This window comes from Tachyglossus aculeatus, chromosome 24 (genome assembly GCF_015852505.1).
Source record: "Tachyglossus aculeatus isolate mTacAcu1 chromosome 24, mTacAcu1.pri, whole genome shotgun sequence".
In the NCBI taxonomy this organism is placed as follows: Eukaryota; Metazoa; Chordata; class Mammalia; order Monotremata; family Tachyglossidae; genus Tachyglossus; species Tachyglossus aculeatus.
The window spans coordinates 15,355,541-15,427,629 of record NC_052089.1 but is presented as its reverse complement, the minus strand read 5'-3'; the positions used below and the strand labels follow the sequence as shown (position 1 = coordinate 15,427,629).

The window sequence follows — 72,089 nt, the reverse complement described above, 5'->3', positions numbered from 1 at the left end:
ATTTACTTAATTTGTAAATCAGCCTGTAGCTCCTGTGGTGATAAAATACGGAAAAGACAACATCATTATTTGGCTACACAGTAGGTTTTGTAATGAGGAAGATAAAAGGCTGGGAAAGGACAATAACCCAGCTGCGAATGACACAGCTATCAATACAAATGGAGTGGGGAGGCTGTTGGAAAGTTACCTCTACTTACAAAGCAAGCTCGTTTCCCGCATCTCCCTCAGACCTGCCAGATATTTTTCCCTCTTCCCCATAAGCAATTTCTCCTTGGAGTTTTCAGCGAAATTCCCTTCTCTCTACCCTTCTACCAAAAGAGGCAGCATGGTCAAACGGATCGAGCCTGGGCCTGGGCACAAGAGGGACCTGGGTTCTAATCTCACCACCATCACTTGTCTGCTGTGTGACCTTGAGCAAGTCACTTAACTTCTCTGTGCCTCAGCTACCTTACCTATAAAATGGGGATTAAAATGTGGAACACAGACTGGATCCAACCTGAGTGCTTAGTACAGTGCCTGGCACATAGTAAGCACCTAACAAGTACCATTAAAAAAATTAAGGAACATTGTTCTGCTGTGCCCTGGCTTCTGCCATCTTCATTCTTCAGAGGTACCATGTTGGCATTTACAGGATCATATGATGTCTTTGACAATATGTACTTCCCAAGCGCTTAGTATAGTGCTCTGCACACAGTAAGCGCTCAGTACATACAATTGAATGAATATGTTGAAGCCAAGGTCTTTGTCCTATGTAGAAGAGATGCTGCTACTCAATTTTGAATTGATATCAATCAATCAGTCGTATTTACTGAGCGCTTACTGTGTGTAGAGCACTGTACTAAGAGCTTGAGAAGTATAAGTTGGCAACATATAGTTGGCAACATATTGATATTGATATATATATATATAACATATATATATAATTGATATATAACAAGACAAATATTAAAAATATCCAGGATATAAAGGCTTGCATGGTTTTAGGCTCTTATGGAAAGTTGCAATTTTCCTAAATTAAAAATATTTTGGAAGGCAACATGTCCCAAAGGAAATGTAGACTGTAGACTGCACTTCTAGACTGTGAGCCCACTGTTGGGTAGGGACCGTCTGTATATGTTGCCAACTTGTACTTCCCAAGCACTTAGTACAGTGCTGTGCACACAGTAAGTGCTCAATAAATATGATTGAATGAATGAATGAATGAAAGTGGTGTGGCCTCAAGGAAAGAGAGCAGGACTAGGAATTAGGAGACCTCGGTTTTCATCCCTGCTCAGCCACTTACCTGCTGCGTGATCTGGTGAAAATCACTTAACTTGTTCATGCCTCGTTTCTCTCATCTGTAAAATGGGATTAAAAGATCAGTTCTCCCTCCCTCCCTTTGAGACTGTGAGCCCCATGTGAGACAGGGACTTTGTCCAATCTGATTTCCTTGTTCAACTCTAGCACTTAATAATACCAGACTTGGCACAGACTAAGAATCTAAAGACCTCAATTATTGTTAGTAGTAGTAATAGTAGCAGAAATCATGGATCTGGGAATCCGGAGACCCGGGCTCTAATCTCAGCTCTGCCAACTAGCCTTGTGCTATCGACCTCTCAGGGCCTCAGTTTCCTTATCTGTAAAGTGGGGATAAAATTGGTTTGAGTCCCTGGGGGACAAGGTCTGTGACCAGTCTCCGTATCTTATAACTTCTGAGCTCTGAGAATTTTCAAGAATTGTTTTTAAATAATATTGCTTTGCATTACTGTTCAGAAGATAAAAGTAGTAAGCTTGTTGTGAGCAGGAAATGTGACTGTTTATTGCTTGTTTTGTATCTCCCAAGCTCTTCGGACAGTGCTCTGCACACAGTAAGCTCTCAGTAAATATGACTGACTGAATGAATAAATCAGCAGGAAAGAGTGCAAAGCCCTGTAAAACGTCCTTGCACTAATGTCAGTTTAAGACTGAGGAGCAGTGCAGCCTAATGGAAAGAGCACATGTATGGGAGTCAGATCCTGGGCTCTCACCCCAGCCTGCCACTTGCCTGCTGGGTGGCCTTGGGCATGTCACTCAACTTGTACTTCCCAAGCGCTTAGTACAGTGCTCTGCACACAGTAAGCACTCAATAAATACGATTGATGATGATGATGATGATGGCTATCTTGATTCTAACCACAGAGCTCAGTACAGTGCTTGACATATAGACTGTGAGCCCGTTGTTGGGGAGGGACTCTATATGTTGCCAACTTGTACTTCCCAAGAGCTTAGTACAGTGCTCTGCACACCGTAAGCGCTCAATAAATACGATTGAATGAATGAATGACTATATTAAGTGTTTTACAAATACCACTATTGTTAATCAAACTGAAGGGATCGCTTACAAAAACAATTCTGGGATTTCTCTGGATGGGATTTTGTTTCAAGTTGAGTTATGCAATGCTTTCTTGTAGTCTAATAGTAAATGAATATTATAATTATCATTATTATCAAGTGCCATCGAGTCATTTCCAATTCATAGCAACTCTATGGATATATTTTCTCCAGAACATCCTGTCTTCTTCCATAATCCATAACCTTGTTAAAGGTTCGTCCATCGTCGTTGTTATCCATCTAGCTGCTGGTCTGCCTCTTCAACGTTTTCCCTAGACTTTTCCTAGCATTAGGTATCTTCTCCAGAGAATTAGTCCTTCTGATTATGTCTCCAAAACATGTTCATCTAAGTTAAGTCATTCAGCCACTTTGGCTTAATTTGCTCCAAAATCCATTTATTTCATTTTCGGGCAGTCCATGGTATTTGCAAAAGCCTCCTCCAACCCCACATTTCCAAATTCACATTTGATGCTCTTTCTATCCTGTTTTTTTTTTTTTCACTGTTCAGCTTTCAGATCCATGTATTGTCACTGGAAACAAAAAAAGTAATATTTATAAATATTAAAACATTGTAAAGACGAAGGATAAAGATAAAGAACACAGTCCTGGAAAACAGGGGGCCTGGGTTCTAATCCCTGCTGTGTGATCTAGGGGAAGTCACTTAACTTTTCTGTACCTCAGCTAACTCATCTGTAAAATGGGGATTAAATCCTCCTCCCTCAGAGCCCCATGTGGGACAAGGACTATGTCCAACTTAATTACCTTGTATCTACCCTAGCACGGAGTACAGTGCCTGGCCCATAGTAAACAGTCCCATTTTTGAAGGAGGGATATGAATTAATCATACTTATTGAGCGCTTACTGTGTGCAGAGCACTGTACTAAGCGCTTGGGAAGTACAAATCGGCAACACATAGAGACGGTCCCTACCCAACAACGGGCTCAAAGTCTAGAAGGGGGAGACAGACAACCAAAGAAAACAAGTAGATGGGTTTACTTTTAGAATTATAGCTATATACACATCATTAATAAAATAGAGTATTAAATATGTACAAATATGCACAAGTTCTGTGGGGAGAGGAAGGTGGGGTGATGGGGAGGGGAGGAAGAATAGAGGAAAAGGGGGGCTCAGAAAAGGTCTTTGGGGTGCCAATAAGTAAATAATGATGATAATACTGATGATAATTGTTACTAAGTGCTTAAGATGTGCCAAGCACTGTACTAAGCGCTGAGGTAGATACAAGACAATGAGGTCCCACATGGTGCTGACAGTCTGAGTAGCAGACAGAATAGGCATTGAATCCCCATTTTGCAGATGAGAGAACTGAAGCCCGATTACGCAGCAGGCAACTGGTTGAGTCAGGATTAGAACCCAGGACTTCTGACTCTTAGACCCTTGCTCTTTCCATTAGGACAAGTGCTTTCTTTCATTCATTCAAGCATATTTATTGAGTGCTTACTGTGTGCAGAGCACTATACTAAGCATTTGGGAAATACTTTCAATGTTATAACTTTGTTTCTACTTCCGCGGTCTTCATGATAAAAATTTGCTTGGGGCCATTAAGAGGTTTGAAACTTAATAGAAAACTGTATGTTTCACTTGCCTACATCCCAAGCAAGAAACATCCTTATCATTAAGAAAACTATGCTGAGTAGATACAAACTTAAAACTGAATAACCATTTCCAGACAGTGAAAGTACCAGTGTGGACAGGATATCGGCAAATAATTCCAAGAGAAATATGTTTGTCTGGGGATTGAGTAGGGAAAAGGTGGGGGATATTTGTTTTTTAATAGCTTTGTCGATTCAGCGTGCATTGGTCTGGTTGAAGCAAGGGCCTCTACTAAGCATAAACGCTGCTGAACTAAAAAAAAAAATAGAATTTAGGTAACCTAAGTCAATTCTTCGTCCTTTCACAGAGATGAAGCTACTTGCTTTTGGCAGACTATCTCCCTAGGCTTTCACAAAGCATAAATTCACACCTGTATCTTCTTATCCATGAGTGGGAATTGGCCCATGGTTACAGAGTACCATTAAACTGGAACATGCTCAGTTAAGAGTCCAGCTGTGTCAATCTCCTTTTATCTATGAGCTAGCTATGAGTTCACTGACCGACAGTCCTCGCGAACGGTGGAATTGTTCATGCAGAACTAACCTGCCTATATAAAGAATTGATTTATTTGCCACTGCCCAGCTTCTAGGTGGTCATTTTTGTGCACAGCGGAGCTATTCGTTCAGTTCTCAGGCATCTATACAAGTCTGCTTTTGTATTTTATCAACTTAACTCATCCTGACCCAATTTGGTGCCATTAGCTGCCAATTTGTCTGCCACGGATTCTAATTTAGGTCACGTTAGGGGATCATGTATTGACACTCCTGAAAACGTTTTTGTTTCCTGCTATATCAAGCCATTTATTTATTTCCAATTTCTTGATTTTTGGAAAGAGTGTTAAGAAGGGTCTAATATTTAGAGAAGCAGCGTGGCTCGGTGGAAAGAGCAGGGGCTTTGGAGTCAGAGGTCATGGGTTCAAATCAATTGTCAGCTGTGTGACTTTGGGCAAGTCACTTAACTTCCCTGTGCCTGTTACCTCATCTGTAAAATGGGGATTAAGACTGTGAGCCCCCCGTGGGACAACCTGATCACCTTGTAACCTCCCCAGCGCTTAGAACAGTGTCTTGCACATAGTAAGTGCTTAAATTAATGCCATTATTATTATTATTATTATTATTATTTAAATACAACTCTGTGCCTCAGGTTCCTAATCTGTAGGATGGGGATTAAATACCTGTCCTCTCACCCACTTAGATGGTGAGTCCCTTGAGGGGCAGGGACTGTATCTGACCCAATTATCTTGTCTCCGTCCCAACACTTAGGGCAGTGCTTGGCACATGGTAAACACCTAACAAATATCACAAGTAATATTATTATTATCGTCAATATTTCTCTCCCCAGTGAGGCAAAAGCACTTCAGTTCAGCAACAGAAAATGACAAAGGAAAAGTGTCTTACAGATATGATAGGGTGTGGATTTCAAATGCTTCTTTGGGTAAAATCCTTATTATCTAGAGCAAGGATCCTTTATCATATTTTTAGAAGTTTAGGGAGCAAGAGATTCAGTACCATGCCGGAGTTCCTACAGCCATTCATGAATGCATACTACAGAGTCCGGTGTTACTGCGGGGTGGGGGGAGAGAATTGGCTTATGGCTGCAATAATTCATTATGTCTGGTTAAATGAGTCCCTTCCAGTGATCATTTGTCACAATTTGCAGTGATTTATAGTAGCAGTTCTGAACTGTTTTCAGGTTCATAATCCATTTAGAGGGGGAGACTTCCCTGGAGTTGAATTTTTTTTTTCATTTTAAATTCATCTCTCGAGGAATCAATTAATTTTTACTAATGTGCAATAGCTGTCGTTCTTAGCTGGGTCAACAAGTCAAACCTCCCCACAGAAACCCGGCTCTGTTGTTTGAATTTAGGCAAGTCACTTACCTGCTATGTCTGTTATTTCATCTGTATGTTTCATTTCATCATATGTTATGTCATATGTTATTTTATTTTGTTAGTATGTTTGGTTTTGTTCTCTGTCTCCCCCTTTAAGACTGTGAGCCCACTGTTGGGTAGGGACTGTCTCTATATGTTGCCAATTTGTACTTCCCAAGCGCTTAGTACAGTGCTCTGCACATAGTAAGCGCTCAATAAATACGATTGATGATGATATGTTGCCAACTTGTACTTCCCAAGCGCTTAGTACAGTGCTCTGCACACAGTAAGTGCTCAATAAATACGATTGATTGATTGATCTGTAAGAAGGGATGCTGCTTCTACCTTTCCAACTCCCTGCCCCATAGGGATGGAATGAAGAGAAATGAGATAACGGATGAGAAAGACTTTCAAAAATGAAGTTACTATATGAAGGTATTCTTTATTCCTTAATGCCAAAGGATCTCATTTCTTCAACTTCTTCACGCTCATGAAAAATTACTTCAAATTTTGTATTGACATTCCCTGAGGATAGATAGATTAGATTGGGAAACTGAGGCCCAGAGCAGTCAATCATTTGTACTTACTGAGTGCTTACTGGCAAGTGATTTGCCCAAGGCCATCCAGCAGGTAAACTGCAGAACTGGAATTAGAACCCAGGTTTCTGGATTTCCAGATTGATGCTTTCTCCACTGGGCCCTACTCTTGAGAGCAGAATGATCTGTATTTCTTCTATTGTGGTTTCTACCTGACTCTGAGCCTGCTGCAGATGCCCTTGATGATGCCCGCTCATTATGGCCCCAAGTCCAGTGGCACATGAGTCCGTGGCACGTGGTTCAGTGAGGGCATCTGAATTGGCTTTCTCATTTAACATATTGGCAACCTGGATCCAGTGCAGGGTCATATTTTGCTCACTCCTGCGTTTGGGACTTTAACACTGCAACTCTAAGCATCTGGTTCTAGCATCTGCCAAAGGGATCCAAATGAGAACCGTGCTTTCAGGCAAGAAATGGAAGTTGTGCAGTTGGCCACAGAGACAATCTTGGAGAGGGGAGGAAGTACTGGGAAGCAAAGAAAGAGCTCTTTAGAGAAGTTAAGGGGAAAAAAAAATCTACAGTTGTGCTGCCGTGTTTTATGTTCACAGCCTTGGGTGTTTGGGGTTTTGCCACCTAGCTTTAGTTACTTCTAAAGAAAGGCTCTCCTTTCTTGACAGCATTTAGACTGTGAGCCCACTGTTGGGTAGGGACTGTCTCTATATGTTGCCAATTTGTACTTTGTACAGTGCTCTGCACACAGTAAGCGCTCAATAAATACGATTGATGATGATGGTCTTATGTGGCTCGTGACACGATTTTCAGCTGGGATGCAGCATGGTCTGAGGATTTGTTTTACTGTATCCTTTAAATACAGGATAAATTTTGGTGGGAGTTCAACTGCATTATCTTGTATCTACCTCGGTGCTTAGAATGGTTCCTGGCGAATAGTAAGCGCTTAACAAATACGACAGTTATTATTAAGGCCTACTGGCAAGAGCATGGGACTGGAAAAGTCTGGAGATCCTGGTATGCATCCCAGCTCTGGTGGACCTATTATCGTCTCTGGGAAGTTTCTTGATCTCTGAGGACAAGGTCGATTTTGGGCCCTGTGTGGGACAAGGGCTGTGTCTGACCTTATATTTACAACCAGTGTGTAACTCATAGAAAGTGTTAATAAATAGCGTAATTATTCTTAAAACATTTCCTTTGTTCTCCTTTCTTTCCATTTCCTAATTTTAGCTTACATACAGCAATACTTGGAGTATCAAGCTGTCATGTATTCACCTGTCTCATCCTGCATAACTGTGTTAAAATGAGCATTGTGTCAATGCTAGCAGACCGCGTGGCTCAGTGGAAAGAGCCCAGGCTTTGGAGTCAGAGGTCATGGGTTCAAATCCTGGCTCCGCCAGTTGTCAGCTGGGTGACTCTGGGCAAGTCACTTCACTGCTCTGTGCCTCAGTTACCGCATCTGTAAAGTGGGGATTAAGACTGTGAGCCCCCCGTGGGACAACCTGATCACTTCACTTCTCTGTGCCTCAGTTACCTCATCTGTAAAATGGGGATTAAGACTGTGAGCCCCCCGTGGGACAACCTGATCACCTTGTTACCTCCCCAGTGCTTAGAACAGTGCTTTGCACACAGTAAGCGCTTAATAAATGTCATTATTATTATTATAGGACTTTGCTCTTTGTGATTCGGTCTTGCCATATGACGGGCTAACCAAACTTCCTAACTTATTCCCTTATCCAGACTTCACCAGCCTAAAGTCCTGTCTTTTCTAATTCTCAGACTTTATTGGAAACAGTCAAATGAGAGCTGAAATGTGAATGACCTAGAATAGTTCTGCCACCTATTTGAATATGAGCCCATTCCAAACTCTGTCACTGTTGATAAAAGGACATCATTTTACAATACATATAAGTATCCTTAACTTTTTTGTCATTAAACTATCCAAGATAGTTGTCAACTAATGAGGATTCCCCAAGCCCATTTTAGGGAAGAGAATGAGACTTGATATCTGCTGCCCTCCACTGGCACGCTCAAAATTTAAAACTATAATTGTATTTCTGTTCCAATTAACTATTTTGGATAAATTCTGATTAAGAAAAACAAATTCTCAAGTGTGACGTGCATGTCCCCTTACAATGCCCAAATGCCTTAAGTTCTTTTTCAAATAACTTGAAGTAGGAGAAGCAGCGTGGCTCAGTGGAAAGAGCACGGGCTTTGGAGTCGGAGGTCATGGGTTCAAATCCCGGCTCTGCCACTTGTCAACTGTGTGACTTCGGACAAGTCACTTCACTTCTCTGGGCCTCAGTTACCTCATCTGTCAAATGGGGATTAAGACTGTGAGCCCCCCCGTGGGACAACCTGATCACCTTGTCCCCAGCTCTTAGAACAGTGCTTGGCACATAATAAGCACTTAATAAATTCCATTATTATTATTATATATTGAAAATAAAACCAAACTAATCCCTTTGGTTGTCCCATCAATTGAGAATTTTGTTTTGCGATCAGTTTCTTTAACTTAAATTACCAGTTAATTTCAAATATATCTAAAGTTTTGCGTGAAATATCAACATTCATTTCATACTAAACTTTAGGGAGTGTTTCTTGGTAGCAGCATAAATTTCAGAGGCTGTTCCCAGTTTGAAGGTGTCCTCATTTTCTTCAGTCCCTGATTCCCCTCCCTCCCCTCAAAAAAGTAGCATGGAAAGTGTAGTGGAAAGAGCACGGGTTTTGGAGTCAGAGGTCATGGGTTCAAATCCCGGCTCCATCACTTGTCAGCTGTGTGACTTTGGGAAAGTCACTTCACTTCTCTGGGCCTCAGTTACCTCATCTGTAAAATGGGGATTAAGACTGTGAGCCCCCTGTGGGACAACCTGATCACCTTTTCACCTCCCCGGTGCTTAGAACAGTGCTTGGCACATAGTAAGTGCTTAATGCCATTATTATTATTATTATTATTATTATTATATACTGAAAATAAAACCAAACTAATCCCTTTGGTTGTCCCATCAGTTTAGAATTTTGTTTTGCGATCATTCTCTTTAACTTAAATTACCAGTTAATTTCAAACATATCTAAAGCTTTGAGTGAAGTATCAACACTCATTTTATACTAAACTTTAGGGAGTGTCTTTTGGTAGCAGCATACATTTCAGGCGCTGTTCCCATTTTGAAGCTGTCCTCATTTTCTTCAGTCCCTGATTCTCCCCCCTCCCCTCTAAAAGTAACTCTAGACCCTCCCTCTTTCCTTCTTCATCATCATCATCATCAATCGTATTTATTGAGCACTTACTATGTGCAGAGCACTGTACTAAGCGCTTGGGAAGTACAAATTGGCAACACATAGAGACAGTCCCTACCCAACAGTGGGCTTCTTCCCCTCACAAAATTGTCAGCCTTTGCTCATTTCCTTTTCGGGTGTCCACTGTAGTCTTATTTCTTCTCTTCCTTGACCTTCATCTCCCTCCCTGTTTTCCAAATCAGAATTTGGAGAAAGAACGGCTAGTTTAACTAAATATTGATATTTGCTGCCCCTTTTTGGTAGATGAGAGAATTGCCAAATCATAAGCCAAGTTCAGCCTTCGGAAAGAGGGTTTAACAATTGCACAACTTTACAAACAAATGTCCAACTTCCTACAAGAACAGTCAAGTAATAAATTAGATGTACCTACATAAGAACTTCAAAAGTACACACATGAACGTATTCATTAAGGAGTTTTATCTTGGTGATCAACAGGAAGTTATTATTATTACTATTAATAATAATAATAACAACATTTATTAAGCACTTACTATGTGCAAAGCACTGTTCTAAGCGCTGGGGAGGTTAACAAGGTGATCAGGTTGTCCCAAGGGGGGCTCACAGTCTTCATCCCCATTTTACAGATGAGGTAACTGAGGCCCAGAGAAGTTAAGTGACTTTCCCAAAGTCACACAGCTGATGTGGTGGAGCTGGGATTTGAACCCATGTCCTCTGACTCCAAAGCCCAGGCTCTCTCCGCTGAGCCACGCTGCTTCTCCAAGCAGCAGTAATTACTATTACTAGTAGTAATACATATTAAGCACTCGCTATGTAATTATAATATATAATGATGGCACTTGTTAAGCGCTTACTATGTGCAAAGCACTGTTCTAAGCGCTGGGGGGGATACAAGGTGATCGTTTCTTCTAGACTGTGAGCTCACTGTTGGGTAGGGACCGTCTCTATATGTTGCCAACTTGTACTTCCCAAGCGCTTAGTACAGTGCTCTGCACACAGTAAGAGCTCAATAAATACGATTGAATGAATGAATGAATCAAGTTGTCCCACGTGGGGCTCACAGTCTTAATCCCCATTTTACAGATTAGGTCACTGAGGCTCAGAGAAGTTAAGTGACTTGCCCAAGGTCACACAGCTGACATGTGGCAGAGCCAGGATTTGAACCCATGACCTCTGAATCCAAAGCCCGTACTCTTTCCACTGTGACAAGCACATTATAATTGCTGGGTGATTTAAGGGAACATTTATATAGGGAACAATCAAATCATTCTGAAGACTCCAAGAAAAACATTTTGCTCTCACCCTAAGAAATTAAGTATTAGACAGAGAGGGTGTTTAGACCTTAAGCTCCTTGTGAGTAGGAAACCCATCTACCAACTATGTTATATTGTACCCCCCCCCCCAATTATCTAGTACAGTGTTCTGCACACAATAAGCACTCAAATGCCATTGATTGACTTACTGACTGCTTATAAAAATGGAGAGGTAGATCTACCATTAAATAAAATGGTGCTAATACAAAATTCTTAGAAATGAACATTTTAAAGTTTTTCTTGTAACCTCTTTATCATTCATATTGCATGTGGTCTTTGAAACTTCTTAATAATGATGGCATTTGTTAAGTGCTTACTATGTGCAAAGTAGTGTCTAAACGCTGGGGAGGATACAAGGTAATCAGGTTGTCCCACGGGGGGCTCACAGTCTTAATACCCATTTTATGGATGAGGTAACTGGAGGCCCAGAGAAGTTAAGTGACTTGCCCAAAGTCACACAGCTGACAAGCGGCGGAGCAGGGATTTGAACCCATGACCTCTAACTCCCAAGCCTGTGCTCTTTCCACTGAGCCATGCTGCTTCTCATATTATTATTATTATTAGCTATTCATAACTTACTTGAGGAGATGTGAGTTAATATTTAGTGATAATAGCAACTGGAACTGGCAAAATTCGTATCCATCTGCATGAAATCAATCTCTTTTCCATCAATGCTTTACTATTATTTTTTAAATGTCCCTATGAATAGAGGGTGAGAACGATTATTTGTATCACTCAAGTCAGTGGTGAATTGGCTAATAATATTCTCAAGCCTGGATGTCTAGTCTGATCATTTCCCATACACTGCAGTGTTTGGTAACCAAATTTAAATGGAATACAATAATAATATCTTGAATTTCTGTGGTTTTGTTTTTTTTTCAAAAATGCCATCTGATCTATTATCTCATTTAAACTTAACATCCCTGCGAGGTAGGAATATACTAATATTTTTGCCATTTTACAGACACTGAGGCTCAGAGAGGTTAAAGCATCATCAGCATCAGACTTATTGAACAATTATTGAGGGAGATCAGTTAAAACTACCATGAAAAGGTGAATGAATTAGTGGAAGAAATACGCATAAGTGTGAGGGGTGGCTGTGGAATGATCAGGTGAATGGCGATTAGTCAGGAAATACCTCGTGGAGAAGGGTTTTGGCTTTTGTTTTATTTTTTAAGCAAGGCTTGGGAAGTGGAGAGGGATGAGGATTTGACATATTTGAGGGGCGAGGGCTTTCATGCAGGGAGGCCAGGTGTAGTGAATCGGACAAGAGTTGAGAGAGACAGATACATTTAGGAGTTTAATACGAGAGGATAGCGGAGAGAGGCATAATGTGATGTCCAGGCTGCCACAAGCCCTAGGACATTGACAGAGACTGATTAAGAGTTGAAAACTGAAGATGAGGGAAAGAGAATAAAGCGTTTAGTACAATGCAAACAAGCACTTAGTACAATACACTGCATACAGTAAGCATTCAGTAAATACAATTGATTGATAATTGCAGTATTTTTATGGCATTTATTAAGCATTTACTAAGTGCAAAGCACTGTTCTGAGCACTGGGGAGGTGACAAGGTGATCAGGGTTGTCCCACGGGGGGCTCATAGTCTTAATTCCCATTTTACAGATGAGGTGACTTGCCCGAAGTCACACAGCTGATAATTGGCGGAGCTGGGATTTGAACCCATGACCTCTTACTCCAAAGCCCGTGCTCTTTCTGTGCCAAACACTGTAATGCTGGGGTAGATACAAGATTATCAGGTTGGACACACCTCTGTCTCACAGTCTACATAGGAGGGCAAACAGATATTTTATTCACACTTTACAAACAAGGAAACAGGAACTGAGAAGTTAAGTGACTTGTCCAAAGTCACATAGGAGAAATGTGGCAGAGCTGGGATTTAGAAACCAGGTCCTTTGACTTTCGGGCCCATGATCTTTCCACTATGCCACGCTGCTTCCAAAGTAACGATCATGGTATTTGTTTGTGCTGTCCTAGAAATGATTTTTTAAAAATATTAACACACTTTAATTACCCCTCGAGGCTGTTACTTGGTCCTCTGCAGAATACTGAATCAACATATTGTGTTTATCGAATTGGCTTGAAGCTGTTCTAGGGACCTGTCCTAAGAATTTTGATATCTTTGCCAACTTGGTTAGTTTAGATGTGATGGTGATTATGACGATCAGGTTACATTGTGTTTAGCACACTTCCCTTTTAATCCTATGACTTTTGAGGGTGATACAAACTGTTACGTGATTATATCAACCTTCCAACTCCAGAAATTCGTGGCATTCATGTACATTTTGAATTCATTTTCATTGTGGCTAATGTTAAATGCTTCTTTGTCTTTATGCACTTAGGCAAAGTAATTACTATAGTGGTATTTTTCTCATTCTCTCCTATACACTGTGATCTGCTCTGAGGTTCAGCCATTTTTATGTCCACAGAAACCACATAGCTACTCTGTGCGTCACTGCAGCTAGCTCAAAGTTACTTTTTTTCTGGGCATAATAGTTCTACCAAATTGAGAAGCAACTTTTAACTTTTTTCTTATTGCTGATATTTTGATACAGATATTCTATGGCTCTGAGTGAGCCAGAAGGTAGTGTTTCTAAGACAATTTCAAGTCCGAGATAGCTCACATTATCCTTAAACTTCGTGGGATTACCTAAATTGGTCTTGTATCTTTATTTTTCCCTAAATCTCTCAATATAGCCTGAACCCGGTTAATTCTATTTGTTGTTGTTGGGTTTATTTTTTCTGAACAGTTGTGCTTGGGAGCCTCGAGATCATTCTAAGACTGAGTGGGGAAAAAAGGAGCCCAATGTTTCAGCCTGGGTTGTGCGTAACTTTTTTATTTTCCTGAATTTGCAGTGTTTTAGCAAATTGGTGAGTTTTCAGTTGCCTGTTATGAGTGGGGTGTGAAAATTGGTATTGGATGCTGAAACTCCATTTCTGTGGCAGGAAGCAGAATAGAGGAGTGTGTGAGAAAACAAAGCAAGGGGTGAGATGGAAAGCAGGAGGAGCGGGACAAAGAGAACTGGGAAAGTGAGGACAAAGAAAGGGAATAAGGGATAGATATTAACAGGTTAGAAGTAAGTGGAGGAAGGAGATTGTAGGGAAATTGCTTCTACTGGTTCAGTTACATGTAGGCACAATTGTTTTGTAGGCATATGAACAAGGGTAAAAAAAAAGGCATGTTCCTATTGTCTATCTTGAATTTCAATATATTTGGAACCCTTTAACATTGAAGAAACCTGTCCTCTCTTACTTCTCTGTTTGGCAGCTGCCTGATTTCAAATAGTTCAAAGACAGGACCGCCTTCAGCTTAGTCACTGATCTTGATAGCCACCATGGATTCATTCTTCCAGAATCCTACTTTTAACATTGATTGTTCATATTTACTGAGCATTAGTTTTATGCAACACATTACACAAAGCACCAAGGGGAATTTTAAAAGGAAGGAATCCACTTTCCTTGCTTTTGAGGAATTTATAGTTAATTCAGGAAACGGAATACCTCAATTATTATCTACCAATCCCTTCTCCATCGCTGTAGGTTCTCCAAGGCCCCTCTCCCCCTCCCTTGTGGTGTGGCTTTTTAAATTAGAAAAAAAAGTGCAAATGTTTAAACACTTACTATGTGCTAAGCACTGCATTATATACAGGGTATCTAGATCAGATACAGTCCCCCCGACACATAGTGCTCACAGTCTAAGAGGGAGGGAGAACAGGTATTTAATCTGCATTTCACAAACGAGGAAACTGAGGCACAGAAAACTTAAGTGATTTGGCCAAAACCACACAACGGGCAAGTGGCAAAATGGAATCCAGATCTTCTGTCTCCCTGTCCTCTGCTCTTTCCACTATGCCACACCATTTCTACAGTACTTTCTCTACTTCTGTTCCTTGCCCACTTGATGGAAATCAAATGACTACTGATACTACAAATTATTTGTACAATGGCTTTGTAGTGCTATAATGTAGCTGTTTTCTGGTCAACTAGTCAACTGAAGGTCCTCTTTTATTGACTCACACACCCCAAATCCCCCGATTCTTCAAGGCCCTTCTGAAGCCTCTAGGCGCCCCAAATCCACTTTCTTCCCTAACCCCTGATAACCTCACTTTACTGAAGAAATTGAAGCCCTCATGAGTGCATTTCCCAAAGGGTTTCCACTGCTCCCTCAAATAATCTACTGATGCTTCCTCAGCTCTCTCAAGTATTCCAGCTGTTTCTATCAAGAGGAAGTCTCCCAACTGCTTTCCAAATCCACCCCATCTATCTGTACCTCTGATTTTACTCTCTCTTGCCTCCTACAATCACTGCTTTTCACCTCTCACTGTTATTTTCAACCTCTTACTCAGGTAGCTTCTTCCCCTCAGCCTTAAAAAAATGCTCAGCGCCTCTCATTCTTAAAAAAAAAAAAAAAAATCTACCCCCACCCCCTTCAGTTATCATCCCATCTCAGTTCACATTCCTATCCCAGAATGGGTTGTGAATGCCCACTACCTCTATTTCCCTCTCTCCATCCCCCATCTTACCTCCTTCCCTTCCCCACAGCACCTGTATATATGTATATATGTTTGTACATATTTATTACCCTATTTATTCATTTATTTATTTTCCTTGTACATATCTATTCTATTTATTTTATTTTGTTAGTATGTTTGGTTTTGTTCTCTGTCTCCCCCTTTTAGACTGTGAGCCCACTGTTGGGTAGGGACTGTCTCTATATGTTGCCAACTTGTACTTCCTAAGCGCTTAGTGCAGTGCTCTGCACACAGTAAGTGCTCAATAAATACGACTGATTGATTTCCTCTCCCCCAACTCTTGTTGCCTCACTGCCATCAGGTTTTCAATCTTTTTCGCTCTTCTGACACCGCACCCCTCAATGTAAAGCCAAGTCCAAAGGTCTATACTGCCCTGATCCTCTTCTCTCTCTCTCTCTGACACCATGGACCACTCCCTTCTCCTCAAATACTATCTAGCCTTGATTGTGCTGAAACAATATTAACCTGGTAGTTCTCCTACCTCTCTGAATGCTCCACAATTTTGTTTGCACACTTTTCCCTACCGGCAAGAGCATGTCAGAGGACAGGAGTGCTAATCCCAGCTCCGCTCCTTGATGATGATGGCATTTGTTTAGTGCTTACTATGTGCAAAGCACTGTTCTAAGCGCTGGGGAGGATACAAGGTGATCAGGTTGTCCCACGGGGGGGGCTCACGGTCTTCATCCCCATTTTACGGATGAGGTAACTGAAGCACAGAGAAGTGAAGTGACGTGCCCAAAGTCACAGAGTTGACAAGCGGCGGAGCCGGGATTTGAACTCATGACTATGACCAGACATCCTTGTCTGCTGTGTGACCTTGGGCAAGTCACTTAACTTCTCTGTGCCTCAATTACCTCATCTGTAAAATGGGGATTGTGAGCCCCATGTGAGACAGGGGCTGTGTCCAATCTGATTACCTTGTATCTACCCCAGTGCTTGGCACATGGTAAGTGCTTAACAAATATCATGCTTATTTTTTTTGTTATTATTATTATTCTCTGGCTCTCGCCCTCTTACTGTGGGCATCCCGCAAACCTCCGTTCTTGGTCCCCTACTCTTCTCACTTTCCATTGATTCTATCTTTTTTTAATGGTGTTTATTAAGTGCTTACATTGTGGTAGCACTGTAATAAAAACCCTGGGTAGGGGCAAGCTAATCAGGTTCATTCATTCATTCAATCATATTTATTGAGCGCTTACTGTGTGCAGAGCACTGTACTAAGCGCTTGGGAAGTCCAAGTTGGCAACATCGAGAGACGGTCCCTACCCAACAGCGGGCTCACAGTCTAGAAGGGGGAGACAGACAGCAAAACAGAACATATTAACAAAATAAAATAAATAAAATAGTAAGTATGTACAAGGTTGGACACAGTCCATGTCCTACATGGGGCTCACAGTCTTAATCCCCATTTTGCAGATGAGGTAACTGAGGCCTGGAGAAGTTAAGCGATGTCACACAGCAGAGCTCTTAATCATTCAATCGTATTTATTGAGCGCTTACTGTGTGCAGAGCACTGTACTAAGTGCTTGGGAGAGTACAATAATAATAATTTTGGTATTAAGTGCTTACTGTGTGTCAGGCCCTGTACCGAGTGCTGGGGTGGAGACAAGCAAATCAAATTGGACACATCCTTTGTCCCACAGTCTCCATCCCCATGTTACAGGTGGGGTAACTGAGGCACAGAGAAGTGAAGTAACTTACTCAAGGTCACACAGTGGAGGAGGGATTAGAGCCCATGACCTTCTAACTCTCAGGCCCGTGCCCTATCCACTTTGCCATGCTGTTTCTCTACAATTTATCTTGACCATCCTTTAAATTTTTAGAATCAAAGGAAGTTGATTCCTCTCTGGATTGAATTTCAGGTCACTTTGCTACAAACTAAGGCTAAAAATTAGGACCAAACTAAATTCGACATCACCCAAGAAAGATGTGGAATTACCACTAACCAATGAAGAGGCTATATGAGCCCCATGTCCCAGATGGGACTATTTGCTGCCAAACCTGGCAAAAATGCAATCAGGGTTTGATTAGTAACACAAACAGAGGGAGATCACAACCCAGACTGCTAAAGGAGAGGTTGGTTTGCAGCTCCTGAAGGTGGTCAGGCTATCGGGCTACTCAGAAGTCAGTTTGATGAACAGGGTGGGGCTAGGCCAGACAGGCCTAGTCTTTTGGAGATGCACCTTAAGGAGGAATATCAGAATATCTCTCACTACATGCCGATTTTTGGGGGCTAGATGTTAAAGGCAGATGTGAAGCTCCCTTCACATTAAGCTTTAAATAGTCAATCTTCCCCTGACTGATCAGCCACCCACAAGGAACTCTAGCTTTTTCCACCTAAAGGCCAAAATCCAGTACCCTCACAGAATAACCATAATATTAACGATGGTATTTAAGCGCTTCCTACGTGCCAGGCAGTGCACTCGTATTCAAACCTACCTGGACATAGTCCCTTGTCGGGCTCACTGTCTCAATCCCCGTTTTACAGATGTGTTAACTGAGGCGCAGAGAAGTGACGTGCTTTGGCCAAGGCCACACGGCAGACAAGTGCTGCAGCAAAGTATACTGGAAGGAGGAGGGGGCTTGGCCTGAACCAACGTGACCTGGCTCACAGTTGTATTTCTGTCTCTCCAATTAGAACATAAGCTCCTTGTGGGCACACTAGATTTCACACTAGAAAACAAGATAAGGTTGGAAGCATCAAAAAAACACCCTGAATTTGAATACTGGACAGATCATATGGCAGAATTTTGCCGTCTTGGTCCAAAATACACCAAATGAATGTCCACTATCAAAGTAGATGTGGTTGTATAATTTTATCATATTTTTAGGTGGTCTTGCGCTGTATGACTTGGCGTGTTCTTGGCCTGCAACCATTTAACTGTAAATGACGGTATGACCACATCCACAACAGGAAAACCACTAGGCACAGAGAATATGAAATGCAGCTGAGCCTTTACTGGCTGTGCTCTCTGTTTATTTTCAGTCAAAAGACAGGTAGCTTGAAAATTACCATTTTTAATTATAGTGGAAACTGGTTTACCTAGAGAGTACTCAGGTAGGCTCCTGGAGCTAGAGTGAATAATCTGAATTATTGCCTCCTTGTGTTTCATGGCTGACCTAACAGGGCATCTTATTGGCAGCTTCTAGACTGTGAGCCTGTTGTTGGGTAGGGATCGTCGCTATATGTTGCCAACTTGTACTTCCCAAGTGCTTAGTACAGTGCTCTGCACACGGTAAGCGCTCAATAAATACGATTGAATGAATGATGCCCTCCTCAGGCTGCCTAGACTCCAGGGACCACTTTAAGCCGTCGGGAGATTCTTAGCTTAAGGATTTAGCTATTATCAAGGCCTTCTTCCTCATATCTGTAAATTATTATGTGCCTGCTTACCCTGTTAGATGGAGCAGGTATTATGTGAAGAGTAGGCACTGGGCAGGAAGCAGAGTAGAGGAGTTTTGACATACAAAAAAAAAAATACAGTTTCTGCCCCAAGGAGCTTGTAATATGCTGGATCCAAATCTGTTAGGATCTGAAAATTTGGGAGTCTAACCAGTTTAACCAGTTGGGAGCCCAACATTTCAAAGTACATTGCTTGAATGAGCAGGCTGATTTTAAAAGCAGTTATCTGTGGGCTCCAGCTTTGTACACACATGCAGCAATTTTACTCAATGAAAAAGGCAAATTAGATATTTTTCTCCTTTGCTCTGTCTCAGCTAAATCTTTAGCAGTGGGAGATAGGGAAAAGCATCAAAATATATTAATACATTTAGGTCGTCTTCTCCCTTCCCACCCAATTTAGTTTAGCCTGCAAGAGGTGGATATCAAGGGTGGCTGTATCTGTCCAAATCCACCTGAAATTGATTAGGAAATCTTCTGTGTCATATCTTTGGGGAGCCTGGCCCTCGTAGGGCTGTACTTTATTCAGGGTGGAAGTTACAGTGCTCCGCATACAGGAAGCACCCAATAAATACCATTGATTTTTAGAGGCCCTCTTATCTGATGGCTCAGGAGGTAAAATCAATCAGGAAAAATTGCAGGCTATGATTTTGTGCACTTGCAATTCAACAATAAAGGGAAATCTAACAAAGCGTATCCATTTTTCAACTCTTAAAAAAAAAAAATTCCCAGAAATGACCAGGCTATGCTTACACAAACACCCTGACATTTCAATTACATTTTTTTAAAAAAAATTTATTTCTAAAAGTCACAGACCGACAAAACTTTAAAAGCGACATAGACATTAATACTCAGGATACATGCATGAGCAAAGAAAGTATAGCACTGAATACAAAATGAACATAGTAAACTATTAGTACAGTACTCTGAATATGAGTAGAATATCATTAAGAGTTGTATTTCCTTCAGAAACTTATGATAGTATGGCATAAAAGAGACCAGGGTTTAAGAAAGCCACTTCTCTATTCACTTTATTAATGACCAAAATAGAAACATTTGTAGTTGTTACTTTAAGCCAAAAAGCTTTCCATTGGAAGTTCAACTGCAAATTTAAGCAACTGTTTCTGACTAGTTTAGGTTGATGCATTCAAGCGATTTTTTTGATCACGGGGGGGGCGGGGGGCGGTGGCAAAATGCAGGATTCAAGAGAGACCAAAGTAAAATAATCATGAAATTATTTGATTTAAAAAATTTGGGGGCCACTTGCACAGTTTTTTCCCCACATAACGCACTTTCAAAATCAGCCAGATATGGAAAATTTCTCTCCAAAATACTTGCCAGTACCGCCTGTGGAAAAAGATTAGCTTTTTCAGATGTCAAAAAAACCAAGCTCAAATCATCGACTAATCTACTGAATTTGAACTTGGGTGAAGTGCAGAATTTTGAAGGAAATTTTGTTCTGATCCCAGTTTATAAACCTCTTAAACCATTTAAATAATGTTAAAAACATTATTTGAGAAATGGCATTTGCAGAAGGTTCAGTGGTGGTCATTTAAAAAACATCTATCAACACTCAGGTTCTTTACCATTTGCAAGCCTCCTAAAGTTTCCCCTTCTAAGAAATGTTTACAGAACCTTCCGGCTTTCCTTTATTCCCTGCAGAATCAGAAACCCTATGGCGAATTTTACTTTCTAAACGATATGTAAACAATTTATTATAAGCATACAATGAATTTTTGGAAGACATACTATCATACTTTAGAAACATTTACTATTCACAGGTAAGCTTGTCTTCAAGGCAGTCTGTAAATGAAACATTAGCCACCCTTATAGTATGCATACAATTTACGAAATAGAAAAAGGCTATTTCTTCAAGAGTATAGCATTACACTAACACTACATAGTTAAAGTTGAAAGAACTGTAGAAAACCTCCAATACACCTCAGAGGCGGCTTTCAGATATTTCCTCTTTATTCTATCCATTACACGAACAGTGGTTTCACTGACTGGAACCAGCTTTGGAAAAGTTAACATTTAGCAATTTACCTTACATTTTTTATAAGCCCCGAGACCATGTAAATCGGTCTCAAGAGGAAAAAAAATTCTTAATCATAAAAACATTAACTATCATTTAAAGATAAAAAAAGAAAAGGCCTCAAAAGGTACATTCCCATAATCCTTGGAACAGGTAGATGGGCTCTGACCCTAAATATGATAAATGCAATTAATGATGGTTTTGATGCCTAAAGTGCATCAAAATATGGGCAATCACTTAAAGAAAAATAATAACATCACTTAATTAGCAATGAGTAACAATAATAGAGTAACATGTAACTGTAATGTTACCTGCTGACTGCACTTGCAATGGAAGCACTATCAAGCTATTCAACGTAGGACTAACTCCTAAAGTTTGCTGCCACTACTAGTTTGCCTTCAAAGTAAAATGAACACTGAAAAACTGAGTGGAACAAAAATTACACGGATTTACATATCATTAGCAAGAAGCCTATTTTCCTATTTCGTCCTTTGAAAAGACTTTTAAAAAGCAGTGCTTTAGGACGTTCATCCGTCTCTCGGATTTATGTAGGGTCCTCTTAGATGCTCCAAAAGAAACACAACTACCTACCAAAATGAACTAAAAACACACAGGTTAGTCAAGTTCTTAATGTGTGCTTCATAAATAGATAGCACTGCTCGGAAAACCCGTTGCGCCCGCTCACCACAGATTAGGAGTGAGGGACGAAAGCGAATATGGAAGTCATGTAAGTGCTACACTTTTTTTTTTTTTGCAAGGGAGTATGTTCATTTTGTGGGAAACACTATTGTTCTATAGAAAAATTATGAGGACCTTTCTGAACGGATTAGCGACTCGACAGCACTTCCTTACAGAGTTAGATTTCAACATTCACAGAGTGTATTTCCTAGATCAGTAAAATGTGTACACTGTGAAAGCAGAGAGAACACTTTCACTTTCATTTCGATATATGAGCAGTGATATAATTCCGCAAATGCGTTTCTAACATATATCTTGAAGCAATTTAAGGGGGCTTTCAAAACAATAGCAGCTTAAATTAGCGGGTGGTTAACTTAAAAAAAAGGTTACACTCCAGCTGTCCGGTGGCTTGCATGTGGAGTCTACAGAAGTGCTGCTTAGCAATTTTGACAGTCTCGCTGAGATAGATATTTAGGCTCAAGAGAACAAACTTCTGCACGTGGCAGATCGTTTTCCAGATGGACATTTCCCCCAACACATTTATGCATGATAGGCTGTTGCCAAACAAATACATTTTTAAATTTCCAATCAATGGCAGAAAAACCCTTGCAGTACCTAAAGCAATGTTTTATATGAAAGTAACTCTTAGGGAAGTTCACTTATTTCTAGGTTGTATAGACTTGGGTAAGGTCAAAAACGGAAAAGCTAACTGAATCAGGTCAATTTCTGTATGAACTGAATCACAGGCTAGAGATAGAGTGTTAGTTTCTCAGGGTAACATTATTCTGTAACAAGATAATTAACCTTCACCAGTTAAATGAAAACGCCAAGCCTGCCTTTCCACTCACCCATAACTTGGACACTAAGCAAAAAAGCTTTTGCAGAGCCAACGGACAGATAAGGTAGATGGAAAAAGACCGTGCTTGTATACGGGGCTTTATGCAGTAGAGTCCAAACTATCATAGTGTATTCAACTTGACTGGCATTCAGAATTTAGGCCGAGAACTCTCTCTGGTTTTTGGCACATGTTAAAATGAACATGTCAGTCCTTTGGTCACTTAATAGGTACCACTAAAACAAAATCTAGAAGCAAGGAGGAAAAGAAGGAGCGAAGTAGAAAAGATAGCCTACAACCATCATGAGGCAGAGGTGCCGACTTTTCTTATTATGGAGGGGGTGCGGGGGCAAAAGGGAGCAAGGAATGAAGGAAGGATGAGGACTAGGAAGAGACCGGCTCCATCAATCCAAGACACTAGAGAGCCAATATTTTGGACCCTGACGGTCCTGACTGGAAGCTCTCAAGGCTTGTTGGAGACCTGGGATGACCACGGCTGGATGTCCAGCTCAAAAAACTGTGTGGGTCTTGACCCATAAAGAGTGGGCACCTGTGCCCTGAAGTCTATCACTTGAAACTGATAAAAACCAAAGGCACCAGTAGTTCATATTTCCGTTCCATTCGAGGTTGCTCAAAGCACAAACATTTTTACCAACAGTAGCTTCAACAGTTTTCTATGCTCTTTTTCTTTGTCACCGTGCTCACCCCCACCCCCACAAATCAGGGAACATTAAAAACATGCCATAACAGATCGAAAAGAAAGTTAGAAGAGGTCTTCTATGCATAAGCTTTCTGAGGGGAAACCATCAATTTTAGGTAACTGTCTGGTTTCAGGTGTTCTACCACACTAAAAACTTAAGTTCAGGCAGCTGTCACTGGTGACAGTTCAGTTGAGTTCTGCAGTGAGGTTGTCACTTTCTCAGCTATATACACGTTGCAAAACTATTCAGTATCACATGATTTTAATGAAATAAATATAAAAATGAACCACACAATCAATACATAACTTTAATACTCCACATCATTTGCCTTGCTCACAACGATGTCACCTCCAGGTCAACAATCTTGTGAGTTGAGGAGCTGATTCTCATTTTCGTATCCATCGGGCAGGTACGCTCTCCTTAGCTGGTCTGACTTAGGTATGGAGCCACCGTTCTTCACGTGGCGAGACAGGAAAGCACGAACGGCTGGGTGATCGGCCTTCTCGAGGGGGATGTTGGCTTCCAGGCACATTTTCACAAAGTCCTGGATAACACTGATTTTCTCTGTCTGCGCAGTACTGTTGCACTGAAGAGAAGCTGTCAGGGGTCTCTGCTTCTTCCTCACACCCTGCTCTTCAAATTCCGCCTTCCGTTTCGTGTGAGTCTTGGACTTGAGGTGGTCGCTGATGGCAGACTTGCGAACGTGATTCAGTACCACATTGCAGGAAGTGCAGAATAGTTTCCCTCCGTCTTCATGTAATTCACCTCCAAACTCAGTGACACGATCCCGGGGAGTTACGTACAAGGCAGTCTTAGAACGGTTGCGAGTAGGAGGGGATGTTACTACAAATCGCTCCATGATGGTTTTCAATAAGTTTCTTTTAAAATGAGAGAGAGAGAGAGATAGGTGAGAAATTGTAGGAATACAAGTTGTCTGCCAGCGGCTACACACTGAAGATAAAGAGGCCTGAGATTAAAGGCCTCCCTAAAGTACACTTTTTTTGTGGAAAAATGGTATTTAGCTTCTTGAAGACAGACTGGCGTCTGCTAATTCTACTGTAGGCTCCCAAGTGCTTAGTAGAGTGCTCTGTGCCCAGTGACTATGCAAAATACCATTGATTAGGCACTTACTGTGAAGCACTTCACCCAAAATATGACAAATGACATTACAAACTAAAATCAGGAGGGAAAAGAACACCTTATGAAAGTTCCCTATTAAACATTTAAAAAGTGAACATTAGGACATTAAAGTTATGAAGCTAAATTTCACTGTACCGAAGACCATTAAAACTTAGAGCAAATCTCATTAAATGCTCAGCACCCAGCTCAATCATATTTAAACCGGAATATATTTCTAGTGTTTTTCAACTAAGAGCAACAAATGGAAACATACTGTATCTCTGTCCTAACAGATGAGGTTTTTTTTTTTTAATTTATTTTAAGGCAGCCCAGCGCAGAGCTTTAGATATAACTCCCCTGGCAAGGATTTTGTCTGGCATCAGAGATGCCAATAATTCTATTTATATTGTGTATATATATATATATATATATATATATATACAAAAAAATTCTATTTATACTGATGCCTGTTTACTTGTTTTGATGTCTGTCTCCCCCCTTCTAGACCGTAAGCCCGGTGTGGGCAGGGATTGTCTCTCTATTGCTGAATTGTACCTTCCAGGCTCTTAGTACAGTGCACTGCACACAGTAAGCGCTCAGTAAATACGACTGAATCAATGAACAAAGGGGAGGATGTTAAGAGGAATAAAAAGACAAGTATCAAAAAGGTAAACCCCCAAAACTCCAAACTGAATTTAAAATAAAAATAGCTCCTCAAAACATAACCACTATTCAGTAGTACTTTTCTGCTGTGAGCCCCGTGTGGGACAGGAACTGTGTCCGATTTGATTAAAGGGTGTATCTACCCCATGGCTTGACACACAGCAAGCACTTAACATAATAATTATATTCCAGGAGTCAACCCTTAAAATGTCTATTTTCTGTGCTCAGTTGTGGATCCAGGAATTTAGAGCTTTTAACTGCTCAAGGACTAAGCCCACTACGAATCTTCATTTTCAAACCTTTATACGCAGAGGCCTAAAATGGATAAGGCACTTCCCCCCTTCCCCCCACTGCCCATCACCCCTAACTCTTCCTCCTACACTCGGAAGTGGCTGCACGGGGATCTTTCAATTCAGACGAATACAAAGTACCCCAATGAAGCCAGTCGTGTTTTAAACCATTTAAAATCAGATTAAAAATCATTTTAGAAAACGTTGGCAAGTTGAAACTGAAAATCTCTCGCCTCTCAGGCAGCTTTTGCATCAAAATCACTATCAAAACTACGGTCTTCATCTCCTACGGGTCAGTTCTTAGAGGCCTCTGTTCTTTAGACTCACACACTGACGTGTGATGTCTGTCACTCTTCGGTTCTGAGTCCCATACAGTTTGTAAGATAGGAAGGGTAGTAATTGTTAAGAGTTTCCTCTGGGCCAGGCACTATACTAAGCGCTGGGGTGGATGGATACAAGCAAATTCATTCAATCCTATTTACTGAGCGCTTACTGTGTGCAGAGCACTGCGCTGAGCGCTTGGGAAGTACAAGTCGGCAACATACAGAGAAGGTCCCTACCCAATTGAGGGTAAGATGAGTGTGGTTCAGGAGAGGTTTGTCAACAGCTTGAAGGCTATTAAGGTCCTCTAATCCTTTATTTTCCAGTAGATTTGTTCCTTGTCTTACGTCTGACACCCCCACCCCACCACGTTTTGCTAAGTGGGAGAGTTTCATTCTCAATACGGGATATTAAACATATGAACCATCATGAAACAGTGGTGCAAATATCAGTTATCGACCCTCCTGTGAATCAATCTTATTCAGGGTGACTGTTTCTCAACTATTGGCCCTTGTAGCCAACTGGGGGGTAGATTGGGCAGGCCTTCTCTAAAGCGACCACTTTCATCCACGTCGAGAAGCAGCGTGGCTCAGTGGCAAGAGCCCGGGCTTTGGAGTCAGAGGTCATGGGTTCAAATCCCAGCTCTGCCACTTGTCAGCTGTGTGACTTTGGGCAAGTCACTTCACTTCTCAGGGCCTCGGTGACCTCATCTGTAAAATGGGGATCAATCAATCAATCATTTATTGAGTGCTTACTGTGTGCAGAGCACTGTACTAAGCGCTTGGGAAGTACAAGTTGGCAACATATAGATACGGTCCCTACCCAATTATGGGCTTACAGTCTAGAAGGGGGAGACGGACAACAAAACAAAACACGTGGACAGGTGGCAACATATAGAGGCGGACCGTACCCAACAGCGGGCTCACAGTCTAGAAAGGGGAGACGGACAACAAAACAAAACATATTAACAAAATAAAATAAAGTACATAGAGTAATAAATACGTACAAACATATATACAGGTGCTGTGGGGAGGGGAAGGAGGTAAGGCAGGGGGGATTCATTCATTCATTCACATTGGTTGAGTGCTTACTGTGTACAGAGCACTGGACTAAGCACTTGGGAAGGACAAGTTGGCAACATATAGAGACGGCCCCTACCCAACAGAGGGCTCACAGTCTAGAAGGGGGAGAGGGACAACAAAACAAAACATATTAACAAAATAAAATAGAGTAATAAATACGTACAAACATATATGCATATATACAGGTGCTGTGGGGAGGGGAAGGAGGTAAGTCAGGGGGGATAAATTCATTCATTCAATCGTATTGATTGAGCACTTACTGTGTGCAGAGCACTGTACTAGGCACTTGGGAAGTACAAGTTGGCAACATATAGAGACGGCCCCTACCCAACAGCGGGTTCACAGTATAGAAGGGGGAGACGGACAAAACAAAACATATTAACAAAACATGTTAATATTTTAAGTAAACGTCATCATCGTCGTCATCATCAATCGTATTTACTGAGCATATACTGTGTGCAGAGCACTGGACTAAGCGCTTGGGAAGTCCAAGTTGGCAACATCGAGAGACGGTCCCTACCCAACAGCGGGCTCACAGTCTAGAAGGGGGAGACAGACAACAAAACAAATTAACAAAATAAAATAAAGTAAATAGAGTAATAAATACGTGCAAACATATATACAGGTGCTGTGGGGAGGGGAAGGAGGTAAGGTGGGGGGGGATTCATTCATTCAATCGTATTGATTGAGCGCTTACTGTGTGTAGAGCACTGTACTAAGCACTTGGGAAGTCCAAGTTGGCAACATCGAGAGACGGTCCCTACCCAACAGTGGGCTCACAGTCTAGAAGGGGGAGACGGACAACAAAACAAAACATATTAACAAAATATGTTAATATTTTAAGTAAACGCCATCATCATCATCAATCAATCGTATTTATTGAGTGCTTACTGTGTGCAGAGCACTGGACTAGGCGCTTGGGAAGGACAAGTTGGCAACATCTAGGGATGGTCCCTACTCCACAGCGGGCTCACAGGCTAGAAGGGGGAGACGGATAACAACAAAACATATTAACAAAATAAAAGAGTCCATATGTATAAATGAAATAGAGTAACCAATACGTACAAACATATATACATATATACGGGTCCTGTGGGGAGGGGAAGGAAGTAAGGCGAGGGGGATTCATTCATTCATATTGATCGAGCGTTTACTGTGTGCAGAGCACTGGACTAAGCGCTTGGGAAGGACAAGTTGGCAACATGTAGAGACGGTCCCTGTCCCACAGCGGGCTCACAGACTAGAAGGGGGAGACGGACGGGAAAACAAAACACATTAACAAAATAAAATAGGGTGATAAATACGTACACACATATATGCATCTACACAGGTGCTGTGGGGAGGGGAAGGAGGTAAGTCGGGGGGGGGATTCATTCATTCATTCAATTTTATTGATTGGGCGATTACTGTGTGCAGAGCACGGTACTAGGCGCTTGGGAAGGACAAGCTGGCAACATCTAGGGACGGTCCCTACCCCACAGCGGGCTCACAGTCTAGAAGGGGGAGGCGCACAACAAAACAAAACATATTAACAAAATAAAATAGGGTAATAAATATGTACACACATATATGCATCTATACAGGTGCTGTGGGAAGGGGAAGGAGGTAAGTCGGGGGGGATTGATTCATTCAGTCAATTTTATTGATTGGGCGATTACTGTGTGCAGAGCACTGGACTAGGCGCTTGGGAAGGACAAGTTGGCAACATGGAGGGCCGGTCCCCGTCCCACAGCGGGCTCACAGGCTAGAAGGGGGAGACGGACGACAAAACAAAACATATTAACAAAATAAAATAGAGTAATAAATACGTACACACATATATGCATATATACAGGTGCTGTGGGGAGGGGAAGGAGGTAAGTCAGGGGGATAAATTCATTCATTCAATCGTATTGATTGAGCGCTTACTGTGTTGCAGAGCACTGGACTAGGCGCTTGGGAAGGCCAAGTTGGCAACATGGAGGGCCGGTCCCCGTCCCACAGCGGGCTCACAGACTAGAAGGGGGAGACGGACAACAAAACAGGACATATTAACAAAATAAAATAAATAGATGGGGTGGGAGGGAAGGAAGGGGCAACGCGGCCGCCGTTGGCGGGGCCTACCTGGGCCCGAAGCGCCTCGGCGGAAACGGCGGCGGCGTTGGCCTGACGGGCGGAGCCCCTCCCCCCCCTCTGCCGCCTCAGGCCGCCCTCAGCTTCTCCACACCCCGGGGGCCTCGCTCGTCCGCCCGCCCTGTCGGTACCGTGAGGCTCGGCCCGCCGCCGCCGCCGCCGCCGGGGGAGGGGATAACAAGCCGGAAGGGCGGGCGGGCGGGCGGACGGACGGAGACACCGGATCGGATGGGCTGGGCCGGGTTGATAGCTCCGCCCCGGCCCGCTCCTATGGCGAAGCACGGAGGGCGGCCCCGGGCCGTCGGGCCGGTCTGAGGGAAAGAGGGCGGGCCGGAAGGACGGACCGACCGCGCGCTGAGCGACGGCCCCGCCGGCCAATGGGAGCGCGGGGCGGGGCCGGAAGTGGGGCCCCCGCAGCCCCGCCGCGCGCGCGCCCGCCCGCCCGCCCGGCCGGGGGAGTGTGTGTCTGTGTGTGTGTGTGTGTGAGTGTGGGTGTGTGAGCGTGCGTGTGAGTGACGGGGCCCGGGGGCGGGGAGCGGGGCCGGGACGCGCCGGGCGGCCTCAGCCTCATGGCGGAGGAGGAGAGCGACCAGGAGGCCGAGCGCCTCGGGGAAGAGCTCGAAGCCATCGCCGAGCCGCCGCCCGGACCCGCCGCCATCAGCAGCCGCGACTACTGCCGACGCTTCTGCCAGGTCAGGCGCCCGCAACGCGCGGCCCTCCGGCCGCGGCCCTCCTCGGTACCCGCTCCTCCGCCTCCTCCGCCTCCTCGTCGTCCTCCCCTGCCTCCCCTGCCTCGGGGCGCCGCTTCCGTCCGGCTCCGGCCCGGGGTTGGCTCCGCGGCCCCGCGGCCCCTGAGGTGATGCCCACCCGCCCCTCCGCAGCCTCCGCTTCCCGGGAGGGCGGTAGGCCCGGCATATACATACATACATACATACATATATACATAGATATCTCCCTCTTCCTCTCGCTCTCTCTCTCTCTCTCTCTCCTCCCCTTCTGTCACCTCAGATATATATATATCTATCTCCTTCTCTCTCTCCCTCTCTCTCCCCCCTCTCCCTCCCTCCCTCTCTCTCCCTCCCTCCCTCCCTCTCTCTCCTCCCCTTCTGTCACCTCAGATATATTATATATATATATGTATATTATATATATCTCCCTCTCTCTGTCTCCCTCCCTCTCTCTCTCCCCCTCCCTCTCTCCTCCCTCTCTGTCACCTCAGATATATATATATATATATATATATATATATAGATATATATATCTTCCTCTCCTTCTCTCCCTCCTTCTCCCTCCCTCCCTCTCTCTCCTCCTCTTCTGTCACCTCAGATATATATATATATATCTCCCTCCCTCTCCTCCCTCCCTCTCCTTCTCCCTCCCTCCCTCCCTCCCTCTCCTTCTCCCTCCCTCCCTCTCTCCCTCCCTCTCTCTCCCTCCCTCTCTCACCTCCCCTTTTGTCACCTCAGATATATATATATATATCTCCCTCCCTCCCTCCCTCCCTCTCTCACCTCCCCTTTTGTCACCTCAGATTTATGTATATATATATATATATGTATATATATATATATATATATATCCCTTTCCCTCCCTCTCTCCCTCCCTTTCTCCCTCCCTTTCCCTCCCTCTCTCTCTCTCTCCTCCCCCCTTCTGTCACCTCAATATATATATATATATCCCTCTCCCTCTCTCCCTCTCCCTCCCTGCCTCTCCCTCCCTCTCCTCCCCTTCTGTCACCTCTTTTCCCCCCGTGATCCCCCCCCCCTCCACCCCTCTCCCTCGTTCAATCCTATTTATTGAGCGCTTCCCGTGGGGCGGAGCACTGGGCTAAACGCCCGGGCGACGCCAAGCCCCCATTAAACAGCCCCCTCATTCACTCAGCCCTATCTATTGAGCGCTTACTGCGTGCGGAGCCCTGGCCTAAGCGCTTATTAGACGCCCCTCCAGCCCCAGCCCGCAACCGCAGTGACTCGGGCCTTTTCCCCGGCGTTGGGCGGGGAGGGGAATCGCTCCCCCAATTCCCACCCTCATGGCACCTAAGGAAAGTCAGTCGTTCAGTCGTATTTATTGAGCGCCGACCGTGTGCGGAGCGCAGGACGAAGTCGCGGTTGACGTCTCCCTCTTCCTGAAATAACCGCCGAGTTGTTTTGTGTTTTTTTTTCCTCCCCCTCCCCTTTCTACCGAACGGTAACGATGACAGTGAACTCTGTCCACCCACAGCCTTCTTGCAGCTTCTTAAGTCTGTGAATGTTTTATCCGGATTGGATTCCTCCAAAGAACGCGTCTGTTGACCGTTCGTATCCCCATCAGTGGTGGTTTCTGGTGAAATGTAAGATTCGAGGGTACATTCCTCTTTGGAATCCCGTTGGGTGGTTATTTGGCCCTTTTTTCTCCTCCTCGGCGTTTTTGGTTCTTTTTTTCCACCGGAACACACGATAGAGGGGAAGTAAAGTTTAGAGGAGCAGTGACAGTGGAAGAGGGTATCATGGTAGCCATGGTTTGGTTTGGGCCATTTTAGGTTAAGATGGTTGAAGGAAAATGTTGACGTTCTTACTATACAGGTAGAAACGTCTTTAGTTTTCTTCGTTCGTCGACCGGCTTTTGTATTAGTCAATCAATCAATCGTATTTATTGAGCGCTTACTGTGTGCAGAGCACTGTACTAAGCGCTTGGGAAGTACAAGTTGGCAACATATAGAGACAGTCCCTACCCAACAGTGGGCTCACAGTCTAAAAGGGGGAGACAGAGAACAAAACCAAACATACTAACCAAATAAAATAAATAGAATAGTGAATAGAGTTGTGGGGAATGTCCGGTTATTGTTGTTGTTGTTTTTTGGCCCAAAGGTTGATTCGGTATTGATTGACGTTTAAAATCAAAGGCGGGATCTAAAAATCACACTCTTCTTCAGGCGTTAGTTGGGAATAACTAGTCTGATAGCATCGGGTAACCATTTAGAAACCAGCCTGTAAACAGGGTCACTTTGGAGTAAAGGGTTTACTCGAAAACTCCTGAGATTCAGGTTGCAAATACCGTAGTTTAATGTCCGTTCGTCTTGCCCGATTGCAGCAGTTTGTCGGAGACCTCGTTTAAAAGTTCCTAAATGCTTCACTGCCTGTGCTGTACCTTCTTCTCCTTTACGTATCACCCCTGGAAGGATCATGTTTTATCTCCCTTAGACTGTGAGCCCACTGTTGGGTAGGGACTGTCTCTATAAGTTGCCAATTTGCACTTCCCAAGCGCTTAGTACAGTGCTGTGCACACAGTAAGCGCTCAATAAATACGATTGATGATGATGATCTCCCTAGGATGATAGCGTGACCAGAGTTTTCAGTATACCTTCTTCGTGCTCTCTCAATTGGAGGGGAGGATGGATTTTATCTGAAGAAGAGGTGCACTTTCTAGTTTTCCTATGGTACCACTGATTCGGTCATTCGATCGTATTTATTGAGCGCTTACTGTGTGCAGAGCACCGGACTGAGCGCTTGGGAAGTACACATCGGCAACAGATAGAGACGGTCCCTACCCAACTACGGGCTCACAGTCTAGGATCCCTTAAAGAATTGATTGTGATGAATTGCCATTTTTTTCCCACTCTGAAAGAATAAATATTAACAGGAAGGAAGATAAGCATAGGTTTTCATCAGCAGTGCAGATCTACTGACGTTGCCCCGTGTTCTGGACATCTATTCTTGAGCTGATCTGCTATTTATATAATACAGATCGTTGCTACGTATATTTAATCTTGCCGGGTTTGGAGAGCTGGAAAACTTTTCCGGTGGACTCCCTTCTTTCCAAAGTGTGGAAATGTCGAATCCAAAGTATCTGAGTAACTTGGTAGAACGGCCGGTGGAAGAGACTGGGTTCAGAGAGAGTAAGGTGATGGCAGCTGAGTTGGCCAGTGGGTAGAAGGAATAGTGATGGCAATTATTAGCGCTTACTATGTGCTAAGCACTGTTCTAAGCGCCGGGGAGGTTACAAGGTGATGAAGTTGTCCCACGGGGGGCTCACAGTCAATCCCCATTTTACAGATGAGGTAACTGAGGCACAGAGAAGTGAAATGACTTGCCCAAAGTCACACAGCTGACAACTGGCAGAGTTGGGATTTGAACCCATGACCCCTGACTCCAAAGCCCGCGCTCTTTCCACCGAGCCACGTCGCTTCTCAGAAATCTGAGTGGTAATTTAAGCAAGTACTTGGTGAAATTTTGCCCTTTACATACTTTTCGCAGTTTACAAGCAGTGACACGATATACTCAGGTAGCAGATTTTGCTCTCCCTGACTTATGTCTGCCGATATTTCCCTGCAGCACAGACATATTTCATACCAGGCCTCAAGTAGGCCACCAGACAGACTAAATGATGCGACTTGTTGCTGAAAATAGGCTTCCAAATGTATTTCTGTACCCTCAGTTGTTCTTAATGCCCCTCTTATCATCACCGTACTTAGAAAGTAATTCGGCCTATAGCCGGGGATGTAATTGAAACAGATAGCTTATCGTTTGTTTTCCAAATTAAATCTGAGCTCATTCAGCTCTTCTGGAAATATTCTTCGTGTTGAAAAAAATGACTATTACCAATTAATCTAGTGTGTCATGAATAATAAGGTTGGAAATGCGACAACGTAGAACATTTTCAGTAAAAAGACACATCTGTTGCATATCTCGGAGGATCGGCTAGTCCATATGTTCTTGTACCTTACGATGATAGGCAAACGTTAGTAACCAGCTCCACTTAGGAGCGTGTATCAGAAAAGTGCCGGGGCCTGTGCTTCGTCGTGAGTGGATCGAGCCTCCCATCTTAATCTAAACGACAGACCTGCCTCAGTCCGGTCACAGAAGCTCCAGGACTGAGAACCTGTGTGAAGAAATGGATTACAGCGATGGATGGTGGTCGGTGCAATACCGGTAGCACCATCTCCGTCCCTGCCAGTCGGGTTTCCCTTGGTACCGGGGTGCGACCCGTGGCTTGCCTGCGCACCCTTCGCAATGAAATCGCCATGTGGGTCTGCTTTGCACACAGTAAGCGCTCAATAATGACTATTGAATGAATAAATGACTGTGTGTTTTAACTACCAAAAGGCGGAATAAAAGGCAGATTACAAGCCTGCGTGATCATCAGGCAGCCAAGAAGTTAAAAAAAAAAAAATTGACATTGGGAATGTCTTCTTGAACTACAAAGGATCCCTTTTTGCCGGCTTTTATGCGCCGCCGTTGTGATTTTTGTTCATAATCTTAGATGTCATGCCATAATTGCAAGTTGTAAGTCCTTTCAGAAAGGGGATGATAAAACATTCAGATAATGCGACTCAAAACACCTACCCCCCCCCCCCGCCCCCCCCCCAAAACCTTTTTGGTGTCTCCACATTTTCATTGACTCTATATCTGTAGACACTGTCGGCTCTGCCCTGTTTTCATTACAGGCATTAGAGAGAACACAGGGAAACTAGGGACAGTTCTTCCTTTCAGCTGTGAGCCCCGGGTGATCTCTGTCCGATCCGATCATCTTCATCTATCCCAGCGTTTAGTACAGTGCTTGCACATAGTAAACACTTGTCTACTACCACCACAGGGAGCTTCTTTCTCGTTAGAATCCAGGAGCACCCTGGCATAGTGGGAAGGGCAGAGAACCTCGGTTCTAATTCCAGCTCTGCCATTTGCCTGCCGCGTGACCTTGGGCCAGTCACTTCAACTTCTCTGTGCCTCCATTTTCTCTGTAAAATGGGGATTCAATCCCTGCTCTCCTCCCTACTTAGACGATGAGCGCCGTGTGGGACAGGAGGGAGTGCGCCCGACATGATTAACTCCCATCCACCCCACAACTTCGAACGGTCCTTGAAACATAGTACGTGTTTTAACACATATTCATTCATTCGGTCGTATTTATTGAGCGCTTACTGTGTGCAGAGCACTGTACTAAGTGCTTGGGAAGTACAAGTTGGCAACATATAGAGGCGGTCCCTACCCAACAACGGGGGCACAGTCTAGAAGGGGGAGACAGACAACAAAAAAAAGCATGTGGACAGGTGTCAAGTCGTCAGAACAGATAGAATTAAAGCTAACTGTGTGTCATTAACAAAATAAATAGAACTATTAATAATGCTGGGTGAACTTTAATCTCGTGGTGGGCAGGGAAGGTGTCTTTTCATCGTTGTACTCTCCCAAGTGTTTTGTACGTGCTCCGCACACAGTAGACACTCAATAAATAGGACTGACTGATTGAAGCAACTACTTGGCATAAATGTGTGGTGTCAGGCGTGAGCGGTATCACTTGAGACTCTTTAGGAATACGAACCTCAGGTGGCAAGTGAACCGACTGTATGTCTGTCCGTCCGCTGTAACTGCCCTTTGAATTTGAAGATGCCACTGTCGATGGCTAGAACTCACTTTAACCATTAAGTTACATTTCTATAGTAAGATTTTTGAAATACGGGTCATCGCTATCACTGCCCCCACGGATATTGAGGAACGTGCATTATAGAGATTTTCATGTTCCTTCAAATTAGGGAAAAAATAAAAAACAGCTAATTCAGTCCGATATCTGTTTTAGGGTAAAATCAACATTTGTTCCTCCTTATTTTCTAGGGTGAGAGAGGAACGAAACAGGAAGTGTATGCCATTTCCAAATGCTGTAGATATAAAGTGTGTTTTAGCTCGTGTGGGATTGAACCCTGCTTTTCCTTTGGGCAGCAGGCCCCAAAAGAAATTACTTCTGAGCTTGTGGCCTTGATCTTGGAATAATTTGGGTTGGTGGAAGGAAGCTGGGTTTTCTGTAGTAAAATACACGGCTCCATACTTTAGGACAGAGTCATTTTTTTCTATCAATATAAGATTGTGATTCAGTTACTTTTGAGTATACCATGAAGCTTAGAGGGGTACCTAATGCCTTTAAATGTAAACGTCTCACTTTTTTATATTGTAACTTTCTTAAGTGAGTTTTAAACCACCCAATAACGGGTAGCCAGAACTCAAATTGTCACAGTGTAAAGACTGCAGGTGACTTTTTTCCCTTTCATATTTTCATTATTTCATATTGGTTTTTTAAATATCAGTTCCTAATTTTTGCCCTCTGACTTCCCAGGATCGCAGAAGATAGCCAAGGAAAAGGAATGAGGACTTTTCGAATGTATTTTGACAAGTAGCATTCTATTTTTCAGATTGATTATCATGTAGTAGAGCAAGGTTGTTGAACAGGGTTAAACTTGACTAGTTTATGCTTAAGTACCTTGATTAAGGGAAGTCTGGAAGTCATTTTGAACCGTGGTTGTGAACAGGCTTCCAGAACTAGAAAGATAATTTTAAGAGGCATTACAGGAATTGTCACTGGATGTGTGTACTGTATTTAGACTTAATTTGATTTTAAATAATTTAACAGAGCTTTCATCAGGTTGCTTAAAACCTTTCAAAATATAGGTGAGAGTTTTGGAGAGCAAAGGAGTAGTATGGGATTAAGTTCAATGGTTTTAAATGTTTAACTCTGGTATTATTTTACAATTTTGTTAGGTCTTTACATAGCATCATTTGTACCGCAGGCGACCCTGCATCATTGCCACAATACTTACTGAAATATGGGGGGGGAAAAAATCATCCATCACCAAACTGTAAAATCCGGCAATTTAAAGTTGTGAATTTAAGGACGCATTTTGTTTGTTTTTCGATCTAAATTAAATCTTGGCTATATGTTTTAATTTTGTTAAGTACCAATCAATCAATGGTATTTATTGAGCGCTTACTGTGTGCAGAACACTATATCAAGGAACATTGGTGCACTAGCCAAAAGGATGAAGTTGAATCCAAAATTCAACAAGCGGAGCGATCACAACCCATTTAAATGTTCGTGTATGAAGCTTCCAGGTCCAAAGAGTTATTTATCTATGTTGGGGATGCTGCTTTCTTTCAAAAAGAAGGGTTGTGAGGGTAGGCCATTTTCTATCTTCCACTTGGTTAGTGCCAAGAGGATATTGACATTATGAAACATTGCTGTGTTTTCAGTTGTGTTAGGCTAGTTGGGACTTCTTGTGTAAATTCAGTTTGTCTAAAAGGTATCACAGTCACAAAATGAATAAGGAGAGAGAAGGGGATAGGTGAAGGCTTACCTCTCTTTGAAGAGTTAAGCTGTTCCACCGCCGAGGTTGTTTTGATGTCATTTTACGTGAATTTTGCCAAGTTTTGTCTGAATTATTAGGTACCAAATGACAGTTCAAAAGGGAATCATTTCTTATTTGAAATCAGTTGGAAAATAGTGTAAATCACTTCCTTGTCATGCATGTCCTTTTTTGTGGGGATGGATGGGGGTGGTTGGAGGACTCTCTAAGAACCAGACTCTTGATCTCTCTCATCTCACCTTGTGTGGTTTCATTTCAAGAGAAAAGAGTTTCCCAGGTCCCCCAACTCCAGTTACAAGTCATCATTATCACTTTGGTCATGTGTTCTCTCGCAGCCTCTCTTCCCCTCACCATCGTGAGGGCTCTGAGCCACATGCCTGCAATGTCTGCCTTCCCATCTACTTATGGGGATGGGGTGGGTCTTTTTGACAGGCAGGGAAGAAGGGACCTGAGGACAGGACTGCCTGCTGACTCTGTATCTCGCCATCCACAGGCTTCTCCAGGTTGGTAGGGATTTCTGCTGCCATTCAGGTCCCAGACTGGCACGGCCTTCCGAAAAAGGCCCTGATCCTAGACGGGAGCAGTGGAAACCTAGAGATGATGCAGTTCCACCCCAGCAGCCAAAGCAGTTCCACGTGGTGGCATACACCAGGACCTGATGCAGAGTTGGATGCACTAGGCCCTTGGTTCTGCCACAACTTACCCCTCCATGGAATGGGTTCAGTTGTGATAAGGTGATGTACCTTAAGGCTCTCAGAGCCTAGAATCAGCTCTGGGTCACTCTAGAGATATTACTTTGTCACATAACTTGGATTTGGACTTTCAATAGTTCACTTTTTAGTCAATGCTATTTTTCAATCTAGTATTTTCATAACATGTAGTAAAACTGACTCCGATTTATGGCCAGAGTGACTGCAGTTTGGTGTTGATACTTCATCAAATGAGAGACTCTTCATCCTCAGTAAAACTAATTTTAGTGTTGCAGTGCGTACCAACTCTAAAAGTACTGACTCATAGGCTAGTGTTTTATGCTTTTTCAAAAAATAGGACTTGCAAAAAATAGGACTTGATTTTCAGGTTATTGACATTCCATAGTTCAATACTAAATGGGTAAGAAATGCATGGATTTACGGTTCAAACCAATTTGCAGTTTTAGATTTATTAAACCATCTTTACTCATGTTCATTACAGCTCTCTTCCTTCTCTGTCATTTCCCTTTACACAGCCTCAGCAATAGTCTAAAGGAAAAGAAAATTATTTCAAAGTGAGAAACAAATAATCCGTTTCATTTTAGCTTTTCATTTTTAATAGAAAATATATTTCTTATGCCCCTTTGGCTTCCCAGGTCCCATGTTCAATAGCAGTGATTAAATGACAGTTTACATCTGAATTTTGTGGTCTTGCCACATCTAGAAAAGCCCCATTTGCCAGATGGGTTTTGCACTCTTCCAAAGCGCTTGAAATTTTGTGACTTATCCAATAAGGGAAGTGAATTTCAGAAGCAAGGACTTCCTTCCAAAAAGCCACATTGGCCCCATGATGATTCAGACCTTGGAAATGTTAGCAGCACTGCTTGCACTGAATGAAATTGTGGGTGGTACCTGTCAAAATAATTAGTCCCAACCGAGTGTCTGTCGGGGTGGTGGGGGATGGGGGGGGGGGGGGAGAGAGAGAGAGAGAGAGAGTGTGTGTGTGTGTGTAGCCGTTGCACAAGGACATAGTGGAAGGTGAACAGCCTACCCTCACACCCATGTTGTAACATTCCTTGTGTAGGGCTCAGTCCTGTCATTCGGACTGTGACTGTGACTGTCTAGTGTCTACCAGTGCTTAGTACAGTGACCGACACATAGTAAGTGCTGAAGAAGAAATAGAATCATCATTATCATTATAGCATCACCTACGTCTTGGTTTTAGCATGTTTCCCATAGGTTGCAGCTTTTACCTCCAGTGACAGTCCTCTTCAGAGTACCCACCTCGTTGTTAACCTTCTGGGGTATTGTGGAGAATGGACTCATTTATTATCCTAACACTGATGGGTGACCTGTTAGATCCTAATCCCAGCCTATGCCTTTAGACCGTGAACTCCTTAAGGGTGGAGACCATGACTTTTGTACTCAGAGCTCTGATACCGTGAGGACTGTATTCTGAGAAATCCTCACATTACAGATAAGTCATGCACAGTACTCACCCATTCCAGTGCCTGATGCCCACAAGCAGTTTCTTTTGAAACCATGGTATGCCGAGCTCAGATTCACCGTCAGAATAACATTCCCTAGTTGCCTGAGCTCTAGCCAAAACTCGTTGTGAATCAGTCATTTAATAGTATTTATTGAGCGCATAGTGTAGTGCAAAGCTCTGTATTAAGGGCTTGGGTGAGTACCACAGAATTAGTAGGTATAATCCCGGCTCACAATCATCTCACAAGGCAATGAGGGAGGCGGACATACTGTAATTTACAAAACGAAGATGTGCTCAAAGTGTAAAACGATATGTTCAAAAGTGGAAAGGGAAGTAGAGCAGAAGTACCCAGGGAGAAGGAAAAGGGCTGTTGTGAGAATAGGGAAGATGCAACCTGGGGAGAAGAGAGCATTGAGCAGCTGAAACTTCTGGGAGTGGGTGGAGCTTTGGATGGGTTTAGAAGATGGGGAGAGGTAAGGTTTAGCAGATGTGAAAGGCTGAGGAGCTCCATGAAGGAAGAAAGGCGTGAGATGGGGTCATGGATGGGAGAGTTGAGAATGAGATACAATGAGAAGGTGGGCTTGGGAAGAGATGGATGTGTAACCATTGGAGATTTTTGAGAAGTGAAAGTATTTGCGCTGGATTGTTTCGGAAAGAAGATCCGAGCAGCCGAGTCAAGTATAAACTGGGGAAGCTGGAGGCAGGGAGACCGTTGAGGAGGTTGGCTTATACGGTGTTCAAGCCTAGGTATGACTGGACTAGGATAGTGACTTTTTGGATTGAGAGGAAAGGGCGGTCCCCTGGAGATACTGGGGCGGAAAAACCTGTGGTATATAGCAACAGGCTGGATGTGAGAGTTTAAAGAAAGTGAGGAATTGGGGATACTTGCCAAGGTTATAAGTTTCAAACGCAGGGAAGATGGTGTTGTTGACAGCTGTGATGGAAAAGTTAGGCGGAGAAGGTTTTTGAGGGAGGATGAGGAATTCAGTGCATTGAGGTGCTGGCAGCATGTCCATATGGAGATGCCCTGTAGGCAAGAGGCGATGTGGGAATATTGGGGAAGAAGTGAAAACATGTGTTACGACCGAACTGAACATAATTTTTTGGTAGGCTCCCAAGCACCTAGTACAAGGCATGGCACACTATAGTAGCTCAGTAAATAGTAATGAATAAGTGAATTAATGCCTAGCTCGGAGCTTGCATGGATCGACAATATTCAAGCACCAGGTAGGACCGGAAGTGAGACTGGGCCAAACTGGAAGTGAGTTCTGGCTTATTCTTGGGCTTTTATAAAACAGGTCTGCCCGGAATCGTAATCATTGCAGGCCGTGGAAACAGCTGCCTACGTGTGAAACGTGAATCCAGGTGCCTTGGCCTCCATCTGAAAATCCTGGAACAGGGAAGAGGAGAGAGGGATAGAGCGAAAACCCATTCTTTTGGATGTAAATGCTCTGCCTAACTTGCTCTTGCTAGCTCGTCTCGGGCACCTATTGGCCTGGCCAGGGAATTCCATTCCTCCAAAGGATTCCGGGAAATCTAGTTTGTAGATAGGATTTCAGAGAGAGACTGCCTCGTTCAGTCAGCTTGCGCCATAGCATGAACCTTTGTATTTAAGCAGCCGGGTTCAACGGTCACTACCATTTGTGCAAGGCCCTGTGTAAGATGTTGCGTGTGGACACTAAAACCAGAGCAAGTGCCTTAGTGAACATCTCTCCTCGACCTCCACCACACTGTGTGATAGTGTTTCGTGCGTAAAGGTTGAGAGAGGGGGTACCGGGGTGTGCGTGGTATTAGAATGGCTCTTTCTTTAAAGGAAAATTTCCACTTTCCTCCTTGCTCATCATTGCCCTTGCCTCTCTGGTGCCAGCTACTATACATTTGCTGCTCTTGCTCCACCTCCTGCTCCATTTCCCTCGTTTTCCATCTCCCCAGCAATTCAGTAACCGAGCATTGTTGATCCGTCTCCTTTCTCTCCTAGCACAGTCACAGGATCCTTGGACTTCACACAGTCAATGGCATCGGAGTGCTTACTGCGTGCAGAGAGCACTGTATTGTGTGCTTGCGAGAGGACGGCAGAGTAGACGGTCTTGTTCTTGCTGCTTCCCCCTGCTTGTCGTACCCACCCAGATTTGGTGGGTGTCAGCTTATGTGCTAAAATGTAGTGTGGGCTAGAAATCTTGGGCCAGTCCTGAGCCATGAGTCTCTTGAATGTTTCTTGGGTAGTAGTGTTCGGGTGGGAGCCAAGCCTGACCCAACCAGAAAGAGAGGCAAAGTGGCCTGTTGGAAAGAGTATGGACCTGGGAGCTAGGAGACCTGGTTTCTAATCCTGGCCCCACCGCTTGCCTGTTCTGTGACTTTGGGAAAGTTGCTTGAGTTCTCTGTGCCTCAATTTCCCTGTTGGTAAAAAGGGGGATGAAATACCTGTTGTTCTCCCCCCAACCCACCCCCTTTAGGCTGGTAAGCCCTGTGTGGGACAGGGACTGTGTTTCATCTGCTTCCGTCATATTTATCCCATGCTTAGAACACTGCTTGGACATAGCATTTAACATGTAAATTCAGTCACCCAACCTCTCCTGCCTGGATCACTGCTTCAGCCTCCTTGCTGACCGCCTAGCCTCCTGTCTCTCCCCACTCCAGGCCATACTTCACCCTGCTGCCCGGATCATTTTTCTTTAAAAATGTTCAGGGCTTGTCACCCCCCTCCTCAAAAAACTCCAGTGGTTGCCCATGCACCTCCGTATCAAGTATAAACTCCTCACCACTGGCTTTAAAGCGCTTTAAAGCCCTCCTTCCTCACTTCGCTTCTCTCCTTCTCTACAACCCAGATCGCACAATTCGCTCCCCTAGTGCTAGCCTTCACACTGTGCCGCTGTCTCGCTGCCCACCCCTAGCCCACATCCTGCCTCTGGCCTGGAAAGCCCTCCCTTCTCAAATCCGCCAGACAGTGACTCTACCCCCGCCCTTCAAAGCCTTATTGAAGGTACATCTCCTCCGAGAGGCCTTCCCAGACTACGTCCCACTTTTCCTCATCTCCCACTCCCTTCTGCATTGCCCTGACTTGCTCCCTTTGCTCTTCCCCCCTCCCAGCTCTCACAGCACTTATGTACAGATCGGTAATTTTATGTATTTGTATTGATGTCTGTCTTTCCCCGCCTCTGGACTGTAAGCTCAACGTGGGCCAGGAATGTCACTGTTTATTGTTGTATTGTACTTTCCCAACCGCTTAGTACAGGGCTCTGCACACTATAAACACTCAATAAATACGACTGAATGAATGAACAAGTACCATCATTATTAGGAGTAGTAGTAGTAGTATTGTTATTGTAGTGATTGTTGTGGTTATTATCGTTATTATTGTTATTGTTTACTCAGTTTGAAAGTAATGAAGGTAGACAGAGCCCTGTGCTGTTGGGAATTGTGATCCAAGGGGCAACACTACACGAGTTGCTCGTGCCAACGTTAACGAACAATGTAGGACTTTTCCCACATCCCTAATCCAGGACCTTTAGAATCCAGAAATGGGGAGAAGGGGGGTGACACTGTCAAAACCTGTCTAGATGCTTGCTCTTCTTTGACACCTGCAGAGGCAGAGCAGCCCTACTGGTCAGTGAATGAGAGAGCTACTGATCATCCCAGAAGAAGCAGCCACTAGCATTAAAGGAATAGCTGAGGCACTTTTATGGTGTAATCATTTAAAAATATTTCAAAGAAGACATGAGTTAGAATCAGCCATTAAGCAGTTCATCCAAGCCATTTAAACTCGGACAACTAAAAGTCAATTGTTTAGCAACTGCAATTGTTGAACAATGCTGAAATTGAAATCCAACTAATGAGAGTCATCGTTAAAAAGCAGGTTTCATCTCATTTAGTCATCGTTCATGGACCTTTTCTGAATGTTTTCATGATAACTTTTTGAATTATTTTCCTGTTAGGTGGTTGAAGATTACGCAGGAAGATGGCAGGTTCCATTGCCTCAACTTCAGGTGCTTCAGACGGCGCTTTGTTGTTTCACGTCGGCCAGTGTATCGTTCCCAGCTGAATGTGAGCATGTACAGTATGTTTTGAGTAGCCTAGCTTTGTAAGTACACTTTTACCCTTTATCTTTGTAACTAACTATTCTTTGGGTTCTTTTGAGGTTGATGACTCTTCGGTTTTGGTTTTATATACTCCTGAAATCCCGACTCCAGTTAGTCGCCTCCTGAATATGGGTTTTTGTAGATTCCACTCATTTTGACAGGCTGGCCTGAATATTCTCACCATCCAGGATGGAGCCAGTTGTTCAGCACTCAACTAAAAAGCTGTTGTTCTTCTTTTTAGATCCTTGAGATTGCACTGGCCAACTCCAGCTATGCTGTGACGTCCCAGAATATTGGGGATTCTGGGGCATCACAGCTATCAAGAGAATCAGTCCTGCTGGAGCAGAGAGCCAGCCCAAAACAGGGTTAGGTAAGTCCCATTTTAAAGAATATCTATATGGTACAGTTCTGAAGAGCTTCTTTTTCTTATTAAAGAAAGTCTTAGAAAGCTGTGCCATATACTGACAAAACTGGGACTTGTCTGACCCTGTGGGCCAGCTGTCGGCTGAGTGCAACTTGAGATACAGGCCTTGATACGTGTGGTAGAAAGAAATTTTATATTTTCCACTTGAAGAGAGATTTTTATGCCTGGAATATGTTTAAGGAGCCTTGCAAACGCCAGACTCATATTTGACTTTGGAACTGAATGCACTGTCGGGCTTGGAAACTCTTGCTATTTGCCGGGCAGAATTTATGTACCTAGCCTTACGTTCTCTCATTTCCCCTCATTTCCCCTCTCTGTAAGTTATGTTAATGCCCTGGCTCCCTTTTCTAGACTGTAACATCCTTTTAGGCAGCAAACATGCCTCCCAAATCTACTGTATTATACTCTCCCAAGTGCGTACTGTGTTACTCAGCACACAGTAAGCACTCAATCCATACCATTGATTGATTTGAATGATTGATCATTTCCTCAGATGGGTGATGCCAGAGGCAGTCTGAGCACCGCCCGAGGTTTAGGGATCTTTCTTGCATCCGGAAGGGAACAGCTTCTGAAGGTATTCACTGATTGCCATTATAGATGCCTATCGTAGAACTGAAACTCCTGGAAACTGAAGTATTTCCAAGCACAAAGATACTCTGGCAGTCCCACCGGACACCTCAGGCTGTTCTAGTCCGTAACATATCTGTCTTAACCCCCGCAGTTCGTTAGCTTCACAAGAGCAGTCCTGCTGGAGCTGTGAAAACCAGACAGTCTGTTGCAGAGGTCCTGAGGCAGAGGTTGTTATTATGGGCTAGGCGACCTTCCTAATGTTCTGTGTGTTTCTTCTCCCATTTTCTTGGGAGCTTTGCCTATTGGGACTCATCTGGCAAACCCTAGGTATAGCCTACACACAGAGTGGTTCTTTACCACATGACATTATCTTTATCATGCCATCCCAGCCAGGAGCCAATTCAAAGTTCATGGCCCAAGAGGACAAACTCACCGTATTTGCCCAGCTTCGGTCTGCAGGCAACCCAGCTCTGCCCGTGGGTGACTAGGGCATTCCCACCATCGGCTGAGGAGCTAGCCTCTTGCCAGAATATCCGTGTAGCTTCTGGGAGGAGTTGGGCTTCTGCTCCTTTACCTGCAGTGGTCCCGCCAGGCTTGTGATGTTGCTGGCCAACACCATATTAGTCATGGCTTGGAGGTTGGTCCTTTAATAAGTACATTATTTTTAGGAATTCTTCAAGTAGGGAGTTCTACGTAAGTTGCTAAAAAGTATGGAGAATTTTGAAGTTTTGAGGTAGGAGGAGATGTCTGTCACAGGTAAAAGCCGGTGTTTCACTTCTACCACCCTGTTGACATGGTTTGTAACTCTCCCTTTTCTGAATATTGAAACAACAAAATTTGGAAACTCTGCCTGTTAGAACCAGTGAATGTTTTATTTGCCGTGTTCCCACTTTGCATTGGGACAGTTGCTATCCCTTCATAACTTTTTATTCTTCATTGAAGGAAGCAGAATTTTCAGTAAAACGTACCACATTGGTGGACCGGAGATCTTGACCCTGAGAAAATATAGAGTCACTTTAGTAAATCACGTATCCAGAGTCGGATTAACAATATGGAATACCATTAATGAAAAAAATTGCTATGTATTTTCCTCTTTGTTCTTTTGGCCTTTTTTTTTTTCAGTATAGCTATCAGTGCTATTTTAGAAACATTTTTGCTTTCCTTAAAAAGTTTTAAATGGTTCACTGCCTATTCTGTGCTACTAGGAATAGCTCACTTCATAAGTAGGCTTTTACTTTAGACCTGATGCTAACCAGCACAGAAAGCTGGATTTGTATATTTTGTGTTGAATTCTTAGAAGAAGAAGGTAATCAGTAGGTGATCAGCTGAAGTCATGATCATATACCTGAAGAGATTTGACTTCACAGGCTTATTCTGAGGATAATGTCGTATCTCAAAGTGTACTACGATTTATTTCCGGGAAAACAATCTATTAGTTCATGCAGTGTTATTTATTAGTGATTTTTGTGGGCAGTTTGAATGGGGCAAATATATAAGGTAGAAGATTGGAAGGAAATGGAGTTGTTTTTAAATTGTGGAGCAACAATAAAAGAATTATTTTTCAATTTTTCTTGGTTCATTTGACAGACTTCCTGTTGTGCTTTGAAAAAGCACAAGACAAAATAGTCTCCTTAAGTCCTGGTTAGCAAAACATGGTTTGGAGGAAGAAAAGTGGGAGCGACCGTCCTTCCAGCTGCTGGAAAAGGGCTGAGTCAGTGAGATTCATCTCCTTCTTAATGTCTTGCATGTAGAAATCAGAGGAAGAAAAGTCCAAGCCCAGCCAGGAAGCTCCAAATGTGCAAGAAGCATTCCAGAATAACACCCCTCCTATTTATCAAAAAAGTAAAAAAAAAGAAACAAAAACAAAAAACCCAACAGTGCCATTTTACGTATTTATGATTACCGCCATATAAATGCATTTCAGCAATAACTATCGTAGTAACTGTTAGCTGTTGGTAAAACTAAAGAATGCTTTAGTTGCTCATTTTTTATACCTATCCTGATAGACATGTACTCGTTTCCAACCTCTTCTGATTAGAATTCTAAATTTTGGGGTCAAAAGTAGGTAATTTAAAAGAAAGCGTACAAGTGGAATCATGAAAATATTGGTACTTACCTCGCCTGAATGTCATGGGTCAGAGAAAGAATTATGTATGATTTTCTAGATTTTTTTTTCTCCAGTGGCTCTGTAGATTGAAAATGCTGGAAAAGTTATTGACAATAGGCCCTGGATGGGTTAGTTAAAGAAAGTCGGGGATGCTGGAAGGTGCTTTTCAGACTGAAAGTTCCATAAGTTCAAGGATTGTGTCTACCAATTTTGTTGTATTGTACTTTACCAAGTCCTTAGTTACAGTGTTTTGCACACGGAAAGAGCTAAAATACCTTTGATCGATTGGTTGATTGAGGTAGCAAGATGGTCAGCAATTACACACTTTCTCCAAGCATAGGTCGCTGCTTGTTGGAGAAAGAATTTAGTGCTGGGTGGACAGCTTCTCCTTTCTTTTGCTCCTGTGTGAGTCGAATGTGAACTCTTGAAACTACAGCTTAGTGTGCCTGATTAGATTAGTAGTTAGGACCTAACAGAAATCCTTGCATTATTTTCCAACTATAGTGAGTCATAAAATATCATGGAGAAATGGAAGCTGCATGTGTCAACAGGGCGTTTCAAAATTATTAAAAATCAAAAGGTAGATCAACTTCTTGATACCCAGGTGACGGAACCAGTCATCAGCAAGTTGAAACAGTGAAGAACTTTCTCTGTCCCCAGCTGTCTGAATCCTAGGCACCAACTGTCAACCAGGTGGAGAGGAAAAGAAGAAAACACTTTTTTTTTCTTTTTTCCTCCAGTATCCTGTATTCCAACTCCTGAAAGACATCGAAACAATTCTCTCCAACTTCAGCCTCCCATTCTTGTAAGATCAAGATCATTCCTTGGCCACTTAAGCACAACTTCCCACTGGGCACTGCCTCTTCGTGAGTCCTAAGGGTGGAAATCTCTAATAAAAAAAGAAAAGTCCCCTGTCCGCTTTTCTCCATTTTTCCCAATTCCCTCTGCTGTTTTCCATAGCTGAGGGCAGGTGCCCAGAATTCAGGCAGCAACCTGGTCACTCCCATCAGCCTTCTTTATCGGAGTGAGACAGGTCTTTCTCTGCTTCCAGCCAGCTTTTTCCCAGAGGCATAATCCTCGTAATCTTCCTATACAGCAAGGAAGAGTGGCGTGGCTCCTCATCTTCCCTATCCTTGTGCTGTTTACAAGGTAGAGCAAATCTGGGAAATTCATCCAGTTATGACTCTGTTAACACCCCCAGCCTGAAGTTGAGCTATGGTGGAATCCTAGGCTAAGCAAAGAACTTCCTGTATTTTTTGGTGGTTGAAAGTAAGGATGGCTAAAAAAGTACCCTTTGACATTTGTCCAGGCGTAGACCTTTGACCTCTTCCTCTCTGAGGTTCTTTTATAATTCCCACTATTACAGGAAAATAAATTATCTGAATAATGGAAGCACCTCGAATAAATTTATGTATCTCTTGAGCTGTTTTCTCTTGCTCTCATGGTATTTAAATGCTTACTTTGTGCAAGGCACTTTTCCAGGCGCTGGGGTAGATACAAGCTAATCAGGTTGGACACAGTCCATGTCCCACGTGGGGCTCACGGTCTTAATCCCCATTTTACAAATAAGGTCACCGAGGCACAGAGAAGTGAAGTGATCTGCCCAAGGACAGCCGACAAGTGGCGGAGCCAGAACTAGAACCCAAGTCTTTTTTACTCCAAGGCCCATGCTGTAACCCCTAGGTTATGTTGCTTCCCAAATTCTCATGTCATTTTGTGACTTGCAACTATAAATTGGAGTTTGCGACTTGTAATCTTTTCCATGGTACCCATGTTAGATTATTTTTTGTATGGTCAGATACAAGAAAGCTGTTACATATGTTGCTGAATAATATGGTCTCTCCCCTAGTATTGGGGTCCAGTAGCACATTAATAAGTATAAAATGGTATTTGTTTGGAAATTGTTTTTTACATCTGCTCTGTGAAACAGATCAATATTGTCCACTTCTGACAGATGTGGAAGTAATTGAGGTAATTCTGGTACCGGCACTAGAGTCAATAAAGGAAATGGAGCCCAGGATTCATTTCTGTGTGATAATTTATACTATCTAATAATCTATTTTAATTTCGTTATTTCTTTGTATTTTATTTCTATTCTTCACAGAAAAAAATTGATCTGTAAGTTCATTTTTCATATCTGATATGTACATCTTGAATATTTAAGTAAAATAGGTGTTTTGTGGTTAGCACATAGTGGATATTTATGTTAATATAATTTTAGCATTCAGATTTCTTCAAGTGGAGAGTTTGTAAAGCTTGCAGACAAATACAAATACTGTGGTTATGAAATTAAGAGATGTCTTTACAGCAGCCAAAGCAAATGGAATAAAAATACTCGTATTCTGTTTGCTGTTAAGTACAATGGGATACCATGGTGCTATTATTAGAAGCTTATGAAGTGCTTAGTTGCTTTTTCATTTGTGGGCTTCCCCAAAATGTCTCACTGATTTTTTTCCTTTAGGAGTTTCTTTGAGTTGCTGCTGTTCTTTGGAAAGGACGAATTCTATGAAGAGCCACTGAAAGATATTCTTGGATCAATCCAGGTAATGCAGATTTCCAGCGGTAGTTCTATCCTTAAATTACCTCACCCATCCTTTCCTTTCTCTCCTCCCTCATCCCTTCCCACCACCCCTTGCCTTAGCAATGAGTACTAATACAGTACATTAGTTTTGGGGCAATTTTCATACCGCACCAAGTGACTGGGTCACTTGGAAGTGTGGGGAGTCCTAGCCATTGTTTGGTAGGTCTGAGTAACTCTGGTGGCAGACAGTATTTGGCAATAATAAGAATAATGCTATTTATTAAGTGTTTTGTATGTGCCAGGCACTGTACTAAGTGCCGGGGTGGATACGAGCAAATCGGGTTGGACCCGGTTCCTGTCCCACATGGGACTCACAGTCTCATTCCCCATTTTACAGATGAGGGAACTGAGGCACAGAAAAGTCAAGCGACTTGCCCAGGGTCACACAGCAGATAAGTGCAAAGCTGGGATTAGAACCTATGACCTCATGACTCAGGCCTGTGCTCTAGCCACCACGCCATGCGGCACATATTTTGGCAATCTCTGCTATAGTATGCCGAGATTGCATTTATCAAATGATTGCAGCACAACGCTATGAAAAATGCACTGAAAAAGAAATGTTCCCATTCCCATTCATCCAGAATACTGAAGAAGTCTAGGTGTTTTGTAATGTGAACTACTTAGATTGGTTGTCTCAAAGCTGAATATATTTAGGCTCCAGTAAAGTCCTGAGCATTTTTAAATACTGAAAATTTGAAGTATGCTTGTGGAATATTGTGGGTTAGCGTGGCATGTTCCAAACAGCATACTTTTGTGTACTGTGGCACCTTTTATCTTAAATTGTGTCATTGTGGAGGTGGTGTGTGTTGTGGGGGATGAAGGGACTGTCCAAAGCTGATGGCGTTAACCCCGGTGCCGGTTAAGATGCTGCCCCACAGATTTAGGGGTAGTGGGCCCACATGAGACTAACCGGTGATATATGCTCATTTTGTGATTTTATTTTTAATCTCTTGACTTTCAAAAAACTAAATGTCTTCTCTGTATTAGGAGTGCCAGAACCTCCTCAGTAGATATGGAAATGTGAATCTGGAATTGGTTACTCGAATTATTAGAGATGGTGGACCGTGGGAAGACCCGGTGTTACAAGCAGTTCTTAAAGCAAGGCCCGCCTCTCCAGATTTAGGTATTTCAGAAAACACATACTTTAAATAAACCTGCTTATGACATGCAAGGCCATTACGTGAAATGCCATTTTCTATCTGGAATACTAACATCACTTGATTTGGATGTTATCGCTTTCATATACTTTTAATCGTTTAAGGTTTCCATGGTTTGATTGTAAGAGTACTTTTAACTCCAGTTGCTCATGTAATTATCGCTTTCATACTTTTAATCGTAGAAGGTTTCCATGGTTTGATTGTAAGAGTACTTTTAACTCGAATTGCTCATGTGAGGTAATCTTGGGCACCAGTGAATGTAGTTGAAGTAGAAAGAGGAACTGAGGTATTGGAAGATCGATTTAGCCAGATGTGAAAAATTATTTCAGGAAATTAACAATCAAATAGAATTTATTTTGAGAAGTGAAAAATTGATAAGCTGACCAAAGTCAAAAAATACTTGCCTTTAAAGGTGTTATGTTTTTTAAAGCATTTGCAATATTTATATAGATTTTCTCTAAATGTCAGATTGTCTCATTGTCTACCTTGATGATAATAATAATAATAATGGCATTTGTTAAGCACTTACTATGTGCAAAGCAGTGTTCTAAGCGCTTGATGAATAGGGAATCACATTCATCTATATCGCTATCTGTTTCAGGGTAACTTTAGTGATGAAAAACTTGCCTCATTTCACTAGAGGTGGCCTGTATGATAATGTGAATATTAGTCCAATTTCTATTGACAGATGTCCACAACTGGTCCAAAATTGTATTGCTTGCAGCCTCAGGAGATAGGGAAGGCTTTGCCTTGGGAACTGACCTATGACCTCGTCCATGTTGTCACCTCATCAGAGCAGAGTTGAGTATTGCATTAAGCTTACCTGGACAGTTGAGCAGGCAATTTACATCACAGATTCTTTTGATTAGATACTAGACTTTTTATACTTGCACATGAGAACTATTCATGCCAGCTTCCTGGACAGAGAAAATACAGGAGCTGTTCAATTTTGGGGGTCTGCATGTTATTTTTATCATTATTATTGTTACTATAGTATTCATTAAGCGGTTGCTGTGTTTCAAGCACTATTCCAAGAGCCTGGGTAGATACAAGTCAATCAGGTTTGACATAGTTCCTTTCCCACATGGGGTTCAAAGTCTAAATACCTCTTCTGATAAAAATCTTAACATAGGTCCATAAAATATTCATATAGTTAATATGTCATGTTCTAAATTTAAGGCAATTAGTTTTTTCTAATTTCACAAGTTGTCCATTTAATCTGACTCTTCAGCTGATTCTCTAGACCCCTTCTGGCCCAGCTTCCTGAGCTCTTAGATGTGGCGAGAAGCAGTGTGGCTCAGTGGAAAGAGCCCGGGCTTTGGAGTCAGAGGGCATGGGTTCAGATCCCGGCTCTGCCAAGTGCCAGCTGTGTGACTTTGGGGAAGTCACTTAACTTCTCTGTGCCTCAGTTACCTCATCTGTAAAATGGGGATTAAGACTGTGAGCCTTCTGTGGGACAACCTGATCACCTTGTAACCTCCCCAGCACATAGAACAGTGCTATGCACATAGCAAGCACTTAATAAATGCCATTATTATTATTATTATTATTATTATGTATTTCTGTCCTTGGCTCTATGAAGTTACTTTATGATTTGAAAATCAGTCAAATAATCAGTGGTTTTATTGTGTGCTAACTGCGTGCAAAGCACTGTTTGAAGCACTTGGGAGAAAGCAATACAGAGGAGTTGGTACACATGTTCCCTACACACAAGGAGGTTACAGTCTAGAGAACATGACAGATCTGGAAGAATCTCACCAGGGCTTTGGAGCCTTAGAGTGAGAACTGAATTAAGGGTGTGGCGGTCATGGCTTTTATTATAAGCACATAGATATTCCCAGAGCTAGCCACAGGCATTCTTCCTCTTAGTCTCCCCTTTGCCCATTCTCATGCTTTTTCAAGGAGAAGACGCAGCAGCATGAGAAGCAGGGTGGCCAACTGGATAGAACACAGGCCTGGGAATCAGGAGGACCTGGGTTCCATCATCATCATCATCATCAATCGTATTTATTGAGCGCTTACTGTGTGCAGAACACTGTACTAAGTGCTTGGGAAGTACAAATTGGCAACAGATAGAGACAGTCCCTACCCAACAGTGGGCTCACAGTCTAAAAGGGGGAGACAGAGAACAACACCAAAAATACTAACAAAATAAAATAAATAGAATAGATATGTACAAGTAAAATAAATAAATAAATAGAGTAATAAATATGTACAAACATATATACATATATACAGGTGCGGTGGGGAAGGGAAGGAGGTAAGATGGGGGGGATGGAGAGGGGGACGAGGGGGAGAGGAAGGAAGGTGCTCAGTCTGGGGTTCCAGTCCTGGCTCCATTAATTTTCTGCTTTGTGGCCTTGGGCAATTCACTTTACTTCTCTGTGCCTCAGTTACCTCATCTGTAGAATGGGGATTAAGACTGGGAGGCCCATGTGGGACGTGGATTGTGTCCAACCTGATTAGCGTATATCTACCCCAGTGCTTAGTACAGTGCCAAGCACACAGTAAGCGCTTAACAGTTACCATAAAAACAAGAAAGAAATCAATCAATCGTATTTATTGAGCGCTTACTATGTGCAGAGCACTGTACTAAGCGCTTGGGAAGTACAAATTGGCAACATATAGAGACAGTCCCTACCCAACAGTGGGTTAACAGTCTAAAAGGGGGAGACAGAGAACAAAACCAAACATACTAACAAAATAAAATAAATAGAAGAGATATGTACAAGTAAACTAAATAAATAAATAAATAAATAAATAAATAAATAAATAAATAAATAAATAGAGTAATAAATATGTACAAACATATATACATATATACAGGTGCTTGGGGAAGGGAAGGAGGTAAGATGGGGGGGATGGAAAGGGGGACGAGGGGGAGAGGAAGGAAGGGGCTCAGTCTGGGGTTCCAGTCCTGGCTCCATTAATTTTCTGCTTTGTGGCCTTGGGCAATTCACTTTACTTCTCTGTGCCTCAGTTACCTCATCTGTAGAATGGGGATTAAGACTGGGAGGCCCATGTGGGACGTGGATTGTGTCCAACCTGATTGGCGTATATCTACCCCAGTGCTTAGTACAGTGCCAAGCACACAGTAAGCGCTTAACTGTTACCATAAAAACAGAAAGAAAGAAAAAAACAAGGGACGAAGCTACGCAGATACAGAGGACTGAGAATCTTGTCCCTGGCTCAGAACCTTCTGTGTGCCCTCATTGTACTGCGTGCTAGGAAGTGTGCTATTTTTCATAAGAATCTAAGCTTCATGCAGTCGCAGACAATGAAAACGAACTCTGGTTGAACACTTAAGAACTTTGTTTAGGCAATTTTGTAAACGGGACCAAAAAAGAGGACTTACAACATTAAAATTTGTAATCCCAGATCTCTGGAGGAAATCTAGAGAATTAAGGATGTTTGCTTTTGCCTAAAGTAACCCTTTGGATTTTATTTTGTCCGCCAATTAGGAATTGAATACGGTGCAGTAATTGCTGCCGTGTATGGTATATACACAGGAGCATTTCATTCTTTCAAATAAATCTTTTTTGTCCAGAGGATTTTAAAATCAGTATTATCCAGAAAATGGCACTTTCCATCTTGCTACCAGAGAGTGGATGCAAGAATACTTTACCGTTGCAAAGATGCCATTTGTTATTGTGTTTTGCAAAGCTGTTTGCCATTTTGACTTAGAGTTTTTTTGGTCTGTTCTGTCACCCCAGTTTGGTATTTTTTATTACCTGCTCAATTAGGGACTGCCGAAGTGGGAAAGCCAGTCGCTTTGCACTGTAATGTGTATTCTGGACTACTAATTTCAAGGAACATAAAACAGCAAAGGGCTTAAATCCTTTGATGATGAAAATAGTGGCGGGGGGAGAAAAATCAAGATGTCTAATATTATTATAATTGGTTGTAGCAGAGTCTAGGGGTGGTTAAGAAAGTCTGACTCCAGAGTTGCAGCATACTTAATAGCTAAATTGGAGAGTTGTGCCTAAGTTGCAAGGGAAGGAAGAGGAGGGTTCATACAGAAGAACCTGATAGAACACGTATGAGCAGTTAAAACTGTGTATTCAGACCCTCAATTCGCATTAGTCAGACCCCAGAACTAAAAACGGCCTCATAGTTAAGTCTGGTTTCAGGGAAAGGAGCAGCTCCAGTCACGTCCCTGGCCCACTCTTGTATTCGGTAACTCTACAGCTGGAAGCTCATGGCACTAAAAATATTAAAACAAAATCACCTCACATCAAATTAGGTGGCTCAAAAGGGATCCTTTAAGGCTCTTTGATCACCTTATCGATATCCCTAATGGAGATGCCAGAAACTTAGACCATTAGGAGATAGCCAGCGTGGCTCAGTGGAAAGAGCCCGGGCTTGGGAGTCCGAGGTCATGGGTGCTAATCCCGGCTCCACACGTGTCTGCTGTGTGACCTTGGGCAAGTCACTTAACTTCTCTGAGCCTCAGTTACCTCACCTGTAAAATGGGGATTAAGATTGTGAGCTCCATGTGGGACAACCTGATCACCTTGTATCCCCCCCAGCGCTTAGAACAGTGCTTCGCACACAGTAAGCGCTTAACAAATGCCATCGTTATTATAGCCAAGAGCCTATCAAAGCTCCGCAGCAGAAGCGAAGAGCTGAATGCGGACCGCGGAGATGTTTAGGTGACTGTTAATACTTCCCAGAGGAAAATAATTTCAGAAAGCAGCCATAAAGTATATTCCAAACTTTCCTTACTGGTTTAATAATTTAGGATTTCACTTTTAAACTAATACTTTGTAGGCCTCCAAGTTCATTTTGGTTACCAAGAAAACTTACTCTTAAGAGTCAAAAGTGTCTCCTACACTAGTTAATTGAAATTGAAGGCAATTTCAAGGAAGTATCTCTTTCATCCACCAAACAAAAGGGTGAAGAGCAGAACTCGTACGTTTTTTGTCTATGGCTAAATGCTTTTCAAAGTCTTCATTTATTTGAATATTCTTTTTATGTATAAGTTCATGCTGAGAGAAACGCATTTTAGCATATGTTTTTAAAGTAGTGCATTTGAATTGCAGATAAACCAAAATTGGGGAAGAATGCTCTAAAAATGTTAATTTTCTTTTTTTTTATTACAGTTAACAAATATTTAAGTTCTGAAAATCCATTATTCTTTGAACTGCGTGCCAGATACCTTATTGCTTGCGAGCGCATACCGGAAGCAATGGCTCTCATTAAGTCTTGCATTAATCATCCAGATATCAGTAAGGATCTGTACTTCCACCAAGCATTTTTCACCTGTTTATATATGTCACCTTTAGAAGATCAGCTGTTCCAGGAGGTAAGGTTGAATCTTAAAAAAAAAAAAAAAAAAGCAAAGCAGCAGAAACTGGATTTGGAGTGATACCCTTATATAACCCTGGGTTATAGCTTATTTCTCACTGTAGAACATCAAGGTATCAATCAATCAGTGGTATTACTGAGCACTCACTATGTGCAGAGCATTGTACCCAGCTCTTAGGAAAGTTAAATTCCACAGAGTTATAGTAGAGTCTAGGGGTGGTTAAGAAAGTCTAACTCCAATAACAAGCTTAAGTTTAGAGGTATAATAAGCAGTATGCATTTGCATATGCTTGGTTCACTTTTATTAAAAGATTGCCAATGTTTTTCATTGTACTTGAGCAATATTTAGTATATTTCAATCCTGATGAAGTGTTATGCACTAATAAAACAAGTAATGTGTTAAGACTTCCAAAAATAAGACTACCCACCTAGTTTCTCCTCTCTTTTATACTTTAGCTGCTTCCTTTGTGATAACACTAATGTAAACGATGACACTACATCATGTGAGCACTAGCATCGACTGTGAGCCCGTTGGGTAGGGACCGTCTCTATATGTTGCCAACTTGTCCTTCCCAAGCGCTTTGTACAGTGCTCTGCACACAGTAAGCGCTCAATAAATACGATTGAATGAGTGCTGGGAAGTTTTTTTCTGAGAGTAGAATACAAATGAACTTTTTTTTAAAAAAGGTTATATAAGAATTATGCAATTTTAATACTTCCCGACTCCATTCATTTTCAAAAAGTGAATTATTAAATTGCCCTCTTTGCAAACCAACACCGACGCTTAAAAAAGAAAACTGAGCCCATATGTTCATGTCTGCGAAGTAAACTTATTTTCAATGAAAAGGCAGTTTATTACTAATTTTTGTCATAATTGCAAATATGCAAATTATTTGGGGGCTATTTGAGGCAGTACAGGTAGGTACTATTTTCTGTGAAACTGTCTGGTTCTGGTGTCTGCCTGATTGACGCTGCTGCTCGGAGGTGCTAATTCTTATCTATTCTTAGCCGTTCTTTTTGGTCCTCCTTGTCTGCTAAAGTGCAAATTCGCAGAATAGCCAAATTACTGCTAAACTGCAGGCAGAAGCCTGTGGAAGAAACCTGTGATTTTAGCATCTTTCATCTCCTCTGAGAATCATTTATTTTTCTCTTCTGTGAGGACTCAGCCCCTGTTTGTTGCATTAGCAGGAGGACACTTTTAACAGTAAGGTTGAAAATAAGTTAGCCCTGCTTTCCAAATTTTTTCTTGAGATGTAGCATGTATTAATCTGATAAAGCATTAGTTTTATTAAAGCTTATCAGTGAGCCCGAGGTAGAGAGACAAGGTGGAGATAAATGAAAAACCTTGACAGCAGGTGGGCATATTTATGTCAGGATTCTTCGAGGTGGACTCTAAGACAGAAATAATAATAAGGAGGGTGATTGTTTTTCACTGCAGATTCATTTTGCACTATATGGATTCTGATCCATAAAGGAGTTTTCATTTATAACGAGTCAGTAAAGCCAACAAAATTAAATATTGGAGCACTTGGTGTGTGGAGAGAGAACCATACCAATGAGGCCCACATTAATGCTCCTTACGTCCTTGTGGAGTTGAAATTTTGAAATAGGTATAATTTAAAGTTAACATTGTTCTCGGCTATTTTCTAATGGGACGGATGCAGAGTTTTAAGTGCCCTGCTTGGAAGTGGCTTTAAATATTTCTGCCTCCCTCCATTGGTCCCCTCCCACTGGCTCGAGAGTCACATTTTGTTCCAAGAAGAATCATATATGTCTCACGACTCAGAAGTTGCCATCACCCCATCCCGAGTAGATACCTGAAAAATGACTTTAAAAAGCAATTTTAACTGAAAAAGTATAAATTCAGCATTGAAGTGTCATTTTTAACAGCTGCTGAATTTTAATAATAACGTTTAATGGAACGGTGTACCTATCTTTATGTTTGTATTTACAATGTGATGAGTTGATCTGATTCTTTCCCCATAGCATTTATTGAGGACGGACTGCAGAAATGGAATTGATATCATCTGCAATACTGAAAAAGAAGGCAAGACAACGTTGGCTTTGCAGCTCTGTGAATCATTCCTTATTCCCCAGCTTCAGAATGGGGATATGTATTGTATCTGGTAAGTTGGCTTACTTGAAAAAGTAAATAAGAATAAAACCGCTTATAGGTAAAATGGGGAAAAATAGTTTTATGTTTGAACCAAAGTTTTATTGTAAATAATTTAATTTTTTTTTTCCTCTAGGAAAGCAAAATATTACGTAACAGACACTGTTCCTACCTTCAAGGAGTTTACAATCAGAGGACTTTAGGGAATTAAGGAAAAATGTTCAAAAGTAGTTAAAAACCTTTAGACACCCAGACACAGTTTGTCTGCTAGTTGGTAGAATAGTGGCTTTCTTTGGCTCATTGTGGGCAGTGAAAGTGTCTACCAACTCTTTTAAACTGTACTCTCCCAAGTGCTTAGTACAGTGCTCTGCACACAGTAAGCACTCAATAAATATGATTGGCGGCTTGTGACGTCAAAATTTTGTTAATTTTTGGTTACCCTTTAGAGAAATACATTTTGTTTAAGGATGTCAGCTGTTTCCTGGAAAGCCATTTAAAATACTGCATCCTTAATTGAAGCTATGGCCTGGGGTCTATCTGAGGAAATGTTTCTAAATAATTCTTGAGATAAAAGACCAGCAAAATTTAGTAATATAATGAGAATATTAATGCTCTGCCAAGACTCTGTAAGCACATAGTCTGGAAATGAAAAGTAGTTGAATCGGTTTACTCTTCTACTTCATGGAGCAGTCAACCAACTTTTCATTTCCTACCATTTGGAGAAACTATTTAAATCTTATTCTGTTCAGTGCTGTAACCTTAAAAGGTTATAAGGCAAAAACACTTATTTTTCTGAATGATCTGGCAAACGGATTTAAAGAATATTTGTAATTGCATTAATAATTTTCAAGTTCATTTTCAAGTACAAACTAAGTTTAAAGTGTGTGCACGGAAAAGTATTAAGTATTAAAGAGCCTTGATAAATATGGCAAGGTTAATTTAAGTGTATCGTAAGTTTTCATTCATTCATGCAATCTTATTTATTGAGCGCTTACTGTGTGCAGAGGGAAGTACAAGTCGGCAGCGTGTAGAGATGGTCCCTACCCAACAGCGGGTTCGCAGTCTAGAAGGGGGAGACAGACAACAAAACGAAACATGTAGACAGGTGTCAAAATAGTCAGAATAAATAGAATTATAGCTATATGTCCATCATTAACAAAATAAATAGAATAGTAAATATGTACAAGTAAAATAGAGTAATAAATATGTACAGATATATAGAAGTACTCTGTACAGATATATGCAAGTGCTGTGGGGAGGGGAAGGAGGTAGGGAAGAGGGGGAATGAGGAGGAGGAGAGGAAAAAAGGGGGCTCAGTCTGGGAAGGTCTCCTGGAGGAGATGAGCTCTCAGTAGGGATTTGAAGGGAGGAAGAGAGCTAGCTTGGCGGATTTGTGGAAGGACGGCATTCCAGGCCAGGGGAAGGACGTGGGCAGGGGGTCGATGGTGGGACAGGCGAGAACGAGGTACAGTGAGGAGGTTAGCGGCAGAGGAGCAGAGGGTGCGGGCTGGGCTGGAGAAGGAAAGAAGGGAGGTGAGGTGGAGGGGGGCGAGGTGATGGACAGCCTTGATGCCGAGGGTGAGGAGTTTTTGCTTGATTCGTAGGTTGACAGGCAACCACTGGAGATTTTTGAGGAGGGGCGTGACATGCCCAGAGCGTTTCTGCACAAAGATGATCCAGGCAGGAGTGTGAAGTGGGGAGAGACAGGAGAATGGGAGATCAGAGAGGAGGCTGATGCAGTAATCCAGTCGGAGTAAAATGAGTCATCTATATAAATATGAAGAAAATGGTTTAGACCAAAGAATTTTGATTTTTTTATTTCCTTGAGCCCTAATATGGCAAAACGCAACCTAATCTGCAGTATCACATTTTTATAAAGATGACAATTGACCTTGTTTTTACCTACCTTTTAAGTTCCCATTGCCTTTCCTTAGAAGGCTTGAAAGACCTAAAGTGTCTTCTGTTCATTTGTAGGTCACACAATGGAAAACTATCTCTCTGATTTCTTGTTTCTTTTAAGTACTCTATTTTTTTTTACCTCCAGGATTTTATTAACAATCTATTCATTTCGTAAATGTTAACTTTAAATTCCAGTTCTTATTGACGTGTCAGTGGCTCTTTTTGTTTTAATTTTCCTTTGAGTGGAAACTGCAGTTGATTCTTTACTAGCAAGCTGTACAAAAGTTGTACCAGGCTGTTATTCTTAAACACGAATGTTAGTCTCTGGAACTTAGTACGTACTCTTGTTCAAAAGAGGCCTACTTTTCTTTGACATATTCAGTGGTTTAATGATTTAAAGATTGAAGATTTGATCAACTTGGGCTTTTGATTTAGTGCCAAATCTTTGTGTGTGTGTGTGTGTGTGTGTGTGTGTGTGTGTGTGTGAGAGAACATCTGTCCTTCACACTTGAAGAAGAAGCCACTGATGATGAAATTCACTTGTGGATTTGTGACTGAAAAGACCAGTGTGGGGCCAAGTCCCAGCCACACTATGTGTGCACAAAAGCTGAGCGTCATGGTGCTGTGGGGTGGATTGTTTTCAGAGTTTGTATCGCTATCCTTATGGAGCTTTTGCTTCAACAAAACCACTCCTTTTCACTCCTTTTTCTTGGTCAGTGAACCACTGCTATAGGATAGCCTAGTGGAAAGAGCATGGGCTTTGAAATCTTAGGACCTGGCTTCTGATCTGGGCTCCATCACTTGCCTGTTGTGTTATTCTGGGCAAATGACTTGAATTCTCAGCAGCTCAGTTTCCCCATCTGTAAAATGGAATTCAATGCCTGTTCTCCATCCTACCTAGGCTGTGAGCCCCATGTTGGGCAGGGACTGTGTCTGGTCAAATTATGTTAATATCCATCCTAGAGCTTAGTACAGTGCTTGGGCACATATTGAGTGCTTGTCAAGTGCCACAATTATAATTTTTATCCCAAGCAAGCTAATTAAGCTTAACATTTAATCATAAGCTTGGGATTTATTTTTAGATCTACAAGTACTGATTCTTAAAGGTCAATTAATTTGAAGAACACTTCTTACTTAAGAATCAAAGCTCTCTACTAGACAACATTTTAAAAATATTTTCTTATTTACAGGGACTTGATCTTTATTTGGAGTAAACTACAGCTCAAAGCCAACCCATCAAAACAAGTTTTTGTAGATCAATGCTACCAACTTTTAAGAACGGCAACTAACGTGAGAGTCATTTTCCCTTTCATGAAAGTCATTAAAGATGAAGTAAGTCGGGATGTATTTTTATCTTATATTGTGCATTTGAAATGATTGTTGCTTTACTCTGGTGAGTTGAACATTCCGGAAGGAAACAGAGTCACCTTAGAGTAGACTAGGATAAGGCCTAATGAAGACCCGATGATCTTTTCCTTTGACGTAAGGATATTAAGGGAGAGAATTAGAATGGATAGAAAACATAGCAATTCCTGTCTACTTGTGAAATTCATTCTTTCATTCAATCCGCTTGGTAGGCTGTTGTTTTAAAACACCTGGAAGTGGATTTACCCATCTAAAAAATCTTTTTTTAACTGAATAAGCATTTGCTTACATGTTTACGTTAACCCAAGTATGTAGAAAGAATAAGATCCGGAGGTTTCTCAAAGTTCTTCCGTAGCTTTAATTTTAGTCCAAGGTTCAAAGGAAGGAAAGTATGCCTCTTTAAATGTGAGACTATTTCTCGAAGATGATTTATATTATGTATGGGGATCCCCTGTTAGAAGGAACACCCTCCTACACCTCTTTCACAACGGTTCTGTTGACTTTTAATGCTGGTATTTCTTATGGCCCTCTAACTGGAAAAGTTTACTTTGGCTTCAGCACCTCCCTCCCTTCCTCACCCAATCTCTCAAACTTTGAAGTTCCTTGACTGATTCCAGTAGCAAGATTAAAGTCCACTTCGTTTTCGAATTAGATGAGAACTGATCTGTTTAACAATAGATGCCCTAATGACAAATCTCTTGTCCTGTCTTTTTAGCATAAGATGTCCTTTTCTGGAAAACACTTCAAAAATTAAGTTTTTTCATATGTGCTCAGTGCCTTAACATCTAAGTCAAAATCTTTTGCTATTGGTACATTATTCACATTGTTTTTGATCAGAAATTGGAATTTGATTGTGGACATGCAGTTCAGTGGCCTCAATGCCAGCTTTCTTAGAGATGGAGGCATTTTCATAAAATGGGAAGAAAAAATGCTTTTATTCATTGTTGTTTTTTTTCCACCCCTGTCTCAGGTTGAGGTTGAAGGCTTGCAGATATGTGTGGAAATATGTGGGTGTGCTTTGCAGTTGGACCTTCGTGATGATCCAAACACTAAATGTCTGATTTATAAAACTATTGCAAACTTTCTGCCAAATGATTTGGAAATCCTCAGGATTTGTGCCCTCTCAATATTTTTTCTGGAGCGCTCCTTGGAATCCTATTACACTGTTGAACATCTCTATAAACGTCCAGATGAAGAGTATAATGAACGTACTAGTTCTGTCCAGAATCGTGTACGTTTTGAATTGCTTCCAATTTTGAAAAAGGGATTGTTTTTTGACCCTGAATTTTGGAATTTCATAATGATTAAGCAAAATTGCGCGGCACTGTTGAGGGATAAGTCGGCTGTTGGGTTTTTAAATGAAAATACACTGGAGCATGCATCTGGTAATCCAGAAAAGGCAGTGGAGCAGCAGGCTTTGGATGAAGATCTTACCCCTGTTAATGACCTGAGCAGTGGTGAATTCGATCCTGAGGATGTCTCGAGAGTCCCTTCTGGAGGTCACGGAAATGCCAAGAAAAACTTCGCAATGCTCGGTGCTTCCAAAGTAGACCATAACGTCCCAAGACATCGCTGCGTGCTGTGCAACAGAGAGTTTTTAGGGGGCCACATAGTGAGACATGCCCAGGCTCACCAGAAAAAGGGCAGTTTTTCATGTGTAATATGTGGTAGGAAGTTCAGAAACCGAGGACTTATGCTGAAACATTTAAGGAATCACGTCAAAAAAATACAAAGACAGCACCTTGCAGCACTTGAACAGGAGACTCCGGAACTTCCCGTTGTGGAAGAAATGAATTGTCCCGATGCTTCTGTCTCCTTCGAGAATGGCAAATGTGATAGTTCCAAAGATCAGGAAATGGAGACTGCTGTAGCCTCAGATGACGAAAACGGAGCGGAGGAAATCCCTGAACAAGTGGCCAAAGTCATCAGTGATCCGGTGTGTGAGCCGGAGGATGTCGTGCAAAACGGCAGTCACGAGAGCTCTTTAAATGATGCCTCCGAGTCGCCTTTGAACTTGGAAACGTTACCTGAGTGTGAAGATGATGATGATGATGATGATGATGATGATGACTATGACCCGAATAGGGAGTCTCTGGTGCTTAATAAAGTAAATGGGGTCCTTTGTACTCCAACTGATTTCGACGTTACGGATCAACAAGGCAACTTCAAGTGTCCTGCCAGTGGGTGTGTTCGAATATTTAAGAAAATCAGATTTCTGAACAAACATGCCCGGAAAGCCCATCCAGCTGATTTCAAAGTGCAACAGCATATAATGAAGTGGAACAAAGGAAAATGCCGGTTTTGCCAGAGGAAATTTGCAGATTCCCAACATTTTATAGATCACCTAAAGAGGCACATATATCCAAATGTATTCTTTTGTTTACATTTTAACTGTAATCAGAGATTTAAGCTGTCCACTGAGCTGGCAGAGCATACAAAGAGCCACAGTGCTTTTAAGGCTCAGTGTCATTTTCCAGAGTGCTGTGAGCTCTTTGAAGAGCTTCCTTTACTATACGAACACGAGGCTAAGCATTACTTAAATCAAACCCCAGAACCTTCTGCCGAAACAAGCGAAAACAACATTTTTGCCGCGCTTTCGGAATCGCCCCTTGAGCATCAGGAAAAGGACTCAACTGGCAGTGAAAAAGAAACTGTTGATCTGCCAGTTCCTACTTGGAAATCAAGGAAAGACTCTACCGAACCAAAGACGTACATTCAGTGTTTTGAGAAGAAGACACACGGCATAGTTCAGAATGGGAGTGAAAATTCTTCTGATGTTGCTGCTCCAGATTTCAGCTTGCTAGACCAAAAGATGCCTGTTGCAGAGCCAAATTCTGAAAATAGTGGTGTCATTAATGACCAGCTGGTCAATGGGCACAGCGAATTAGAGCAGACGTCTTTAGTTTCAACAGATGCTGCTTTGAAAGGGGAGACGAGCGTGGCAAGGACAGAGAATGGTTCCGTTTTGCCGAATGTTGAGGATGTACCCCAAGAACCGAGTGCCCCGGTAGTGTCTCAGTCACCTTTCAAACCAAATCTGACAACTGAAAATACTTCATATGGTTTAATTGTCACAAAGCCATATGTCAGGCCTTTGCCTCCCAGTTACCTAGATGAACGGTACATTAGTATGCCAAAACGCAGAAAAACTCTGACTGATAAAGTAGATGCCCATTCTGAGCAAGATAAAGTTTGTAACAAATCAGTGGAGAGGTTTAGATGTGGCAACTGCCTGAATATCTACTGTAACTCAGAAGCACTTGAGGCTCATCTTGCACAAAAAAAATGTCAAGCGCTCTTTGGATTCGATTCGGACGATGAAAGTAAGTAGTCGTATATTTTTGTGGTTACGTCTAGGGGAACAGGGCACAGCAGGAATGGAAAACAGAAGGGCCCCGGGTTGAAGTGAAACCCAGACAATAACAGCGATCGATCAATCGGGGTACTTAATGACTGCTTTTTGGATGCAGAACTGATGGACTCCAGGAGCCTACAGCCTAGAGAAAAAGACAGACACTAAAATACATTATGGATATGTTCATCAGTCAGTATTTGAGCGCTTACTCTGTACAGAGTACTGTACAAGCACTTGGGAGAGTACGGTGTAACAATATAAGAAACCCATTCCTTGCCCACAATCATCATCATCATCATCAATCGTATTGAGCACTTACTATGTGCAGAGCACTGTAGTAAGCGCTTGGGAAGTACAAATTGGCAACATATAGAGACAGTCCCTACCCAACAGTGGGCTCACAGTCTAAAAGGGGGAGACAGAGAACAAAACCAAACATACTAACAAAATAAAATAGACTAGATATGTACAAGTAAAATAAATAAATAAATAGAGTAATAAATATGTACAAACATATATACATATATACAGGTGCTGTGGGGAAGGGAAGGAGGTAAGAAGGGGGGGATGGAGAGGAGAACAAGGGGGAGAGGAAGGAAGGGGCTCAGTCTGGGAAGGCCTCCTGGAGGAGGTGAGCTCTCAATAGGGCCTTGAAGGGAGGAAGAGAGCTAGGTTGGCGGATGGGTAGAGGGAGGGCATTCCAGGCCCGGGGGATGACGTGGGCCCGGGATCGATGGCGGGACAGGCGAGAACGAGGCCTAACGGTGAGGAGATTAGCAGCAGAGGAGCGGAGGGTGTGGGCTGGGCTGGAGAAGGAGAGAAGGGAGGTGAGGTAGGAGGGGGCGAGGTGATGGACAGCCTTGAAGCCCAGGGTGAGGAGTTTCTGCCTGATGCGCAGATTGTTTGGTAGCCACTGGAGATTTTTGAGGAAATGAGATTACTGTCTAGAGGGGAAGACGGACATGAATGTAAAGAAATCACAGATATCTGCACAGGTCCTGTGGGGCTGGGAGGGGGTGATTGAGAAAAGGGAGCAAGTCAGGGCGACAGAAGGGAGTTGAAGAGAAGAAAAGAGGGTTTAGCGAAGGGAAGGCCTTTGGGAGGAGACGTGCCTTCGGTAGGGCTTTGAAGCGGAGAGAGTAACTATCTGTCAGATAAGTGCCGTGGGTCTGAAGGTGATCTGCGGTCCTCTCTCCTCTCTTGGCAATTGTGTCCAGCACAGTTACTCCACCACTCTGCCCTCTCCCCGTGGATAACAACTGATACGGGGAACTGTCTCCTTTTCCCCGTGTCCTCCTTCCTTCTGTCTCTCCCACCCTTCCTCCTTCCCTCTTCCTGGTGGTCCCTCAGGCTCTGACCCTCTTGCCTTGCCTATGTGACCCTTGTCACACCCCCTCCTACCTCTTTCCTCCTGGCCTCTGTCTCCGCTCCCTGATACTCCCATGCTCTCCTACTGCTTCCACACTGGCTGCCCCAGGTTCTGATTGTAGTAAAACAGAAAGCAAGTACAAGCGAGCCATCATCACAGAAATGACAGTAGATGCCATTGTGTCACACTGTAAAGACCAGTGAAGTTGAACCTTCTGGAAAAAGTAGACATAGCTAAACATGAATTTTTACAGAGTAGCATTCAGGAAAGCAAAGTTTTACCTTTATTCATTATTGTCAGCAACAGAACATTTCTAGACTGTGAGCTCCTTATTGGGCAGGGAACGGCTGCTAATTCTGTTCTGTTGTATTCCCCCAAGTGCTTTAGTGCAATGCTCTGCACATAGTAAGTGTTCAATAAATACAATCGAGTGATTGATTGAAGGGTCAGTTTTGTTTGAGGAAAACTGCAATTAACAGGTATATTCTGTTTTACAGGTGCCTGATAAAACGTTGCAGAAAAATGTAAAGGAGTGGTGTGAAAAAAAAAAAAAAACACTGAAAAGATGCATCATCAGTTTGCTGTTTCCCAGATGGCCTTAAACATAGAGCGGTCTCAGATTACTAAAGAAAAATATGACTTTGCTAAAAGACAAAGCACATTTTCCAGAATGAACTCAGAGTGGAAATGTGCAGGTTTGACTCTTAGGAGGGTTGCTACAAAGTCCCCAAAGTACCAGTTATCCAGAAAACCACAAGAAGTACCAATTTATTGATCTGAACACAGCAGCACAGTCAGTTATCTATTAGCTCCTCATTCCAGAATCAGCTGAATAGCCAGAGAAGAATAGTTGTTGCCTTACAGAAAGAAAAATGATTACTACCTGTATAAATGTGTTTTTTTTTTTTAAAAAAAAGGAACTAAAAAAACTATTTTATAACAAGGGATTCTCTTTCTTTTTTTTTTTCCTTTTGCATGCTCACAGGATAATTTTACTCTTTGTCAAGAGGCACTTGAAATAAGGGTGTGGTGTGGTTAAAAATTGATAAAGGAGAGTAAAGCTCGATTCGGCTGTTGTATTCCATTTCAGATGTGGAGTTGATACAAGCCACATGTTTTCAGAAAATAACATGGACAGCTCGGTGACATCAAAAGGTTTACAAATTGAATTTGAAGAAATGGAGGGCAAAATGTGTCTAACAAATAAAATTGCCTTTTTGGTAACAAGGTACGATTGAACTAAAAACAGCAGTGCTATTTGAACAGGAAAAATTAATAACAGTGAGTCTGTGGGGAAAAAATATCGGGAAATCCAACATAGGCAAAGTGGATGCTAATCAGCAGGAAAACCGCATTGCTGATTGTCATGCAATATGCGTGAAAATGAAGTAGCACCAGAGTTTGGAAGCTCCATATGTGCTGTCAGTCAATTGTATTAAGTACTTACTACTGTTGGCAGAGCACTGTACTAAGCGCTTGGGAGAATACAATACAGTCACGTGATACAATCCCTGCCCTCAATACGTTTACCAAGCATGAAGATATTTATTTGTTAGGGTGAGTTCAACAATGGCCTATCATTTTTAAAATCTGCTTATTTAAAATGTGTTGGGTTGTATCAGGAAACCATCAGTCTAATTTAATCACGATTAAAAATACATCCTTAAAATCCTTTCTTCAGCACTCAACGTAATCCTAAATTCAATTTTCGAAATATCTATCTTTGCCGCTTGTTACAGAAATGAAAAGAATATTACTAACAACAGGCACAGTGTCTGCTGCAACTAATAGTGTTCCTAAGAAAGATCCCCCAGAAATTAAGAGGGATCTTAATTAATGGACTCCCAGGTGACTCCTAGTATAAGTAGGTTTCTTGAATCCGAGTTACTGAGAATAAGGAGTTTGTACTTTCCTATTCACAGTAAAATGATAAAGACCGAGACCCACATACCAAAAATTCACCAGCAAAATCTTCTTAGGAATCATTGTTATCAGTAAATACATTTTTCACATTATTTTAACGGTATTTAAGTACTTACTGTGCCAGGCACTGTACTAATCACTGGGATAGATACAAGCTAATCAGGCCGGACACTGTCCATGTCCCACGTGGGGCTCACAGTCTAAATCCCCATTTTACAAATGAGGAAACTGAGGCACAGAGAAATTAAGTGACTTGCCCAAGGTCACTCAGCAGGCAAGTGGCAGAACAGGAGGGTCCTCCAAGTCCGAGGCCTGTGTTCTTTCTACTAGGCCATGTTGCTTCACGTGTGGAAGGTGGCATCGATTGACTGATTCATCCATCTATTCAGTCGTCTTTATTGAGCGCTTACTGTGTGCAGAGCACTGTACTAAGCGCTTGGGAAGTACAGGTCGGCAAAATATAGAGTCCCTACCTAACAACGGGCTCACAGTCTAGAAGGGGGAGGCAGACAACAAAACAAAACATGGAGACAGGTGTCAGAATCGTCAGAACAAATAGAAATACAGCTATAGTAGCTGCTAACCTAATAGCAGTTAACAATTTGAGGGGCTTTTAGGAAGGGACGTAACATTCATATTTCTTTCTTTCTGGGTGGGCAGAGTTTCCCGTTGTAAATGACAGGTGAGCTTTGGCCCCGAGTCTTCGGGACTGAAAACCTGTGGGGAGGCCTCGATGATAGTCGATAGTGGGTTTTATGCCACACCGCCACTTTCACTTTCTCTTCCCTTTCAGCTGTGTTTCTGCTGGGACCCGGAGTGCATTGAGTAGGTGGGCTGGGGTGCAGGACATAGTGAACAATATGCAGAGGTGCCGTTTACAGCCGTTTACTTGCAAGCCTAATTTACAACCAAACTGACCGGAGCGCAGTGCCGATATTGTGAGGTAGAATTATACCCTGGCGGGTTGTTCTTTTCTCAGCCTCTTTAGCAACTGTGCCTATTTTTCAGGACTCCTGTTGGGGTCACAGAATGCCCTAGTCGGTGTTCTCTCAGAAACCACCCCCCTCATTGGCATAGCTCCGGCAGAAAGATAGACCATCCCTGGAGGGGACAGAAATCAGCGTTAACGAAATGTAAGAATCGTGAGTCTATCCTGCGGATGAAGAAAATACCTTGCTAGCTCTAGGATTAGGCATAAAATATGGTTCGGCTTGAGTAGACCACAGAGGTCCGCTTGTTTAATGTGAAAGGGGCAAGAGAAGGACGTCTCGAACCCATCAGATCGAAGCTTTGTTTGCAACACTAACGAAACATTCACGTTTGGGAGGAGCAGATTTAATTGTGTAGATTTTCTGCCCGACGCTTTGTGGCACAACCTGGGCTACTTTTTTTTTTATCATTTTCTTTCAACTGCAGGTGAGTGAAACCAAATGCACCACCAGGTAATACTTTGCGAAGCTGCTGGTTTGCCACCTACCTTGGGTGCAGAGGCATTTTTGGAAAATTAAGCTCTTAGCTAGCATTTTTTGCAGGAGGAAGATGGAAGAATATAATTCCAAATATCATGCTGTTGGGAATCCTTGGAAAATTAATACTGTACCTGTAGGGAAAACCAAAGTATACTCAATTATTGGTCTGTATGTATTTGAGGGGTGGTGAGAAAGGGAGGGAGGGAAAACCGGACTGCTCCCTATGAATTGCTTAAAATTTGGGCACCAAAGAACACTTAATTACCACACTTCAGAATCTATTTTTAAACGTCTCCGTTTTTAGAAGTGCCCTTACAATGTACGTTCAAGATTCATTACAAAGAGTCACTCGTCCACTAATGAATTTTAGTTTTCTAAGCTAGGAATGCCGTGAGCAATGTCTCTCCTTCGGGATCTGTAGTTCATTTGGAACCTTGCATTAAATCCCATTACAGAAAGCTTTAAAATAGGTTTCTTTTTTGAGTTACTGTACAATTATTGACATAATGACCAGATGTATAATTTATCGCATTTGCAGTAAAGTGATTACTTCTGATTAAAAATATGTGTTACCCACTTCCCCAACCGTTTGAGTCTCGTAGTTATAGGTTTTATCCCAAGGGCTTTGGATGTCACTTCCATTTGTGTGTGGTAAACAGAAAATGCAAATTATTCTGGAGGATGTGGAATTGAAGCTAATTGTAAATGTAATTTTTAAAACTAATTTTTGAAAGCTTTCTCTTTAAAAAAATACTTTTGCAAATACGTGGAGTATACGGTTTTGAAATTTGTATTAAAGGTATACTTGCATTATAGAATTATGTATGCTTTTAAATATTTCATCCTGAAGTAACTTTTGTCATTTTTAAGGCTCATAAAAGTTCTGAGTGTTGTAGTTTTGTGGGAGGAAAAGGGGCAGTACTTTTTACCTTTGAGGCACCTTCATGTTCAGCTGTTTAATCTTCTTGTTTAATCTTTCTATCTTGGGAGAGAGAGTCTTAAATGGGCAGAACCATTATTCTCTGCACATGGTTTGCCAAGATCCTGCAAATAGCAAATATAAAAGGATGCTGCTAGTATATTATGTGAAGCAAAATTGGTCACATCTGTGGGAAAGGTCACTGGTACTTTGGGCATTTAGCCATATTCATTTTTTAAAGGACTACCAATTGTATATGAGTGGATAATTTATAAATTAAAATGGTGATTTCTCAAATCACACTGAAGGTTCAGCTGTACTCGTTTTAACTTTTTGTTTTACTATCAGTGGTATGGATGGAAAACCTAAAGGGTGATAGTGTTTATTTTTTAATTTATTTGGTACTGTATAACGCCTTTTCTGATTGACTAAATGCAGTATATGCATTTTAGAACTCTATATTAATTTGTAAGAGATATTACAGTTCAGCAAGAAACTTGTGCTTCCTTGTTGAATGTTAAATTATTTTACTTTGCGTTTTAAAAGAGTACAAATTAAAACTGAGCCATCGAACTGCAATAAATCAACAGTAGTGTTTCATTTAAAAAAAAACTTTTTGTACTGTACATAGGTTTGTTCAATAAAACATTGTCCTTGTTGTTATAAAGTGTTTAATTTTATGTAGAGTTGGGCCTCCAAAAGCTATTGGGGTATGCATTTCTTCTGGCAAATACAGCAAAGTATTGTTCATGTTTGAGGTATTTCTGAACAGTGAAAGTTTCGGGGTATTTTGATTTAACATGCTTGCCTGTTTAGTGAATGGGTGCTGAACAAGTTTTGAAGAATAGCTAAGTGAAAACTGAAAGGAGAAGGATTAGGCTGAGAGGGCTGTTGTCATGGCATTATAAGTTTAATCACCTACATTTTTTTTGAAATTTAAGGACTTCACAATCATTTAACAGTATTTACAATGTGAATTGTAAAAATAATTTGTACATTAATTGGAAAATGAGAACATAATGAAGAAATGAAAGGTACCTGGGGGCAATTTGAGAAAGCAATTTAAAAAGTATCTAAATGATTTTGGAAAATAAGATTTATTATTCCCATACAGCAGATTTTTTTAAGGTATATGAAAATGAATGACCTCCCACCCCAGCCAAATAGTGTATCAGGACAGTGGCAATCGGATGCTCGAAGGAACCGTGAGCCCCTTGTGGGACGGAAACTGCATCCGATGTGCTTTCACTGTGTCTACCTCAGTACTGAGCACGGTGCTTTTTTAAAAATTATTATTATGGTCCTTGTTAAGCTCTTACCATGCGCCAAGCATTGTTCTCAGCGCTGGGATAGATAAAACGTAAGCAGGTTGGACACCGTCCCCGTCCCACGTTGGGCTCACGCTCTTAATCCCCATTTTGTACAAATGAGGTAACTGAGGCGCAGAGAAGTGAAGTGACTTGCCCAAGGTCCCATTGCAGACATATGGCAGAGCCAGGATTAGAACCCAAGTCCTTCTGAGTCCCAGGCCTGTGCTGTGTCCACTAAGCCACGCTGCTTATCCTTTTTCTGCTTTTTAATATTTTTGTCAAGTGCTTACTGTGTGTCAACCACTGTTCTAAGCACTGGGTTAGCTACAAGTTAATCAGGTGGGACACGATCCTTATCTCACATGGTTCTCACAGCCAAGTAGGGATAATAGGAATTAAATCCCCATTTGGCATTAGTAGGGACTGAAGCACAGAGCAGTGAAGTGACTTACCCCAGGTCACACAGCAGGCAATTGGTCGTCCTCGGGCTCCCAGGCTTTACCCGCTAGGCCATGCCGCACAGTTGTGATCAATCAATCAATCAACGGTATTTATTGAGCTCTTACTAGGTACAGTGTGCTGTACTACGCACCTGGGAGAGTACGAGACGACACGATCAGCAGACGCAGTCCCTGCCCATAACAATATGTTGCCAATTTGTACTTCCCAAGCGCTTAGTACAGTGCTCTGCACATAGTAAGCGCTCAATAAATACGATTGATGATGAGCAAGCTTTCGGCCCGGGGGGTTGTATTGTTCTAACAGTCCTGGCTAAGTGGATATTCATTGGATCCAGTAATGGCTTTGTGTATTTTTAGGCTATCGATGTTACAACAGGGTAGTGATCTTGTTAGAGTAAAAAGTAATTATAGGGCACGTGTGTTGTGATAAAATGGTTCCTGAGTAATTGGTTATACTGAGACTAGGAGTTGGAAGCTCAGGGAACAGTGGTGCAGTAAGCGCTGTGACCTAATCGTTCCAGATAGTTGCCTTTCCCTCTCCCCAACCACCAGTCATATATTCTAATTAGAACTTCCGACAACTTCTCCCGTCTATGTTTTGGATGCCTAAGGAGAAACTTTTCCGCATGATACTCTTCCACCTGCGTCCAACTGTATTCCTTTAGCAAAG

At 42.3% G+C, this 72,089-nt stretch overlaps 2 protein-coding genes across 3 annotated transcripts; one reads left to right on the top strand and one right to left on the bottom strand.

Annotated features, from left to right (window-relative positions):
• Positions 1-19,670: 19,670 nt before the first annotated feature.
• On the bottom strand, positions 19,671-28,886 carry CGGBP1 (CGG triplet repeat binding protein 1). The gene is made up of 2 exons (XM_038766216.1): positions 28,724-28,886; positions 19,671-24,023 (listed from the first exon to the last, which is right to left on the bottom strand). The coding sequence occupies exon 2, from the start codon at positions 24,002-24,004 to the stop codon at positions 23,501-23,503; it is 504 nt and encodes a 167-aa protein (XP_038622144.1). The 5' UTR covers positions 24,005-24,023; positions 28,724-28,886; the 3' UTR covers positions 19,671-23,500.
• A 415-nt stretch (positions 28,887-29,301) lies between these two features.
• Positions 29,302-67,420, top strand: ZNF654 (zinc finger protein 654). Of its 2 annotated transcripts, XM_038766233.1 has the most exons (9): positions 29,302-29,424; positions 42,947-43,092; positions 48,653-48,734; positions 49,760-49,895; positions 55,032-55,234; positions 57,223-57,362; positions 60,439-60,580; positions 61,584-63,936; positions 65,835-67,420. In XM_038766233.1, the coding sequence occupies exons 1-9, from the start codon at positions 29,302-29,304 to the stop codon at positions 65,840-65,842; spliced, it is 3,333 nt and encodes a 1,110-aa protein (XP_038622161.1). In that variant the 3' UTR covers positions 65,843-67,420. The 2 variants fall into 2 exon arrangements, with proteins under 2 accessions (XP_038622161.1, XP_038622162.1); XM_038766234.1 differs by lacking the exons at positions 29,302-29,424; positions 42,947-43,092 and adding an exon at positions 43,386-43,460.
• The last annotated feature ends 4,669 nt before the right edge of the window (positions 67,421-72,089 follow it).

Excerpts from the sequence above, each read along its gene's own strand:
- CGGBP1 (XM_038766216.1), bottom strand. The coding sequence starts at position 24,004 with ATGGAGCGATTTGTAGTAACATCCCCTCCTACTCGCAACCGTTCTAAG.
- ZNF654 (XM_038766233.1), top strand. The coding sequence starts at position 29,302 with ATGGCGGAGGAGGAGAGCGACCAGGAGGCCGAGCGCCTCGGGGAAGAG. Across the intron at positions 29,425-42,946 it reads ACTGCCGACGCTTCTGCCAG|GTGGTTGAAGATTACGCAGG; the intron begins GTCAGGCGCCCG and ends TTTTCCTGTTAG. Across the intron at positions 60,581-61,583 it reads TGAAAGTCATTAAAGATGAA|GTTGAGGTTGAAGGCTTGCA; the intron begins GTAAGTCGGGAT and ends CCCCTGTCTCAG.